Below are 72,089 nucleotides of genomic sequence, written 5' to 3' on the forward strand. Positions count from 1 at the left end.
TATTTCACCCCGACATCACCGGCGAGACAGATGATCTGCATATTCACCGGTATACGAGGTTGCTGCTGCTCTTTCTGTTTGGGGGGGGGGGGGGGTCTTGTTCCCGAACACTTCGGGGAACCTAGTCAGCTTGCGATTTCTTCATCATCTTCAGCTGTTAGATGATTTACCCTAGTACAGCTGGGGTGCTGCTATTCTCGCCTACTTGTACAAACATCTGTGCCGGGAGAGCATGGGTACCCAGCATGACGTATGTGGATTTTTGCCGCTTCTACAGGTGACTACATATTCGAATACTCTATTCATTCCTTCCAATTCTATCTAGTCAAAAATGTATCTTAAACTTTACGTCAACTTTGTATGTTAGGTTTGAGCCCGGAAGCGGTTCCTGCAATTGCAGCCACCTCTACCACCATTACCTCCGGATGTGCCACCTCTGTTTCTCCCTCTAGCTAGGAGGTGGGTTCTCCGGCGTGGATATGTACGAGATTACGAGGCTCAGCATAATCTCCCCCTTTGCAGGGATGTGTTGGATATGCTGGAGGGCGCACAGGTAAATGTGTACCTAAACTTACTTGGTATAGCTTCACATGTGTTGCGCATACTCACGTTTTCTGTTGTTATTTAATAGTTCATCTAAACGCCATACAATGATGACTTGATAGGTGGCCTGCCCGATTATTGCTCGGCCGACCGACTGATTTGGAGCACTTCCGTCCCGCTGATGTGCCTCGATATTGTGGAGCATCATACCACGGAGCGGGTACTTTGCCAGTATGGCCGTCCGCAGTATATACCGAGGGGGCCTACATGGGAGGCCACACATTATCAGCGGGATAATCATTCCAGGGCGGACGACGCATATGAAGCATGGCTAGAGGCGCATGTCCATACTTGGGACCGGCGAGCTGACCTGATTCTGCCTCCCCCTTCACAGATCCAGACGGAGACTATTCAGCTCTATATGCCCTGGTACTGTCGCGTTACTCGACTTTTTGTCGGGAATCCCATTCATCAAGATAGAGGTCGGTACGTTCCATATGCAGGGCGGCACGAGACCCTGGTATGTTTTCTGTTATTATTAATTATATAACTGTAACTTAGTGTTCTGCAGTTTATATTTTATACGTTGTGTAGGCTATTGGCCTACATATAGTCTACCAGATGGGACTGCAGATGCAATAACATGTCGGCGAGGGAGCGGCCGCTTTGCACGATTACGGCCGGCAGGTTGCAGAGGTGGCTGCCCGGACACTGTAGCAAGCTCGAGAGGATTAGCGCTTGGGACACGACCCTGCTTATGTGGCGCCAGAGCAGTACCAGCGAGGTAGGGGGTATCGCACGAGGTAGGGGTACCCCTCAAAGTGGGGGTGTCCCACGAGGCAGGGCTGCCCTATGAGGCAGGGGTGCCCCTCGAAGTGGGGGTGTCCCACGAGGCAGGGCTGCCCCTCAAGGTGGGGGTGCCCCACGAGGCAGGGCTGCCCCTCGAGGTGGGAGTGCCTCATGAGGCAGGGCTGCCGCACGGGGTCGTGGTGGGCGAAGAGGAGGTAGTCCTCAGCAAGGGAGCGTTAAGGCCCCTGTTGATGATGTTGATGTTGATCTGCCGGGTGACCTATATGAGCCGGACGAGTATCCCACCAGCATGCCGTCATACAGCCTTGGGATGCAGCTCACTACAGGGACTTCGCAGGTGACCTCATCAGGTCCATTATTGATCACGAGCACGGACCTTACCAGAGAGGATTGGGAAGCATACTTCCCAGGCTCATCGACCTCTGCTAAGGATCGGCCGACCCGAGATTTGGATAGTGGGCGCCGGCTGAGTTATGGCTCATCATCACAGGCGCATGTATGTTTTTATTAGTATTAAATTTAAGTTTTTTTCTTTTCTCATTTATTTTCCATAACTTTATTAATTTTCTTATTAAGGCTTCATCCCCGCTCGTCACGGAGGCCCATTTGTGCGATGCTGACATGGCTGCGACGGATGATTATATTCAGGAGCCCGACCAGACCATGGTAAGACAATTTAAATTGTTGTGACTTAATATATACTTTAATATACTGAGCTGACTTATTCTTCTATAGGTTTCTACTGGACTGACGACCCCTTCTACCGATCCTGCCAGCACCAGTGATGATCATGCTGCAACGCATCCTGCTATAAAGAGGCGCCGTGATGAGGATGATCCTAATAGCATAGCCGGGCGGGATGGGATGCGGCCCAGGCCAGCGGCTGCATTGAAGCACACAGGCTGTGGGACACATTGATTTTTTTTTCCGGAGTATTTTATGTAAATAATAACAACAATATTTTATGTTTACATAATATGCGCATTATGTTTTTATTTCCCCGTTCCTTCTTTATTTTAATACTACAACACAAACACAGAACATAACAACTTAACATAATTTAAATTCTGTACAACTAATGAAAATACATGACACGGAAAACATAAAGATAAAGTAGTACACTCAACACATACATGTCATTGTTTAGTCACTGCCGCCCATTATTCTCTGCTCTAACCACTTAAATTTCTCTTCCATCTTATTTTTTTCTAATTCTGCCTCTTTCAGTTTCTCCTTCAACTCAGCAATTTCTCGTTTATATTCTTTTTTATATTCACACTGTTCTAAGGTCAAATCATGAAGATACTGCAAATATCGTTTGTAGCATTCCTGCTTATAGGGTTCATCAATCCATACCTCAAAATTGCAAAAAGGTTCGTCGGGAACCTTATAAAACTTTTTCACACACATCCAGTAGCGGCGTCCAACTTCACCATCATCCCAACAGTCATTCATCATACATTGTTTGCCGCACTGGCACCTTGGTACATAAAGGCGTTCAAACATTTGTTAAAGCATAAAAAAAACCTTGGTTTATGGAAATATTTGCTATTGGTTATTATTAAGCGCAGAAAATAACTAGAATGCGCCCGTTATTTATAGGCAAGATTTCACACAAAACGTAGTATTATACCGCGCTATACATATTAAATTTTTCTAAAACGAAACAGCTTTTGTGCAGTCGGTTCAGCATAACGTAGTATTTAACCGCTCTATATATATTCACATAATGTAGTATTTAACTGCGCTATGCTTTGCGTGTTAAAGATTCTTTCGGATACAAAATAGCTTTTTCTTAGACGGGCAGTTTTTCAGTTCGACAAGACAATACACATAACGTAGTATTTAACCACGCTATATATATTCACATAACGTAGTATTTAACCGCGCTATATATATTCATATAACGTAGTATTTATTCGCGCTATGTGTATTCACATATTTATCAAAAATCTACCTTTAACTCAACTATTTTTGAACTATATTTATCAAATATATTCACATATTTTTCTATTTTTTAATCCAATACTATTTTTGATTATATGAACGGGAGGGAGAAATGCATTAATTTACTCAACTAGAAAATGTTAAATATCAATAAGATTTAACAACAATGGAAACATAATTTTATTTGATACATCTTGCAACATAAACAAAACAGCTACTTATTACAACATAAACTCATCGATAGTTGGGCACATTAGAAGAACACCCACCATGAGCTTGATTACCACCGCCACCCAAACCAGCCGAAGGATATTTTCGACAGTCGTGTCCTGTTTGCGAGCATATACCACACTTGCGTGCATAAACGGTATCGCTAATATCCATTTAGTTCCGTATACGCGTTCTCTTTTGCACATGTATTCAACGCAAATAGTCCTTGTTACACACCGTTTTAAATGGTTCCGGCGGCCAATAATGCTCAGCACCCACTGGCTGCAACTGCCCACTATAGGTATTTAAGTAAGCAGCAACACTATATTATTTATCAACTTAGTTGGTTGGCCCTAAACCTGTATGTTGAAAGCACCTGATAGCATGTGAGCACGGCATGTGGTAGATGGACCAATTCCCATAAGAGCATAACCTTCTAGATTCATTTATGGTATGTACATTATTCCCCCGGTTTTGATGGATAGCGGTGCGAACTTCAAAATCATTTCTGTTGTGATCATACTGCAAAAATGAATGCCAATGTGCTCGTCGCCTGTATTTCTCAAATCTTTTCATCGGCAGTGGCATAAATTCAACACCCCTTTCCATCAATGACGTTGCAGCCCTTTCAACAAACCTCTTCGCCATCTGCTTGAATGACATCCGCACCATGGCAGTGACAGGTAATCCTCTTGCCGACTTTAATAACCCGTTGAAAGACTCTGACACATTTGTAGTTAGAATTCCCCATCTTCTTCCACCATCCACATGCAAATTCTACTTGTGAAGCTCATGTCGCGTCAACCAATGATAGACTTTCTCGTCTTCCTGCCTGATAGATTCCATGTGTCTCCGGAATTTATGCTCTTGGTGGTCTGTTGCTGCCATCCATATCAAATCATGCAGATCCTTGTTGGGATGTGCCTTCTGGAAATTGGCCTTAAAGTGCCTCACACAGTAACGGTGGTAGGCATAAGGTTCTTGCCATGCAGGCAAGTTCTCTACAACACTTAAGATACTACCATGCCGATCAGATATTAGACAAATGCCGGAACGCTGTTTAACAACGTGCTCTTTCAAATGGTTCTAAAACAGCGCCCACGTCTCTTGGCTTTCATTGGCACAAATAGCAAAAGCTAGAAGAAATATTTGTCCATTAGCATCTACTGCAACGTCTATCAACAGCTTGATATCATACTTTCCATAGACATGAGTGTCGTCTATGGATATTACCGGCCGGCAATGAGGAAAACCATCAATTGCTGGTTTAAATGCCTAGAACACGTAATTGAATATATATTCTGGTTTTTCCGGACTCCGCTCAAGCTTCCATTCAACAACCGTCCCGGGGTTAAAGTGTTACAGTGCGGCCATATACTTGGGTAGAGCTGCAAATGACTTATCCCAGTTACCATAAACAATTTCAAACGCACGTTTGCGCCCGAGAAATGCCTTTCTTTTGGTAATGGTATGGCCATATTCCTGGTGGATTGATGTAATGCACTCTTTGATTTTATACCTTATGGACGCTTCAAGGTATGGAATAAGGACAAGAGAAATCAAGTCAATATCCAAGTTGTAGTGATTCCCATTGAATGTGTGCATTTCACATCTATGGGTGGGAATGTATTTACCCACTTGCCACAAACCTATTTTTTTCTTGCTCGCACGCAGCATCAAATGACAACCTGTAAACCATCTGTGGCAAACAACCTTGTATACCTCCGGAGTTGACTCCCATATCGTCATCTCACGACACTCTTTTACGTTGTGCATTTTCGCCGCCCTACTTAGGCGCGCTTTATCAGAAAAAGCATGCCCTTTGCCAGCACCGTTGGTCTAGAATCATCCCACATTGCTGTCCGAATTTCATCCAAATCCCTTGTGAGAGCATCCACATCTGGCATACTTGGCAAGTTATCAAGGTAGGGAATCTTCCTTGAATGAAACGACACTCGGGACTCGTACACTCTTGGTCTAACGGGGGCTGGAGTATACTCCCTCATCAAATTAGGTCCTTCATTCTCTTCCTCCTCATCACCATCCTCACGAGGAAAGGGTGTTTCTTCTTCGGAATCATCGGCATTATTGTCATAATCACTATTCTCTTTCTCACTCTATGCATCTGCCAGATCCCGATTTAATATGTCGTCTTCGGGCAATTGAGTGAGGACAGGTGGTTCAACTTGCTCGTTTTCACTGCACAAACAACAAAATAATAAGCTACTGAAATTAATAAATACTTTACATATAGCTGTATCACTTCACTTACAAGTCGTAACGTGTTGACATTCCTTGATGGACATTATCCTGTTGGTGATGACTCCCGGATAGACCACCATGATCCAACACACCAGAACTACGCATATTCCAACTGGGCATGGGTTCATAACTTGTAAAAGTCATATCTGGTCGGTACCCCCTGTGGAATATATGAGTGTTAATACAAATTCAATACAACAAAAATATACATTGTAACACTAAGAAAAATTAAAGTTTACTACTCGTCTTGTGGATTATGTAAAGTAGGAGAGAAATTATTTTCTCGCTCCTCATTCGCCCGTGGTGATAAATTTAAATCAGGGCAAACTCTTTCATCCGGAACCTGTCCGGCAAAAACTGCTCCAGAATAACTACCCGATGACTGAGGGTTATCCCTACTATGCGCAACCTCGTTATTGCGAACGTCTTCGACCTTGACGTACATTTACAATATTTTTATCACAAGCAATTCCCGGTATTCATTCGGAGTACTCAAAAAATCCCTCAATGTTTCATCATCGTCGATGTTAAACTCAGCGTAACGAGCAATCCCTTGCGGAGTGATGGAATACGGATATTTTTCGGTTACTTTAAGGTTCACCAAACGTTTCCTCACACTCATTTTATTACATAACAACGGTACCAATCTATCGTACTCCATTGTAAGTGGCAACTTAACATGACACTGTGGAGATAAACTATAATTCACAGAATTATTCGCTACCACAACCTCACCCCCCATCCCCCCCAATATAATAAAACCCTTACTTTTCGCTCTTCAGATATTATGAAAAAATGCTTGAGAATTTAACAAGAAGAAAAATTTGAACGAGAGTTAGGAATATTTTTGAATGGATTTTTGTAAAATCCTAACGCCTTTAAATAAGGCAATGCCTGACTCGGTGGGCTGAATGTTTTTAGGTATAACGCTCTTTAGTTAAACGCATATACATATATAGCGCGGTTATATACCGCGCTATGCATAGTTATCTTATTAGCCATGTATAACGCGGTTTACAGTGGCATTATATATATAGCGCTATTTTTAAACACACATTTCCGTCACAGTTGTCTAAAAGAACACAAATGGGTTCTGAACTCCAATCTATTTGTAAAACTTTTATGAGAGCGCTATATATAAAAATGTCACTCTTTTTTTAAACACACATTTCCGTCACACTTGTCCAAAAGAACCACAAATGGTTCTAAACTCTTTGCAAGAAAGCCTAGAATGACTTAGTAGACACGTATCCAAAATTTAAAATTTATAAGTTTATATAATAATTTCAAGTTATAATATACAATTATAAATGTGTTTATAGTCCAATATTTATAGATATATACAAGATCTGTATATATATACATACATATATATATATATATATATATATATATATATATATATATATATATATATATATATATATATATATATGTGTGTGTGCCTTAAGCTCATAAGTTGTGCTCGTTGAATTCTACTAAACCTGCGTCATTTAAAAATAATTCAATAGTAGAAATACCTCTCCAAATTTTAAAATTTGCTCCATCCGTTTCACATTGAAACTCATATTGTCAGTAGTATAATAAAAATTTCACTATTACTGCATTTTAACATGTTATAAAAGATTAATTGCATTCTTTTTCATATAATTAATTTCACTTATTATGTATAATTATCTTTTAAATGATTTGATTATATAAGAAATTGTACAATATTGTTAGTAATAAGTAAAAGTATTTCAAATTTAGTGCCTTGTTTTCTCTTCTAGAGAAGTTAATAATTATTGTAACATGTTTCAAAAACTCATGTTTGTTGTCCTTTCTTCCTTTCAAATTGTTTATACGTTTACTTATCGAAGGTCAATTTGATCAGCTTTTAGAACTAACCGAACAACAAGTTCCTTCTATCTTTGAAACAACAGGGATTTAAACAACAAATCGGTATCATAACAATTTTCCTCATTTCAAAGTAAGAAATAATACTAGAAATTCGGCCAAACCGGAATGGGCGAAAAACCGATCGACTTCGGTTGATTTTTCAAAATATTTTTGCTTCCCGCAATTTTTTTTCAATAAACCGGTCAACTTTGGTTGGTTTTTTATTTAAAATAAATTAAAATTAATATTCAAAAAAACCGACCGAAATCGATCGGTTATTTTCGTGCGAAAATGTAATTAAAGAGTAAAACAAAAGTCTTACACCAAAATGCACCAATGGTCTAGTGGTAGAATAGTATCCTGCCACAATACAGACCCCGCTTCGATTCCCAGATGGTGTCTTTTTTAATTACATAATTAAAAATATCGTCCGAAGTCGGTCGAAAAATACCAACTGACTTCGGTCGTTTTTTTGGACAGATTTTTTCTTTGTTGGTAATTTGTGGAATTTAATTAAACCGATCGGAAAATACCTACCGAAGTCGTTGGTTGGCTCTATCGACCATACGATTACCGACCACCATGAATCGATCGATTTTCGGTTGATTTTTGCCAATTACTGATCAACATTGGTTGGTTTTCTTTTTCCCTTTTTAGTAGTTAAAAGAATACATTTAAATATTTTGAGGAAGATCACTTAATGTAAGGTTCAAGAAGTGAAATGTAACAACTTGGGACATGAAAAATATGTGTCACCAAGTTAAGAAAACTAGCCCTAGTAATAGCTTCATATTGGACCCCCCTCTAGTACAAAGGAAGAAATATTATTCTTGGCGTGCCTTAGAGTAAATTTAGCGTGCTCTTTACCATTACTTGCTTCACTCTTTCTCTCTTCCTATACCAATCTCAATCACCATATATAACAAGGATACAAACAAAAATAAGCTCCGAGAAATTTTGGTTTGAAATACAAGGTGATATGTTAGCTTAGATACTGGCACACTCACTGCTTTAGACTTAAATTATATGTGCGTGTGTGTTTATATACAATTGGCTTAAAATCTTACATGGTATCTGGTTAGAGATGTTGGGAAAATTAACCCCACAGAAATAATATTCACGGTATACGACTATAATAAATGCAGATTACTAAAATACTGTAACCAACGGTAATAATAAGAGAAACAAGGGCACCGAAATTTTTTCGTGGAAAACCCTTCTGAATAAGGGAAAAACCATGGCCCGAGAAGATCAACTGATTTCACTATAGCGAGAATTTTATAATTTGTGGTACCGTAAAATACTCCAAGATCACTAAACACTCAAAAGAAATAACCCTCTTTTGATTTTTTCACCTCACTACAGTACACCGCTCAAACTCTCTATATTTTTCCTCACAGAGTATTTTGCTTCTTACTCTGTAAATCACTCTCTTTCTCTTTGTTTTGGTGTGATTACAAATGAAGGTAGAGGCACCTATTTATAGTTGAAGAATGCCCATATTGATGTATGCAATGACATCAATATTCACTTCAAAAGATAGTTGCCCAAATTGAACTTCTAAATTAGTTGGCTTGACAAAATAAAAAATGAAGCTTCATCTTCTTTCACATGGGCCATGAGATGGACCCAATAAATCTCTCCCTCCAGTCCTATGCATCTGAATGAGGTAACACCGGAGTTTCTAGTTTGAGTGCATGCCAACAAGTTCTTTGCATAGCTAGAACTTGTCTCTTGGTACCACCTTGGTTAGCATATCCGGAGGATTCTCACTTGTATGGATCTTCTTGACCTGCATAGAACCATCCTCTATCCTTTCTCGAATTCAGTGATATCTCACGTCGATATGTTTCGTCCTTGCATGATACATGGTGTTTTTGCTCAGATCTATTGCACTTTGACTGTCACAATAGACGACATACTCCTTTTGATGTAATCCAAGTTCTCGAAGTTACCGTTTCAGCCAAACCATCTCCTTGCCAGCTTCAGTAGCAGCAATATACTCTGCTTCAGCTGTAGATAGTGCAACACACTTCTGCAACTTCAACTGCCATGATATAGCTCCACCAGAAAAAGTGAACAGGTATCCTGTAGTAGATTTACGATTATCAAGATCACCTGCTATATCAGCATCTGTGTAGGCCTTCAAGACTGGATCTGATCTCCCAAAACACAAGCATTAATCTGAGGTTCCTTTTAGATACCTAAGTATCTACTTCACAGCTTCCCAATGTTCTTTTCCGGGATTATCAAGAAACCTGCTAACAGTACCGACAACATGAGCAATATCAAGTCTGGTACATACCATTGCATACATCAGGCTCCTAACGGTAGATGAATATGGAACTTTAGCCATAATTTCTTTATCTTCCTTTGTTGTAGGACACATTTTCTTGCTCAACTTCATATGACCAGCAAGAGGCATGCTAACTGGTTTAGCACTCATAATGTTGAAGCGTTTAAGTATACGTTCAATATACTTATATTGTGACAGCAACAACTTACTATTTGTCCTATCTCGGACAATCTCCATTCCTAGAATTTGTCGTGCTGGACCCAAGTTTTTTTATGTCAAATGACTTGGACAAATCTTCCTTCAACTTGGCAATCAATTTCTTGTCTTGTCCTACAATCAACATGCCATCCACATATAACAACAAGATGATAAAGTTATTGTTAGACAACTTCTTATAGTATACACATGGATCTGAAAAAGTCTTTGTGTACGTTTGACTTCTCATGAATGAGTCAAACTTCTTGTACCACTGCCTAGGTGCTTGTTTCAGCCCATAAAGACTCTTTTTTAACTTGCACACTATGTGTTTCTTCGCCTTTACTTCAAAACTTTCTGGCTGCTCCATGTAGATCTCTTCTTCCAAATCTTCATACAGAAATATAGTTTTCATGTCCAACTACTCCACTTCAAGATCTAGACTAGCTGCCAAGCTCAAGATTGTTCGTATAGCAGTCATTTTGACAACAAGTGAGAAAATTTTATCAAAATCAATACCTTTCTTCTGTTCGAAACCTTTTACTATCAATCGAGCTTTGTGTCTGACCAGCTTGCTGTTTCCATCTTTCTAGAGCTTAAAGACCCACATGCACTTGAGCGGTCTTTTGCCTTTTGGAAGTTCAACCAGTTCGTACGTATCATTCTTCTGTAAAGAATTCATCTCTTCTTGCATGGCTTCCATCCACTGGATTTGTTCCGGATGAGATAGCACCTCCTTGAAATTCTCTGGCTCCCCCTCATCAGTGACGAGGATATACTCCGAAGAAGGATACCTTGTGGACTCTACCTTCTCTCTTTCAGATCTTCTCAAAGGTTGTTGTCTTTCTTCTCTCCTTCTTCCTCTTGCGGACTAGGGTACTCCCCCTGCCCATCAACCTCTTCATCTACACCTTTCGTGTGCCATTCTTCACTTGTGGAAGGATTACGTACAAGTACAGTAGGAGTAGTAACAAAGTTAGTAACTGTACCATTATCATTTTTGGGCTTTGTTGATTGATCATTATCAATCCCGACCACATCTTCTCTGAAGATCACATCTCTGCTTCTGATAATCTTTTTCCTTTCTGGGTCCCACAATCTGTAGCTGAACTCTTCATCGCCATAACCGATAAAGATGCAGGGAATAGCTTTGTCATCCAGCTTCGTTCTCTGCTCCTTCGGCACATGTGCAAATGCTTTACATCCTAACACCTTCAGATGAAAGTAGGACACCTTTTTGTTGGTCCAGACTTTATCTGGAATGTCAAACTCCAATGGAACTGATGGACTTCTGTTAATCAAGTAATAGGCTGTGTGAGCTGCTTCACCCCAAAATGACTTAGGTAGTTTTGCCATTTTGAGCATACTTCTCACTTTTTCGACAATGGTGAGATTCATCCTTTCAGCTACACCATTCTGTTGTGGGGTTCCAGGAACTGTCTTCTCATGACTGATTCCATGGCTTGAGCAGTAGTATTCAAACTCCTTTGAAGTATACTCTCCTCCATTGTCTGTCCTGAGATGCTTTAATTTTTAACATGTCTCCCTTTCCACCAGAGCATGGAATTTCTGAAATACTTGAAATACCTGGTCTTTGGTTCTCAAGAAATAAACCCATAATTTTCGTGAAGCATCATCAATAAATGTGAGAAAATATTTGTTACCTCCCATTGATTCTACATCCATTGGACCACAAATATCAGAATATACTAAATCAAGTATATTCAATTTTCTTCCATGAGTTGCTTGAAACGATACCTTGTGTTGTTTTCCAAATAATCAATAATCACAAGAATTTACAGTTGTACCTTTTGCAAATAAGATGAGTGACTTTTTGGATAGGATCTGCAGTCCCTTTTCACTCACATGGCCTAATCTCCGGTGCCATAAATCTACAGGCGTATCATCTACAGCCGCATGTAATCTATCTTCACATATCCCAACGGTTGTCTTGTACAATGTGTAGGGAGCAACTCCTTTAGCAATCACCAATGATCCCTTGGTGAGTCTCCACTTCCTATTGGCAAAGTGATTCTCATACCCATCTCGATCTAGAGCGATCCCTGAAATCAAATTCATTCGCAAATTTGGTACGTGTCGCACATCTTTTAAAACTAATGTGCATCCGACATTTGTCTTGATACAAATGTCGCCAATCCCACAATCTTTGAGTGAGTGGTATTTCCCATCGTGACCATTCCAAAGTCTCCTGCTTTGTACCTACAGAAGAATTCTCTTACCGGTGTGGCATGGTAGGATGCTGCTGTATCAACCACCCATTCGGACTCTTGGCTTGCTAAGTGCATGCCTTCCTCTTCCTCGCGTGAACGAAAAGAACCACCGAATCATCGTTGTGTACTGCAGTAGTTGTGTTGTCATCATTCTTCTGGCCACTGCTCTCGCCTCGACCTTTCTTTGGGCAATCTCTTTTGAAGTGACCGGGTTGACCGCAACTGTAGTAATTTCTACCCTTTGACCGATTCCTGGACTTTAACGAGCTTTGGATTATCACGGCTGCTCGATGCTCTATAACAACTTCTTCCTCTGTTTTCCATAATAAGAGCCTGCCCCTGATTTTCGAGCTTCTTCCTCATTTTATCATTGAGTAGGATGGCTGATGTGACCTCCTTTAAATCGATGGTATCTCTACCATGCAGGATGGTTGTTGCCAAATTATCATAGGAAGATGGCAACGAGTTTAGAAGCATGATAGCCTTATCTACTTCAGTGATTGTTTCTCCAAGGTTTGCCAGCTGCGTGATTAATCCATTAAACATCTTTAAATGGGACAAAAAATTTGTGCCTTCACTCATATGGATGGCATAAAGTTGCTTTCTCAAAAATAACTTGTTTGTTAAGGATTTAGACCTGTATAGACTTTCTAGTCTTTTCCAAATACCACATGCACTATTTTTATCCCCGACATTATTGAGTACTTCATCGGACAAGTGCAGTCTGATTACACTAGCCGCCTTCTTATCCATGTCTGCACATTCCTCGTCTTTCATGATTTTCGACTTTACCTCTTTTTCATCTAGTGCAATGTCCAACCCTTGTTGGATGAGAAGGTCTTTCATCCTTCTTTTCCATATGGAGAAACCGTCATTACCGTTGAATCTTGTTACTTCATACTTTACTCCTGACATTTTTTTTGTCACAGAGTAAAATTGACTATAAATAATATTTCTTTGAATGAATAGAACCTGTGCTCTGATACCAGTTGATGGGAAAATTAACCCCCACAGAAATAATATTCACGATATACGACTATAATAAATGTGGATTACTAAAATACTATAACCAACGGTAATAATAAGAGAAACAAAGACACCGAGATTTTTACGTGGAAAACCCTTCTGAATAAGAGAAAAACCATGGCCCGAGAGGAGTAACTGATTTCATTATAGTGAGAATTTTACAATTTATGGTACCGAGTAAAATATTCCAAGATCACTGAACACTCAAAAGAAATAACACTCTTTTGATTTTTTCACCTCACTACAATACCGCTCAAACTCTCTATATTTTTTCTCACAGAGTATTTTGCTTCTTACTATGTAAATCATTCTCTTTCTCTTTGTTTTGGTGTGATTACAAATGAAGGTAGAGACACCTATTTATAGTTGAAGAATGCCCATATTGATGTATGCAATGACATCAATATTCACTTCAAAAGGTAGTTGCCTAAATTGAACTTCTAAATTAGTTGGCTTGACAAAACAAAAAAGAAAGCTTCATCTTCTTTCACATGGGCTATGGGATGGACCCAATAAAAGATTCTAGTATTCAGTTAGAAAATTGTTAGTGGAGTTTCATGTTTATAATTACTATAAGAGGAAATGGAGTAGCTATTGCAAGGAAAATGAGCTTGCCAACCTTGCTACGGACTATCCTTTGGAATTTAACAAAGATGCAAGGTTGCTTTCGTTGTCTTTTGTTTTGTAGAGGATGTAAAGGTAGCTTGATATTATGTAACTCGGTAGCGAATGTAGAATTTTCATCAAGAAAATTTAAAAATATAAAAAAAATACAAACACGAAAAGAAGTCAAGAAAATTTAACATCTTAATATATATATATTTGACCGTATAAACAATATAAATTTTTAGCGAAGGAATTTCATGAACCCGTTTCCATCCCCTGGTTCCTCCCCAAAGTAACATACAAGATACTCATTATTCCATTTAAGCGCATGCAGTGCTTGTCCTATTCAAGGTGTCTACTCATCATACTCCCACCCATTGTTGATGCCGACCAAACTCATAATTCTTCTGTTTTATTAATTCACATGACACTTTTACTGTTTGTGAATCAAATGTCTCAGATTATAACTTTTCATATATTTTTAAAATGCTTTTACTTATACAAAAGTTATTAATTTAAAGTATGCTTTTTATCGTGAGTAATTTATAATTATCTAATTTTTTATTTTTAAAAGGTTTAATAGATAATGTCTGAATTGAACCAAAGGAATCGAACTACCAACCCCTCCATTCTTTTTGAAATAGAGGAAGTACTTTAGTAATTATATTAAGCCCACAACTAAACACTTGTACTAGATAAATTGCGTGTAAAAGCATAGGGGGGACGACAAATTTCAATTATGAAACGGGGTAAAAGCATAAGCCTTTCGTGTACGACGTCCAATCAGATAAATTGCGTGTGCATATGATTGGTTTTGCACTTTCATCATCACCATTGTTAATGTGGTCCTATGGCCAGTCGAATATCTATGTTCTACATTGGACTGGTGAAAGTGGTTCTACACTGGACTGGTCCTATCATAACTCCTTTTTCTTTTCCTTTTTTCTTTTGATAATCGTGATTTCATGGGGTTAGAAAATTTGGACAGTTAGAAAAAAACCACCAAAATTAAATCCGAGACCTCGTAATTCTCAACCCATTTCATTATCCACAAGGCCACACCCTTGAGAAGAAATCACAAAGTTAGAGCCATGACCAGCACACACGAGGGAGAACCTCTGCTTAAAATTCTTTTTTCCAACTCCCACTAAATCAACAGTTCACAGAAGCTGATGCAAAGGACAATAGTTAAAATTAGTTAGACAAGCAATAACACAATTGGGAATAATAGGTTACGAAAATTAGCAGTTTGTAGCTAATTCTGATATTGATAAAGCTACAAAGATATGTTACAACTGATGTATCAAACAATTTGCAAGGCGTTTTCTTCTATAAAAAACACAACCAAGAAGGACAAAAGGTTGCACTTTCAGTAGTAGAGGCTTAATGTATTGAAAGTGAAAGAAAACTGGACATTGGCGCCAGAAGGTTTTCTCAGTCACTGCGGTTTAAGAGAGAAAGATTTGATTTTGATAGGTTTTGGGAAGCCAGTAATGTGTTTGATTTAACTGATATAAACTGACCACTTTCTGTATTGAACTTTGATCAAACATTATTTAGTAGGCTAAAATTTTATTGAAGCTGTGTGGATGAATCATTGTTTGGCGTTAGAATTGCCTGAAGTTATGAGTAAAAAAAAAATGTCAACCCGATGGAGCAAGTGCATTAGAATTTTTTTGTAGGGACTAGTTTGGATAAATGCTAGGGAGTAGGGTCTAGTGCTTGGATAAATGCTAGGGAGTAGGGTCTAGTGTTTGGATAAATGCTAAGTGCTCACATGTATTTGAACTTTAGGATGATTTAGTTAGTAAGTAAAACGTTTGTGAGAAATGCTACCATGTTTTTTTGTGAACGGATATGCTGTCTGATGCATTCTGTTGTTAGTGTTTGAAAACTAGGATTGTGATGCTGAAAAGCTACTTTTTTTAGGAGTAAAATTTTTTCCCTTTTTCTACCAGCCAAAGCAACTGTCTTTTTATGTTCATTCAAAATTTGGTTTAAAATTTCCATTTTGATACATTTTAACGTACCACTGGTGCGTGTGATTCAGCCGGTGAATGTTTTGGTTGGAAAATTGATCAAAAACTTTTTAGTGCATAATTTTTGAACGAGACTTTGACAAGAGGGGATTATGTTGTTTGGCGCATGTCATTTGTTTGAGGGAGATTCTGAAGGAGGGTATTGTCTTGTTTGACTATGTTATTTGCTTCTGCCTTGTTACTATTTTGCATGTCCTTAATCTTTACCGAGTGTCTTTGTGGGATATAGGGCTTCAGCAAGGAAGGCAGAACTATGCTTCCCAGGAAAGAACTATTTAAGAACACGCTAAGAAAGGCGGCATATGCATGGAAACGGATCATTTAACTTCGTCTTTCTGGTATGACTTTGTTTTACTTTTTAATCCTTATCATATGTTTTCTGCCAACACCTAGTGAGGGTTGCTCAGTTGGTAAAGCACCTCCACCCACGACATTTAGGTCCTGGGTTCGAGTCATCCTGGAGGGGAAGTGTGGAAACATTCGGGGAATTAAAAAATAAAAAAATGTTGCCAACGAAGAGCTGTCTTATTATGTGCATGCTGATTACCTTGAATTTTTGTTTCTGCCGAAGAAGAAGCAGCTAAGTTAAGGCATTTTGTAGATGAGCCTGCCTTTACCGATCTTCATTGGGTAACATCTTGTTTGGCTTTTGCTTTTGCCTATGTTAAATTCTTTCTACGCTACTGCTTATATTGAGTATATACATGCTTAATGCGCTTGACGATTTTGAAAAGAAACACTAATGTTAAAGTCGGTGCTCTTGTTTTTTCCCCTTTCTATTTTCAATTGCTTTAAGCCCTTGGATTGTGGCTCACCTGCCACCATTTTTCTCTGTTAGGGAATGTTTATACCGGCCATAAAAGGACAGGGCACAGATGAACAGCAGAAAAAGTGGTTGCCGTTGGCCTATAAGATGCAAATAATTGGGTGCTACGCTCAAACTGAACTTGGACATGGGTCCAATGTGCAAGGCCTTGAGACCACTGCCACATTTGATCCTCAAACAGATGAATTTGTCATTCATAGTCCTACATTGACGTCAAGCAAGGTGAGAATTATCCACTACTTGCTTTTCCGTGTTTTGTTTTTGCAAAACAACTCTCCATTTTTAACATTTTGAGGAGTGTGATGCTCAAAGTATATGACACTCTTTTATGCAAGATATACCTCCTATACAGCATCTTTTGCTTGTATCAGTTCAATGTGCTATTCTGAAATGGCTGTATTAGCTTTATTTTTTGCTGACCTATTACAATATGCTTATCTATATAGAGGCCCTAAGCCCGGTGAGGTGGCACCTCTTACGGACTAGGAATTGCATTTATCTTATTTTTCCCTTTTTTTGTCATTTTCCCCCCATTTTCTTCTCTCCGAAGTCCGAACTTCTCTTCACATATATATTCGGTTACAAAGTATTTTTTATACGCCTTTTTTTCGAAACGGTTGTTTATATGCCGTTTCCCACACGAACATCGATATCATTATATCGTCAGTCTTCACAAATCTTATCGAGGAGCGCAAGATGACAGCGTTCCCCTCTTGATCCCATCTCGATTTTCATAGATCCTGCGTATGGATTTCATATTTGATGAGAAGATGAAGACAAAGGACAAAGAAAGATTCAAAGTAAGCTTAAGGAAAAGGAGTGATGAATATCAAACTTTTCGGTGGATAAATTTCAATGGTAAAAGAGGTAGTTCTTTTCTTAAAGGTACATTCTTTTTTCTTTCTTTTTTGATGTTCACTTATTTTTGTAAGCAATTTTTATTAGGAATTGTCATGGGTTCTCCTGAAACAGGGTTTGGGATTCTATTAGAACTTGAAGATACAAATTTGGGGCTTTTCCCTAAATATGCTATGTTCATATTAGACTTTTGCCACTCTTTCAAGTCGTTGTCTAGAGTATGTGCCTTGATGCTCCAGTAACTACGACTCGGGGAAATCCAGCCCTGAATTCAAATGTCCTCAATTGTAGGGTTACTATCTCATATCTTCTATTAATTAAAATTTTAAGAATTATGTGGGTCTCTATGAAATGTTCTTGGGATTTTGGAAGCATTAATTTCCTAACAATTTGTTGAATATTAGGTAACTACTCTTATTAATATGAAAAGTTGAAAGAAACAATAGTCTATATCATGTTCTTTATGTGCTTGATAATATGGTCTAAAGAAATAATAAGCAAAATATAATCAATAAGAAGAGAAATTCTCTACAAATCTACCTTTATGTTATAACTTTTATATTGAACTTGAACGTAGGGTTAAATATGAATGAATCAAAATACAGTTTAACATTTTAGTCAACAAATATACAGTTATAAGAAATAGCCAAAGTACATCTTGATCATATTATTTGCATGGTAGATTTTACTGGATGCATTTGGCAAACAAATTTCATAGAGTTATATTACATAACAGAGGTGGATAATCATTATTTTTAAGTTTTTTTGGAATTAAAAATCCATATAACTTTTGGAGTTCATATTTACTGTTCCTAGATATCAGTCATGGTATAAGAACTATTTTTTGAATTCTGACTGAGATGTAGGTAATGGTTTTTTTAGTACTTTAAGTATAGTGACTGGAAGTGCTTTAGAAGATGAATTTTATATTTCCTTCTCAATTTCTGTGTGATAAGATTTGATATCACCATATTAGATGTGTGATAAGCTTTGGCCGTGGATAGCGAATTGAATATTTCATCTACTTTACTCTTGAGTTGTTGAAAGAGAAATGTCTAACCGGCTTACTGTTAAACTGCCGTTGATAGAATTTATTTCAATTGTAGATGCAATAAAAATAAGAGAACTCACCGGCTTACCATTAAACTGTTGTTGATAGAATTTAATTGAATTGTAGATGCAATAAAAATGAGAGAACTCACTGATCTCTCGACTCTCTTTTGTTATGGATTTGGATAGATAATTCCTTTAAAGTATTGTTGGCAACTGACCTCTTACTCTTTGTGCTTCTCTTTCTCAGATTTGCTTTATTCTAATATATGAACATTCTTGAGTTGCATTTGTTAACTAACTCTAGATTTGTTTCTCTTCATTTTAGATTTTACTTTACAAGAAAGAATTTTCCATTAATATCGAATATGAGGATACTAGAGATTCTTTACAAGAAAGAATTTCTATTCATTCTCCACCGTGTGTTTACATTTTACTCAACCATCTTATAGATATTTCATCAACATGGATTAAACTAAATATAATCATGAGATCTGGATAAAATGTGGACACAGAAAATGAGACTTTCCTGTTCAAAACCGTGGAGTTATTCTGTTACTAAGAACAATAACATGAGGTACATAATATATATGATGTTCAGAGATCTTATTTTCCCTTTTTAACTAACCAGCAATTCAAATTGGTAATTTCTTGAAGTGTAAACTTGGTGTTGGGATGTTGTTACTTGTCCTCTCAAGTTTTGACGATGATGCTTCTAAAACAACAACACAAAAAGAGGAAGAAGGCAAGAAAAGAAAGAGGGATAATACAAACGGGTAGAACACCTTGATGTTCTAAGATAAATGTGAGGAAATGCCCACTGAAAAGTATGAAACTGTTGAAAATTGGATTGCTTCCTCGACCCTCAGAAAGCTGGTCAACATTCTGAAGCTAAAATCATCCATTTAGAAGTAGACAAGTGAATTTATGAGAAGATTAATGTACTGCGGGAATGCTATGAAGTCTATTTTATGTATGTTTGATTTAGCTAGGTAGCATTTAGGCCGAAGATAGCACAGGTCTCAGGATCAAGCCGTAGCTATTATGATCTTACTTCTTTGTCCCCTCCACTTGGGTTCGTGATGCTTGCTTTTGAACTTTCTGAAATTGCATGTCTATTAGATTTTAAAAGAGTTTTGAATAAAGGTTCTTTTTTTTTTTTTTAAGTTTATAACACTACTAGGAAATAGGTAAAGGCTTTTACAAGTTCTTTCCAGAAATCAGACATTAGATGACCAATTTTTGAACTAAATCTTGATTGTAGTGTTATCTTAAATATGTATTCCAATTTGCTACAATATGATTGTCTTTCTTCCTGTGATCCACTCTCTGTAAAATCAATGATATGGAGAGTGTTAGATATAAAATCAATTTTCTTATACACAAGAAAATTTTATATGTATACGGATTAAATTTAAAATATGTAAAAGAAAATGTTAATTTATTTATTTATAACCGCGCGAAGCGCGATTAAATTTACTAGATTCATTAATAATTAGTGGATTTCTCTGATCTCTGGCTTTTTACAATTTGGAATAGTGGTGGCCTGGTGGATTGGGTAAAGTCTCTACCCATGCTGTTGTGTACGCTCGTCTTATAACAAATGGTAAAGACTACGGGATTAATGGTAAGTCAATGATTCTCATGTCACAAGATGGTGTAGTGCATTTTAAATTTTTAGGAAAGTTGCACTTACATTTTATTGACTAATTCATATTTTAGGTTTTATTGTCCAACTACGAAGCTTGGAGGACCACAAACCTTTTCCAGGTATTACTGTTGGAGACATTGGAATGAAATTTGGAAACGGGGCATATAATACTATGGATAATGGGGTATTAAGATTTGATCATGTGCGCATTCCAAGAGATCAAATGCTGATGAGGTTTGTTCTTTACCTTTTTCTAGTATTCAAGTTTTAGCTTCTCGTGTTCAAGTAGTCTTACAAGTAGCAAGTCTGGAAAGGTTTACCAGGAGCAAGAACAATAAGCTTTAACTGTTAGGAAACTTTGGAATTTCTGGCCTCTAATTAAGTGAAATGATAGTTACACTGTTCAAAAACATTACTAGGCTGAATCCTGTTAATACATGAGCATAATAACTGATGTTGCCGAACCTAAAAGTAAATCTCTTTTCTGTATCAGTGATTTTGGTATCATAATTTTTGGCTCATTACCATACTATATTACGTGGTAGTTATTATATTTGCTCCTAAAATTTCAGAGTTTCACAAGTTACCAGAGAAGGAAAATATGTCCAATCTGATGTTCACTGCCAACCACTGCCACTGCTCTAAGTAGTGACAACAACTTTGATTGTCCACCTACCTTGCGCTTTACAATCTTGGATTGACGCTGTCATCCTTGTCTGGGGCTTTTGGGTCATATTTCCAAGTCTTTTACATGAATTATGTATAAGGGAGATGTTAGTTTCTGTTGAGAGTGAAATTTTATAATATACATGTGCAGAGAACATATTCAGAAAAAAATATATGGCTTAACACATCTTTAAGTTTGGCCTGTCATACAGTTTTCGTTCTTACTTGTGGGCATTGAAATCTAATATTTGGCTGATTAAGATGCTCTGATGATTGAGTTGTCCGCTATAATGTAGTCTCCTAAACATTCCTCATTTTTATTGGGATAAGAGACTAGCAAGCGTGTCTTCTTCAATTGGATTGGACTGGCTTAATAAACCGTTAACGTTCTCTTGAATGTACCTTGGGATTTTTTTTTGGGACCTGATCTTTTCTTCAGATTCAAGAAACACGGTTGCTTATTTAAGAAAAAAAAGAAAAGAAAAGAACTTTTCTCTAATTGTTTACTTGAAATTTTGAATCCATTGTCATGCCATTCAACATAACACGCTTCTTGCCTCATTGCAATTTTATTCTAGGATGGAATTGAAGAATGCCGAAAGTTATGTGGAGGTCATGGATATCTAAGTAGCAGTGGACTCCCTGAGTTATTTGCCGTTTATGTCCCTGCCTGTACATACGAAGGAGATAACACCGTGCTACTACTACAGGTAAACTAATTGTTTGTTGAAGGTTGACATGCCAGTTCTAAGTTCTTCTTTAAAGGGTTTGTGTGGACTTAGTGATCCTTTCTCAACTTGTCCAGTGGTGGTAATTTAAGCCTCTCAAAAATATTTAATTATTGAGCATAGTAATTCGTTTTTTATATAAATTTTCTATGCTTCAGTTTGTCATTGTCTTTTAAAAAAAATAAAATTTCTAGCAGCTAAACATATTGGTCCTAGATAACACCTTTGAGTTAATCTTTTTTTGTTAAAATAAGAGAACCATCAAATGAGAAGTATTGAGAAATTTCTGGAAAATGTGAATTCTTACTTAAAGAGTTTTCTGGAACCTCCATACCTCCCTCTTTATCAAGGTCTTTTAGAAGTTATAGACATTCTATAATTTAGTTTATCAATGATTGGAACTCAAAAGTGTGCAAACTCTGACCCAAGGTACATTTTGTTACTTCATGAAAAACAGAGATCATTTGGTAACTGAGAGGAGACGAAGATAACTTTTTGGAATAGAGGAAGTAGATAAGAATGAGTTGATGATAGAATGTTAATTTTTCTAAAATTAATGGATGAATTGAAGTGTCTATAGGATTGGTGGTTGAGCAATCTTTTTCCGTGGGCTAAAATTTGTTGTTGTGAGAGGAATTAGAATAGAAAGAGACCGATTTCGAATTAGAGTAAGGAATCAAATCGTTTGTCTAGAGAGTGTACAGCGATGACTAAAGTGGACTCTACCGTCAATAAGGGGATTCTGGTGGGGTGTTATTCCCTATTGCTCTCCCAAAAGCAAGTCTCATGAGATTTCACATGACACTTTTTTATTAAAGTATTTGCTTGCGAGCATTGTGAAAGTACAAGTTTAGTTGCAAAGTGCCAAAAGGTTGGTAGAAATGCCAGAGGTGAAAATTATTGAGTAAAGCTTATTTTGTATACAAAAACTAGCAGGTTCAAAAGATGTTCGAAAAATAGTTTTACTGCACAATATTTTTGGGAAACTCAAGACAATGTTCTCAAACATTATATCGTTGTGATCCACTTGTCATAAACCAACCTTTTTAGTTTTTACTCTTCTAACATGAAGATAAATGTCACGATCCAAAATTCCATCACAGGCGTCGTGATGTCACTTAGCCTCTAAGACTAAGTAAGCTCACACTCCAAGACTGGTAATACTGAGTCACGAACTCTAACTGAATACATGGAATTATCTCAGGGATCGAATATACAGTCTTGATCGAATAAGAAATTAATAGTACAATAAAATGGAAAGACTCCAAGAGACTGCGATGACCAAGCAGTCCTACCTTGAGTCCTTGCGATCATACTCTAATCTCTGTAGGAATTTGATATCTTCAATACCTGGCTCTGCACAAAAGTATGCAGAAATGTAGTATGAGTACACCACGATCGGTATCCAGTAAGTATCAAGACTAAACTCAGTGGAGTAGTGACGAGGTACAGTCAAGACACTCACTAGTCAAATAACATGTGTAATATAGCATACAAAAATAATAGAAAATAAATAACAGTGATAGTAACACCAATCAACTAGTGATTTAAACAACAAGGCAACAGAAACATCATAAATATTGCTCAAACGAATAATAAACACAAGTACAACTAATTAATCAAGTCCTTCAAAATATACATCTTTTATCTATAAGTTTTTCAATAAAAGTCTCTAGAATATAATCCTTTTCAATAAATATATTTCGAATATACTTCCTTCAAATAAATATCTTTCCATTATAATTCTTTCAAATAAATATCTTTCAAATATACTTCTTTCAAGTGAATATCTTTCTAATATAATTCTTTCAAATAAAAGTCACCATGTGACACCTCATTTAACTTTTCTGGCGTGAGAAATATATTCATCATATCACATCAATTGGTACGGCAACACCCTTCGTGTATTTATATCTATCTCACCGTGCATACATATAACAATACCAACTAGGTGGGAGAAATACCAATAACAATAAAAGAAATAAAGTGGAGGCACACAGGAAGCAACAACGACTACAAGTCACATAGAAAATATAGGTGCACAATAACATCTCAAGATAAAGGCATGAAAGTATACACAACAAAACGATATCACAATATAATATATGTCTCTCGTCCTCGCCTGTACGGAAATACCCTTTGTGTCATGAATATAAGATAATATAAAAATAATGGCACGACATCACCCTTCATGCTTTTACTCTCATCCTCACCTTATAATATAAATGAAATGGCACGGCATCACCCTTCGTGCTTTACACTCTCAATAGCATGGCATCACCCTTATTGCTTTACACTCTCAAATGGCACGGCATCACCCTTCGTGCTTTACACTCTTCCGTACCAAGTACATATATATCATTAACAAGCAAGGTAGGAAACATAAGTAACATCAAGGAGAGTGTTTAAACGACAATACAATACAACAATTCATATCACAATTTGCCCAATGACCACGACCAATTCCAAAGATATAGCAAAATCAATTAATTTCTCAACAAATAGTCCAAGGCTCTGCACAACATATATAAAACCTCAAAACAACAACATAGATAGAAAAGTAACTCAACATAGGATAACGCCTTCTGTAATCCAAAATTTTGATAAATATATTAACGCCTCTTTTTAAGCTTATTTAATAATTATTTGCAAATAAGAATTTTCATAATGAATTTAATTTCAAGAAAATTATCAAATCAACAACACATAGAATTCACAAAAAAATACAAGTAACAATAACACCAAATTATCATATAAAGTACAAATTCGATAAACAAGGAATGATGCATGACAATTCAAGGATTTACTAAGTTCCAACAATTTTCCAATTTAATACATAAAGACGTCTACGAATTTCAACCAATAATATTTATACATATAAACCAAGTACGTACTCGTCACCTCGCGTACACGGCTTTCACATTACACAAATGGCACATACAACTCAATGCCTAAGGGGTAATTCCCTCACTCAAGATTAGGCAAGATACTTACCTTTTCGAAGTTATGCTGATATTTCAAAATAGCCGTCTTGCTTGAATTAATCCTCCGAACAACTCCAATCTATTCAAATTAATTGTATAATTTTATTAAAATTCATCGAAAATAATTCCGGATAATAAAACATCGACATAAATTTTATTCTAAAATGTTAACCAAAGTTAAAGCAGGGCCCACCTCTCGAACCCAACATACTTTTCACGAAATGTGAACACACATTCCGATACGAGTTCAACCATACCTATTTTATCAAATTCCGATAACAACTCGACATCCAAATCATAAATTTTCGTTCTTGAAAAGTTTTGCAAAATTCTTGATTTCTTCCATTTAAATCCGAAATAAATGATGAATATAACCATAGAATCATGAAGTATGATCACTTTCGGATATAGAACACGTACCCAATCCATATGGTGAAAAATCGCCTCAAAAATTGCTTCAATCCGAGCACCATAGCTCCAAATATGTTAAACATGGCTGAAACCTCGAAATATAGCTACTGCTCAGGTATTTACTCTTTGCGACCGCGGAAAATACTTCGCGATCGTGAAGCACAACTTTTTTCAGCCCAAAATTTGCCTTTCGCAATCGCGAATAACAAGTTCCTAGCTCTTCCAGAGAGCCTCTAGTATAATGGTCATAACATTTTGTACAAAACTTCAAATTATAAATGGTTTAACTTTCTGAAAACTAGACACCAAGGGCTGCAACTTTTATTTTTGGATCATCTCCAAATTCCTTATAGATTGCGAGATATAAGTATAACAACTAAATTTCATTCCTGAAAAATAATAATCAAGACAAGAAATATAGCGACAAATATTATATTTAATTTCAAGTGATGGGGTTACAATCTCTAGAATATCTCGAATCTAAAGAGATGTGGTCATCTGATTCTTCTCCTCACAAATGATGGTTCAAGAGCTTGAGAGCTTAATCTTGAACTTGACGGATTTCAAATTTGCGGTGCGTCACGAACAACTTGAAGCTCGTCACGAACCAGGATTTGTTGTTGGGTTATCATGAACGGAATATTTGAAGCCGCCCGCTTATGATTTGAGTCCGCCTTTGAAATTTGACCACAGACGACGATTGCAGATATGAATGGAGACCTAGATGCTATTCTTTAGAGTTTCTTTAGCCTTTCCTTCTGCTTACTTGCTTGTCTTAGCTTTCTTCTTTGACCCCTTTATATAGGTGTGGGGTGGAGTAGTCTCCAAGAAAACCCTAGTGGATCATTGGGCTTGAGACTTATGGGCCGACCTATTTGATAGAAGACCAATTGACGGGCTAGCCCAATAATACATTGGACTTTTATTTAAATTAATTCATTTTAGATTTAAATAATCGACCCGATTATACTAGCCCATAGTATCATTTGGACTAATATGTATTTAATACATGATGAAATCCAAATTACTTGTGGATATAAATTTAATAAAATTTTATTTGTCTACAAATGCCCCCTAATTCAAGGCTTATCGGGATGTAGGCTTGCCGAAATGAATGGCGAGACTTGGCTCTTGTAGCTTAATTCCCCTTCTCTAGTGAGAAAATGAATTTGGTGACCTTTATTATATAGTATCAACTTAATTAAAGAATAATTAAATTCATATTGAACTAAGTCGAACATATCCACCCAGGACAAATTAAAATTTAAACCGCTGGATTTACGAGAAACATTTGGTTTATTCACTTGAATTCCGGTTCAAAAGATATGCTTTCCTTTGATGCGCTTGGAATATTTACTCAAAGAAAACTCTCACAACATAGTGCTCTTCCAATTTGGCTGCTACAATAATATATTTTCCTTACTCGTTATTTCCTCCTATGAATTGGGGAGACTCCACATTGGCCAGCATTAGTAACTTAACTATATCAAACATAGAAAATTTTAAAGCATTCCCCACTGTCTGATGGCATCAATCATGGAAAATTTTAAAGCATTCCCCACTTTCCCGTAAAAACACTTGGGCTAACAATAATTTTTCTTTTCTGCTTTGATTTCCTTATTTCAAACCTATTCATGAACAAATCGGACATGATATTTCCTTATTTGCACATGTCAATAGTTTGAACACCAAGAATTTCCTTAATTTCTTCCTTGTTGGTTCCTATAAACTGGCCACTTTCTCCTTGTATCGTTGCCATAGCAGCAGTCCTCCACTCTTGATGAAAGCAACAGTACCACCTTTTGGTTGGTTTTAGTAGGTACTCTTCAATAGTTGGCATTACATAATACCGTTGCTTAATTCTCCAATTATCAGCTTTGCGCGTCTATCGGGAAAAAAATCATATCTCGTCGTAGGAGCTTCCAAAACTCAATCCATTTGATCCTCCAAAAAGTAGACACTTAGAGGCAAGATACGTTCAAAGACTGAGGTTAAATTCGCTTTGTACTGTCCCATGTGAACTTCTTAAACTTGGTTCCAAGTTCTGTCGCGTTCGATATTTCGACTTTGCACGTCTTAACCAAATAAATCATATCTTGGTGTAGGAATGTCTAAATCATGAGCGGTTTAAGGCTACAGAAGCTAGACTTAGAGTACTACAACATATCAAAAATTTGGATTTAAATTCGCATTGTATCATCCCAGGTGAGCTTCCTAAGCTTAGTTCAAGTCCTGTCATGCTCGACATTTTAGTTTTGTGCGACTTAACCAAAAAAATCATATCTTGGTGTAGGTGCATCAAAATCATGAGCGGTTCATGGCTACGGAAACTAGACTTCTGGAGCTACGACATAGGTAAAAATCATAATCTGAATGTGCTGATATCTTTCCAGATATTTTCTCGAATTTAGGCAATATATTATGACATGCTGTCACTTTCAGTCTTGCTGGTTTTCATAGATTCTTCCTTTTTCTTTTTGCAGACTCTCGGAGCAGCACATCTGACTGTGAATTCCATCAGCAAGGATGCATTTTATTGACCACGATACACCATATCCACACCTTGAGATTATTAGCGACAAGCAGAATCCGCGCGCCTAAGTTCTCGCTTTAAAAGTTCATCCTCTGGTGATAGGTGCTTTTGCGCTCGCTAGGAAGCCGCTTGACGCCTCCCTTGATCTTGCAGAATGGTCGACTAGAGAGATGAAGGATGCATTGGATAGATTTTCGGGCAAAGCAACCAACATGAAGGTCCTAGTTTTGAAGTCCTCTACCCATCAGAAGGTCGCGTCTGCTAGTCCTCCTCATCGTGATCACGATGGACGTCTTGCCACTTGGAGTACTCCTCCTTCCGGCTTTGTTGAAGTTCGCTATACGTCCAAATATCGGGAGTAGGTAGAAGATGTTCTTTCCCGTAACAAGTTGACTCTGGATGGCATCAAGGTCTATGACGCCATCTTTGCTTCGTTGTTCACATATGACTACAATGAGAATGTCCTCCGTGCCTTTTGTGAGCTTTGGCATCCATCTACCAACACAATTTCTACCTCTATTGGTGAACTCTCCATCTCTTTGTAGGACTTGCGAGCTCGGAGGCCTTCCAGTGCATGGGTCCATCTACGACAAAGTTATCCCCTTGGCTAAGGAGTTGACACAAGCGGACGATCAAGGAAAACCTTTCCTCCCAAGAAGTTATCTGCACCTATTCTCGGCGTTCTACAAACTCATGAAGGATGATGTCCACGAGGTTTCCATTCGTTATTGGGTGGAGTTTTGGTTTCGAGGTCCGAGTAGGTATGCCAAGCTTCTGCAAAAGTCATCAAGGAATCGGACTAAAAGGCCCAAGTTGAATCATAATCCTTCTGGAAATATTGACGAGAGCTTCCTACCATGAACCGATGAGGAGAATGCCCCTTTATTGAGCTTGGCGTGGAGGAGTCATTTAGAGCTGAGACTTATTTGGCAGCTTTACTTGCATGTTGGCTTTGCAAATTTGTGTTCCCCAATAAGAAGATCGACTACATTCGTGATAGCGTCTTCATAATCGCGAGTTTGATGGCTCATGGAGAGAAGTTTTCCTTGGCGGTTCCAGTCCTTGCAAGTATCTACCATGGCTTGAAGGAGGTCTCCACTTCTAAAGATTTGGGTTCCTGCAAAGCACTCTTTCCTATTCATTATGTATATGGATGGATAGGAGCATATTTCGACACCTACTATCGTGTTAAGCGTCCATAACGAGGTCTGCAAATGTGCAAGGTTTCTGGCGAGAAGATGGCCAAGCATTTTGAACTTAGTAATGCCCATGAGTTATTTCAACAAGTTAGTACGCGACAACTTCACCATTTGACTATGCTACAAGGGAGGGAATTGAATCTTACTGATCGTGACGAACAATCGAATTCTTGGCGTGACTTTTTTATAAGTCTTCGCTCAAGCTTCATCACCCTTAGGCATGATGACATTCATATTATGGAATCTTATAGCTCCCATAGGTTTAGTCGTCAATTTGGTTTTTGTCAAGATGTTCCTGGCAACCTCATAGAGCAACCTTATGACGGCTCACTGAAAATGCTAGTGCAGCTCTGGGACTCATGTGTTCGTCTTGGAGGTTCGTCAAAGGTTATTGTCCCTATGCGTCCTTCAAAGGTTAGTCGTCAGCTCATCGAGTGCACTCCTCCTGACAAAGTACTCACATCATTTTGAAAGTTCCAAGGAAAGATGATATTCTTTTATCCTCCAAAGATGATCAACGTCAAAAGATCGAAGTCCAAGTTAAGATTGAAAGATCCTTCGCCAAGTACCAAGGTCTTATTTGGGTCTACCCCTTCGACGGGCGGGGATGCCATGTGGACAAAAGAGCTAAACATGTGTTGTTGATTCCAAGACAACTACTGCCATTGTGGAGGTGACGAACAATCCTTGCAAAAGGAAAGCGCCTCCTACTTCACCAAACAAAGATGTTGCAAAGACAGCCAACGTCGTGCCAACAAATGAGGAAAGGATTCAAGCTTCTGCTTTGCCCAATAAGGTTGTGAATGTTAGTGCGACTTCCAGTTTGAACGAGAGTGATGTTAGTCACGACATACATTGGAATCGTTCAAAGAAGAAGGTTAAGGACACAAGCCATAGTGAGTTTGCTGACTTGGATGCTCTTAGTATCGATAATGGATTTTTCGTAGAGGGTGACTGTAGCTCAACGATGCCATTGTCTGAACTGGAGAAACGAGTAAATATTATTTTCTTCAAATTTACTCCTTTTTTTTGCTTTTGAACACCAAAGTTATTATTTTTTTAATTGCAGTTGGGCATCGATGAGTTGTATGATGATGTACTTGGTGGCAACATGGTGGAAGACTGTGTTACAAGCCCAAATTCCCTCGATGCGGCCGCAAAAAATCCGCACACTTCATTTGATGGTGTTGAATATCATGCTGCAAATAACGCTTCATTGAGAGATTTAAGTCTACCCAAAGAGTCGCACCTCGTTCTTCCAGAAGATATTATACTTTCAAAGCCAACGGTGATAAGTAAGATGGAGATTGCCGCAAGTCAAGCTAAATGTCAAAAAGCCTTCGAGCCTACTCCATGGCCGTTACATCTTGATGCTCCAAACTTCAAACCACAAGACTGTTTCCTGTATTAAACTTTCTTTTGTTAACGCGATGTAGCATACCTTGTGTGAATGGATCGAAGAGTTCTCTCTTGATTCTCTGGATAGCTTCACAAATTTGAAGGAAAGTATCGCTTTGACTCTTGAGGAAATTAAGAAAGAAAATATTATTGATATTTCTACTTTAGGCTCTTGAGGCTTTTTTTCAAGACGTACGCAGATTACGATGCTTTAAGATCATCCCAGATGACTAAAGAATTTCACCAAGAGTCACTTTCTGATGCACGACGACGCCTCGATGATGCAAAACAAGAATATGAAAAAGTGAACGAGTCTGTAGAGAGACTTCAAGACAATCTTGCGAGTGTTGAACAATAGCTAGCTGCCTTGGCCTCCAGAAAGAAGAAGATCATCGCGCTCTTGGATAAACAACAAGTGAAGTTGGCTAAAAGTCAAGAGAACATTGACATTACCGATGGGGAGATTTATACCATTGAAGCCAATCATCCATTATCTAATGATGAAGCAGAGAAATTATCCCTCCTGAAAAGGGCAGTTGAGACAAGCCGCCAACAAATCCTTAGCTTCAAACCTTTTCCATGATTTTAGAGTTTTTTTATTTTTTTTTGCTTAGGATTCTCGACTTACAAATTTTTTTTTATTTTTTTTATAACTAATATCATGTAATGGAGTACTTATTTCTTGGAGCAATAAAAACAACTTTATTTTTAGTATGTGATACCTCTCTTTGAGACCTGGATTCCCTCTGTTACTCCCAATTATTTCTTTCTTAAATTTCAGCACATGTCTCGTGTATTGGCTTTGTTGCTTCGCGCGCTCTTGTTAAAGAAAGTCATATCTTGAGATAGGAGTGTCGGAATTACAATCCGTTTGCACCTTTAGAAAGAAAACTCAGAGACCTGAAGTACCTATAAATTTCATGGCAGAGATCCGTTTGGGCTATCAATAGAAAATTCGCGACATCGACTTAACTGCAGTGAACTTTTAGATTTGTGTACCTTCGGCGAAAATAATTTTATCTTGAGCTAGGAGTATCAAAATTACAATCCATTTGCAATGTCAGAAAGTATACTCGGAGATCTAAAACTCATATAAATTTCATAATAGAACTCCTTTCGGACTGTCAACAGAAAATTCGCGAAGTCAACTCAACCGCAGTGAACTTTCAGATTTGCGTACTTTTGGCAAAAATAATTGTATCTTGAGCTAGGAATATCGAAATTATAATCCGTTTGCAGTGTCAAAAAGTAGACTCGGAGATATAAAACTCAAATAAATTTCATAATAGAAATCCTTTCAGACTATCAACAGAAAATTTGCGAAGTCGACTCAACCGCTGTGAACTTTCAGATTTGCATACTTTTAGCGAAGAAAATCATATCTTGAGCTTGGAGTGTCGGAATTGCAATCTGTCCATGCCATTAGAAAGTAAACTCAGAGGCTGAAGTACCAATGAATTTCATGGCAGAACATTTTTTGGTCTACCACCAGAAAATTTGCGAAGTCGACACAACTGTATTGAATGTAACGACCCAACCAGTCGTTTTAACTGTTGGAACCCTGCTCCCCTAAATAAGACTCCCCGTATGTGCTTTTATTAATTTATGACTTACGGGGATGTTTGGTTCGGGATTTGGAAGTCTTTGGATTGAAATCGGAATACTTTGTTCGTTAAGTTGGCTTTAAAAGGCCAAGTTTGACTTCGCTCAATATTTTGAGAAAATGACCCCGGAATCGGGATTTGACAGTTCCAATAACTCCGTATGGTGATTTTGGACATAGGAGCGTATTCAGAATTTTATTTGAAAGTTCGTAGTTAAATTAGACTTGAAATAGCTAAAACAAGAATTTAAGTTTGGAAGTTTGACCGGGGTGTTGACTTTTTGATATCGGAGTCAGAATCCAGTTCCGAAAATTTTCATAGCTCTATTATATCATTTATGACTAGTGTGCAAAATTTAAGGTCGGTCGGAATTGATTTGATAGGTTCTGATACAGAATGTAGAAGTTGGAAATCTTAAGTTTTATTAAGCTTGAATTGGAGGATGATTCGTGGTTTTAGCGTTGTTTGGTGTGATTTGAGGGTTCGACTAAGTTTTTATGATATTTTGGGACTTGTTGGTATAATTGGTTGAGGTCCCGAGGGGCTCGGTGAGTTTCGAACTGCTAACGGATCACTTTTGGCCTTTGGGAGACTGATGATAACTGCTGGTATTTTTCTTCTAATTTCCTTATACGCGATCGCGTAAGTTGGTCTGTGATCGTGTAGTGTAAATTGGGCAGAGGTGACTTTGTTCTCCGCGATCACATGAGACGGTCTGCGATCGCGTAGGCTTGTTTGAGGCAGTGATGTTTTTGTTCTTCGCGGTCACGTGAATAGGGATGCGATCGCGTAGGTGTGGGAATTTGGTATTCGCGACCGCGTGGAGTAGGTCGCATTCACGTAGAGTAAGTGGAGCAGCAGGGAAGGCCACGCGTTTGTGCTTCGCGATCGCGTGGGCCTGTAGGTTTGAACTTCGCGATCGCGTAGTGTTATTTTCTGGGTAGTAAATTTTGTACTATGCGATCGCGTGAGGAAGTTCGCGATCACGTAGAAGAAATCACTGGGCAGAGAGTTTAAGTTTCAAAATTTTTAATGAGTTGGAGCTCGGATTTGGACGATTTTTGGGAGATTTTCAGATAAAACAACGGGGTAAGTATTCTTAACTCAATATTGGTTAAATTACCCGAATCCATCACTGTTTTTATCATTTAATTGGTGAATTGATTTGGAAAAGTTTGAAAACCCTCTTGGATAGATTTGAGGATTTGAGGGTCTAATTATTATCGGAATTTAGTGATTTTGGTATTGGTAGACTCGTGGTTGAGTGGGCGTTCATATTTTATAACTTTCGCTGAATTTCGAGATATGGGTCCCACGGACTATTTTTGAATTTAATTTCGAATTTTCATTGAAAAATGTAGTATTTTCTTATAGAATTGATTCCTATAAATTTTAGTGATTGTATCGAATTATTTTGGCTAGATTCGAGCAAGATAGAGTTGGATAATCGTGAAAAAGGATTTCTAGAGGATTAAATTGGAGCAAATTGAGGTAAGTATCTTGTCTAATCTTGTGAGGGGGAAATTACTTCATAGGTGGTTAAATTAATAATTGTCGTTAATTGTGGGGCTACGTACGCACGAGGTGACGAGAGTTAGCATAAAAGCTTCCTATGGAGGAGTATTCGGACGTTGGATGTCGTTTCGTCATCGATTATTTCATGTAATACTATATTGTGCCGTTTGAGGAATGAAACGACTTGATAAATTTCTTATGTGTTAAGGTTCCACGCAGCGATGGTGTTATGTGAGCAGGATTGCTCTCGAGATTCAGATCATATATCGCACCTTAGTTGTGCTTGAGTTTTGTAGCGTATGGCGTTGTCGGTCCTTCCAGGGATGGTATTATGCACTTAGCTTGCTTGTGTCAGATATTCGGATATTTTGTAGTAATGAGCATTCTAGCTCGGTAAGTATTTCCTTATAGATTCTTTTTGTGCGGATCAGGTGGCACGCCGCCACGGGTATGTTGTTTGGATCGGGTTGCATGCCGCAACAATGTGATGTTGAATACAGTCCCCTATATTCTATTTTGTGTGCTTTGTGTCCCATTTTCTGAGGAAGGTTCATGACACCTTTTCAGTTGTCTAATTAGTCACGTGGGTTGAGTAATCCTTTTCAAAGTTCGTCTTTCCTTATGTATTGCAATCGAGTCTGTAGCCTATTAGCTCATTGTGCGTCATATAAGACTTTTTGCCATGTCTGAGGTGGCTTATTGCTTGGGCAGCTTGTACCGAGGTGAGACAAGATTATTGGACCTGGGATCAATACGACCAGATTTTTTTTTATGAAACATATTAAAGACCAAATATCGTTATTTGGTCCATAATGAGGCAATGGTTCTTGTCAGAAGGAGAAACTCAATTATTTGTTGACTCGGCAGTTGGTGATGAATTTTCTACACATTTCTTCCATTGTGGAAGCATTTCAAGAGTTGGAAAATGACTTATATGTATCATGAGGTATGTTGTGAACATCAGATTCGTGGAATTTCGGCTATTGTTATCGGGGATATTATTATAGGAATGTGAATGGTGCGGTGCATGGTCTAAATTCAACCAAGGTATGCAATCCTGTATTGGTGCATCGTGTAATGATTGATACGGTGTTGTAGGTTAGAAACAAGCATGGTGGAGAATTCTGGATGCTAGGATTGGGCTCTAAGGCTTAATTGCCTAAATAAAGGAAAAAATCTTCAGATTGGCTCGACCTAATGTGCTCAACTGGGTGTGGTAGCACGGGTAGGTGCACGAGGTGTTAAATAGTGATTTTGGACAACTTCGGAACAGTCCTTAGCACGTTCGAGGACGAACGTATATTTAAGTGGGAGAGAATGTAATGACCCAACCGGTCGTTTTGACTGTTAGAACCCCGTTCCCCTAAATAAGACTCACAGTATGAGCTTTTATTAATTTATGACTTGCGGGGATGGTTGGTTCGGGATTTGGAAGTGTTTAGGTTGAAATCGAAACACTTGGTTACTTAAGTTGGCTTTAAAAGGCCAAGTTTGAGTTCGGTCAATATTTTGAGAAAACGGCCCCGGAATCGGGATTTGACGGTTTCAATAGCTCTGTATGGTGATTTTGGACTTAGGAGCGTATTCGAAATTTTATTTGGAAGTCCGTAGTTAAATTACGCTTGAAATGGCTAAAACAAGAATTTAAGTTTGGAAGTTTGACCGAGGTGTTGACTTTTTGATATCGAAGTCGGAATCTAGTTCCGAAAATTTTCATAGCTCCGTTATGTCATTTATGACTAGTGTGGAAAATTTAAGGTCAATCGGACTTGATTTGATAGGTTCCGATACCGAATGTAGAAGTTGAAAATCTTAAGTTTCATTAAGCTTAAATTGGAGGATTATTTGTGGTTTTAGCGTTGTTTGGTGTGATTTGAGGGTTCAGCTAAGTTTGTATGATATTTTGGGACTTGTTGGTATAATTGGTTGAGGTCCCGAGGGGTTTGGGTGAGTTTCGGACTGCTAACGGATCACTTTTGGCCTTTGGGAGATTGCTGATAGTTGCTGGTATTTGTCTTCTAATTTCCTTATATGCGATCGCGTAAGTTGGTCTGCGATCGCGTAGTGTAAATTCGGCAGAGGCGACTTTGTTCTACGCGATCACGTGAGACAGTCTGCGATTGCGTAGGCTTGTTTGATGCAGTGATGTTTTTGTTCTTCGCGAACGCGTGAATAGGGTTGCGATCGCGTAGGTATGGGAATTTGGTATTCGTGACCGCGTGAAGTAGGTCGTGTTCACGTAGAGTAAGTGGAGCAGCAGGGAAGGCCACGTGTTTGTGCTTCGCGATCGCGTGAAATGGTTTGCGGATCACATGGGCATGTAGGTTTGAACTTCGCGATCGCGTGGCATTGTTTGCGATCGCGTAGTGTTATTTTCTGGGCAGTAAATTTTGTACTACGCGATCGCGTGAGGAAGTTCGCGATCGCGTAGAAGAAATCACTGGGCAGAGAGTTTAAGTTCTGAATCCTTTTTTAGCGATTTGGAGCTCGAATTTGGATGATTTTTGGGAGATTTTCAGAGAAAACAACGGGGTAAGTGTTCTTAATTCAATATTGGTTAAATTACTCGAATCCATCATTGTTTTTATCATTTAATTGGTGAATTGAGTTGGAAAAGTTTGAAAACCTTCTTGGATAGATTTGAGGATTTGAGGGTCTAATTATTATCGGAATTTAGTGATTTTGGTATTGGTAGACTCGTGGTTGAGTGGGCGTTCATATTTCATAACTTTCGCTGAATTTCGAGATATGGGTCCCATGGACTATTTTTGAATTTAATTTCGAATTTTCATTGAAAAATGTAGTATTTTCTTATAGAATTGATTCCTATAAAGTTTAGTGATTGTATCGAATTATTTTGGCTAGATTCGAGCAAGATAGAGTTGGATAATCGTGAAAAAGGATTTCTAGAGGATTAAATTGGAGCAAATTGAGGTAAGTATCTTGTCTAATCTTGTGAGGAGAAAATTACTTCATAGGTGGTTAAATTAATAATTGTCGTTAATTGTGGGGGCTACGTACGCACGAGGTGACAAGAGTCCGTGCTTAGCTACTATTAATGCTAAAGTTCGGGTAGTTTAGGACTCAAAAGCATGAATTACTTGTGCAAATTGTATTCTTTACTTAATTAAATTATTCTAAATTGTATTATTTACTTAATTGTATATATATATTGTGAATTGTTAGGGAAGATATTAAAAGATGAAAATCTCATATGCTTAATTTTCTGTTTAAATTAATTATTGTTAAAAGAAATGGTTCTTCCTCCCGAATTATCTTATAATAAATATACTCTCCTTCCGGAGGTACATAAGAAAATGTCCTCCTTTATTGTGGAGCGGGCCGAACGCCTCGGCAGGATAGATGCCTCTATGGATCGTGTCGCACGTCCCTCGACAGTGTACACGACACTCTGGATCGGGATATACGACCTCGACAGAAATCGTGCCTAATAATAATAATTACACAATACCTTGCTATTTTATTTGCAACTTGTGGATTTAATTAATAGATTGAGAATTATTGCATTTGAAGGAATTTGATTGTTAAATTGGAAATCTAAAGAATTAATTATATCTGCTTGTTAAGGAAATTAATGTTATTCCTGTAAATGAGGCTAATTGATAAATTGGAAATTTATTGCAATTTAATTACTTTTGATGGTTCAATAGAATTATTGTTAACTCTGTGAATCACGTAGATATAAATATTTCTATCTTCATGATTACTTAATATTATTGACCCATAGTGAGTGTCAAAGTCGGTCATCTCGTCTATACCTCTTCGAGATTAGGTTTGATACTTACTCGGTACACGTTGTTTTTCATATTCATGCTGCACTTGCTGCGCATTTTATTGTGCAGGTACATTTATGCCTAGCGGCCTTATGGGCGCAGAGGTGTGGTTAATAATTGTGGGGACATAGGTGAGTTGCATTCTGTATTATGATCCGCAACCAACAGAGTCTCCTTCAGAGTTATTATATCTTCATGTCTAATTTGTATACTGGATAGATTTTGTATTTTAATCTTAATTCCCTAGTAAAAACTCATGCACTTGTGACACCGAGTTTTGGGAATGGTTGTGAATTGTTTAGAAATTTAGTTGCTAAAAATATTTATTATTTACTCTATGAGTTTTATCTTTATTATTTCATTGAAGAAATTTTGATTTCAAAAACACTAAAATGGGTAATTAAGCTAAGTATGTATTGTTGGCTTGCCTGACAGCGGTGTCCGGCGCCATCACGACCTATAATGGATTTTGGGTCGTGACAGTGAACTTTCATATTCGCATGCATATAGAAGTCTTTGCAGCATAAGTCCTTCTGGATTAATCAAAGTTCCAGATCATGTATTGCTTGACCCTTCGGAACCCAAATTAAAAATTTCACAGTTAGGCCACATGATGGGGGAACAACTCACATTGGATTCAACTACGCAAAGCTTTATGGTAGCATCATGTTTTGAAGAAATGAAGTGAATTTGGAAAGGAATTCAAGACAAGATAGTGACAATCTTTCGCGTCAATTGCTTCCATGACTTAGATTTTTCGTATAGGATGAAGTACAAATAATTTCATCCTTTTAGTCTCTTGACAATGATGTATCAGATCCTTATAGCATTGAAGCAATGAAATGTCCATTTTGGCTCGACACAAATTGCCTTCTTTCTTTCTGCAATATGCGCCTATTTGAGCAATCAACGTGATGCCTCAACTCGAATTTTGATGATCATGTCACGTTGAAACACATTTGTTTTGTAAAGCTTATATGGAACAATGATTAGGGCACTATGTATCTTTTGAACTCATGTGACTGAACTTAGAATGAAACTCTAAGCTGCCTACATACCTTGGTGAAGAGGATCAGGTCATCATCTTACTCAAGTAGTAGAGGGAATTTTCTTTACTTTCACCATTTTCTTGGGCCAAAAGGGCTCCAACTGACCTTTCTTGGGCTGTAATATATAGAATCAATGGCTTTCCTGGTATGGGGCTGCCAGAACAGGAGGTTTCATCAAGTAGGATTTGATGCTTTGGAATGCGTTACTACAAGCTTGGTCCCATTCAAAAGGTACACCCTTCTTCATGAGACGGCTAAAAATCCGGCACTTCCCTGCTAGATTAGAGATGAATCTTCAAAGGTACGCCAATTTTTCTTGTAGACTTTTCAGTTCATGTATATTTCTGGGCTGGGGCATCTTCAAGATTACATCAACTTTGGCTTGATCTATCTCAACCCCTCGATGTTGAACAATGAAGCCAAGGAATTTTCCAGAAGTAACTCCAAAGGCACATTTCAACGGGTTCATTCTAAGTTGATATCTTTGGAGTCGTTCGAACACCATTATTAAGTCTTGCAAGTGGTCTCCTCCTTTCTTGATTTCACCACTAAATCATCCACATAACATTCCACATTTTTGTGGAGGATATAGTCAAAGATATTCTGCATTGCCCTTTGATATGTGAAGCCGACATTCTTCAAGCCAAAAGGCATTACTTTGTAGCAATAAATGCCTTTAGGAGTGTGAAATGCAGTAAGCTCTTCATCTTTTGGTGCCTTACGTATTTGATTGTAGCCAGATGATCCATCCATGAAAGACATCGCCTCATATCCGGTGGTGGCATCAATCATAAGCTCTGGGATGGGGAGCAGAAATTCGTCCTTAGGGCATGCATTATTGAGGTCTCTAAAATCGACACAAACTCGAATTTGGCCATTCTTCTTCTTCACATGAACAATGCTTGAAATCCATATAGGATATTTAACCTTCCGAATGAAACCAGCTTCGATGAGTTTATTGACCATCAATTCTGGCCTGAAGCGTCTTTGGGCTTGCTTAACAGGACGAGCTCCTTTCTTGACCGCGAGATAATGAACTGCTACTTTAGGATCTAAACCAGGTATCTCTTTGTAGCTCCAAGCAAATACACCTCTATATTCTTTGAGTAGCTCCACATAAGTGCTTTCTTCATATGTGGTTAGTAGGACACTTACATAGGTGGGCCTAAAGTCTTCTGCAGTGCCAAGGTTGACTTCCTTCAATGCGTCAACTCTCATTTTAATTCCTTCTTCTAGTTCCAGAGGAGCATCCTCGACATCTTCGTCTTCTTGGGGATCAACGTCATTAAAAGATATATGGCCACACCAAGAGGTATCTCCCAAATTTTTGTCGACCTTCCTTAGAAATGAAGTGTATTGTTCCTTATTTGCAGTAATGTGATATGAAGATCCTACACTTTCTTCATCTTCGTCACGCTCTCTAGTGTGGACCATTGTGCGAGTCTTCACTTTGAGTACCTCTCCGCATGAAAGCAAAAGTTCTGATTGTCGCCTCATTCTGGAAGGGATCAGGCTTTGACACTCTTTAGAGATACTTTGGACTCTAGATGGCAAAGGTCTTCTTATTTTTTCATAATTTCTTTGGGACCTGTTCTTCTTCCTTTTCAATGGCCTCAACCTCTCGAATACAGAAGTTCTTGTAGTTGGTTCTCCAAGTCGATCAAAGACAGAAGGCCTTTTATTAGGATCAGCGGGTTCATCTTCCGGAGGCCTTGTAAAGCATGAATTTAAGCTTCTTGATAATGGAATTTACCAGGATTTGGTTGAGAACATCGAAGAGTATAGAACTTTGTTAATTAATATGTCTCTCATCTCATAAGGTTTATTGAGAAGTTGCAACAAGACATTCCTGGGGAAGGGGTTAAGCAACAGCTGGAGGTGCTTTGAGGTATCTATTACCTCTTCCTTCTTCACAAACATCAAGGAGATTTTCTCGGAACTGCCTATATCACCTCAAAGCAGGCGTCACTTGCTAATGACCAGCTCAGAGCCTTATATTCCCAGGTTCGTCTTGTTAAACTTGTTTTCTGTCATGTTTGTGCTTGGCGGGTTGAAGCTGCTTTAATGTAACGACCCGATTTATCATTTTAAGAATTAACGCCCCGTTCAGTGACTTAAGGTCCCGAAAAGTTTCGTAATATGTATTATGACCCGCGTGTGTGGTCGAGTTTGATTTTCGAAAGATTCAGAATTAAAATGAGAGAACAATTCTCATTTTTTAAGCTTAAATGAAAAGAGTTGACCGGAGTTTGACTTTTGAGCCAACGACTCCGGAATGGAATTCGATGATTCCAATAGTTTCGTATGGTGATTTTGGACTTGGGAGTGTGTCCGAAAAATTATTTGGAAGCACGTAGTTAAATTAGGCTTGAAATTGCGAAAATATGAAGTTTAAATTGGAAGTTTGACCGAAGAGTTGACTTTTTGATATCGGGGTCGGAATCCAGTTCTGAAAATTTTCATAGGTCCGTTATGTCATTTATGACTTGTGTGCAAAATTTGAGGTCGATCATACTTGATTTGATAGGTTTCGGCGTCGAATGTAGAAGTTAGAATTTCTTAGTTTCATTAAGCTTGAATTGGGGCATGATTCGTGGTTTTAACATTGTTTGCTGTGATTTGAGTCTTCGACTAATTCCGTAATATGTTTTAAGACTTGTTGGTATATTTGGTTGAGGTATGTGGGGCTCGGATGAGTTTCGGGGTGATTTCAGACCATTTCTAGGGCATTTTAAATTGCTGATTTTTGTCCACAGAGGTGTGCATCGTGATCGCGAACATTAGGTCGCGTTCGCGAAGAGTAAACAACAGTTTGGGGCCTTGTGAATCGCGATCGCGGAAGCTATTTCGCGATCGCGTAGAACAAACCTTTACTGCACTGACCCAACTTTGAAACTTATATCTCGTAATCTATAAGGAATTTGATAGATGATCCAAAAATGAAAGTTGTAGCCCTTTGTGTCTAGTTTTCAGAAAATAAAACCATTTGGAATTTTGAGTTATGTACAAAAAGTTATGGTTGATATACTACAGGCTATCTGGAAAGAGTTTGGAAATCGCAAAGAAGAAATTTGTGATGCACATGGCTAATTTTGGCAGCTTATATCTCGCAATCTATAAGGTGGGTTGTGTCAAGGATTGAATTGTGATGACTTATGGCTTGGGGACATTCTTGTTGTTGATATTTGTGTAGTGGTATACGTACTTGTGTGAGCTTTATCTTGTGAAAGCTGTGAGATAATATTCTACGTGTTGTCCGTTCTTTTTTCTTATGCTTATTTGTTGATATGGACTATGGTAGGACACTTGCACAAGCATACACGTAGTTAAGCACTCTTATCGGATAAGAGGTATTCTTTATATTGTTGAGCATGGATGTTCACCCTTGTTTACTTGCCTTCTATGTGAGAATGGCTTTATTGGCACGTGAGTCGTCAGTGCGGTTATGAGGTATTATAAGGACACAGGATGCGAAGTATTAGGGTTCAGGTATTGAGACCCGTCAGTTGTGATTTGTCCGAGGTTCGGTACCTCGTGGAGTTGTTGGCTAAAACCTTATGTAAATGCGGTTGTAGTCGCTGAGTTATTACTTGTCCTTGCTGTATTTGTAATTCCGGATTTAGGTTGTGTTCCATTCACTTTGTCTGTGTCTTTTTCGTGATATTCCGTTGATACTAGTTGTTTCCTTCCTTAATGCCATTACTGTATTATTAGCTATATTGCATAGTCCTTATATAGACATCATACTCATGTTGTTCATATACTTGTACCCGTTTAGTTTATTAGACTAGTGGGTGTCTTGACTGTTTCTCGTCACTACTCCACCGAGGTTAGTCTTGATACTTACTGGGCACCGCTGTGGTGTGCTCATGCTACTCTTCTGCATATTTTTTTGTGCAGATCCAGGTATTGTTCGTTAGCTAGCTGTGTGGACTGTTGCTGCGGAGACTCAAGGTAAGCTTGTCGCTACGTTCGCAGGCTTCGGAGTCACCTTCAAGTTTTCGTTTTGCACTGTTTATTCTTATTTCTGGACAATTGTATTTAGAAATTTTTTAGCAAACACTTTGTAGAGCTTATGACTTGTACTACCGGTTTTGGGAAATTGAAATTTTATTTTGGAGGTTTCCATTTCAAAGATTGTTAGATGTTATTTAATTATTGTTGTTATTTAATAAATGTTAGACTTACCTAGTCCCTAAGACTAGGTGCCATCACGATACCCAACGGAGGAAAAAATTGGGTCGTGACAATATGAAAGGGGTTGAGACCCATATTTATGATTATAATATAAGATATTTATGTGCAAGAGTTTTATATTCGAAGGATATTTATTTGAAGAAATTTATTTGGAGGGTATTTATTCGAAAGAATTATATGTGAATGATTTATATTCGAAGGACTTGATTAATTGGATGTAATTATGTTTATTTTTCGTTTGAGCAATATTTATGGTTTTCTTGTTGCCATACTGTTTATGTCACAAGTTGATTATTATTGCCATCACTGCTATTTGTTATTCTATTATTTCCGTATGCTATATTGCACAGGTTATTTGACTAGTGAGTGTCTTGACTGTACTTCGTCACTACTCCACCGAGGTTAGTCTTGATACTTACTGGGTACCGACTGTGGTGTACTCATAATACACTTCTGCACATTTTTATGCAGAGCCAGCTATTAGAGATATCGAATTCGGACAAAGATTAGAGTGTGATCGCAAGGATTCAAGGTAGGGCTGCATGGTCGTCGCAGTTCCCGGAGTCTTTCCATTTTTATTATACTGTCCACTCTTATTCGAACAGTATTGTATATTCGATCCTTAGGGATCACTGCATGTACTCAGTTAGAGCTCGTGAATCAGTATTACGAATCTTGTGAATGTGTTATAATTATTTCCACTGTTAGTTTCGATTATAAAAAAATGCCTTAAATTATAATTGTAATCGGTTTACCTAGTCTTAGAGACTAAGTGTCATCGGCTTACCTAGTATTAGAGACTAAGTCGTGACAATTGGTATCAGAGCTCTAGGTTCATAGGTTCTACGAGTCACAAACGAGTTTAGTAAAGTCTTGTGGATCGGTACGGAGACGTCTGTACTTATCTTCGAGAGGCTACAGAGCTAGTAGGAAAATCTCCACTGTCACACCTCCTTTTTCCGAGGGGTGAGGGAATATTTCTAATTTAAGTAACATTAATCGAAATGAGATTATTTATTTATTTCAGAGTCGCCACTTGGAATAATTATATGGTGTCCCAAGTTACCGGTTTATTTTAGAATCCCAAATCGAGGAAATTTGACTCCGTTTAAAGTCTGTGAAAACCAAAATACCAGGTAAGGAATTCTGTTAATCTGGGAGAAGGTGTTAGGCATTCTCAGGATCCGTGGTTTTAGCACGGTCGTTCAACTGTTAACAATTGGCCTAATTATCTGATTTATACGTATCTGAAACATATTGTGCATTTTTACTTTTAAACTGCTTTTAGTATTTATGGAATTTGTTTGAACAAGTCGCGATGTCGCGCACTCGTTTGTTTTGTACACATTGCGAATTGCGTCACGTGAAACGCACCCGCGATTTACAACATGTTTATTTTTATTATTATTCAAAGTTGTGGTCGAGTCGCATAAAACGCGCACTCGAATTGGGATTTATGTATCGCAACTATGCAACGGGAACCGTACCCATAATCACGATGATTTATTTATTGCGCGCCTAAAGCAAACTACGATGTTCATGAATTAATTATTTTTCTAAGATTTGAGATCCATGTGAGGCCATGAATTGTGGATAGGATTGTGAGACAGTATGGATTGGATCGTTAATTTGTTCATAAGATGGATTGCATTATGTATTGGTTCAAGGCCAATATTCTATCTTTACAATATCTAAGAAGTCGCGAATTAAAACTAATCTGAAATTTGCCTCAAGTTAAAATTAGGCCATTGACTTTTAAACTAAAAAAAATCTTCTGCCGAAGCTAAATGAAATGGATTGTATGGAACAACAAAACTAAATATGGAATCAAATGATGGAAACTAGTAAACCATAACCCATTTAATTATATAACTGAAAAATCAGTGATTTACCTTACTTATGGATTTATATCCTACTACAATAGCATTCAGGATCAAAAGCTACAACAGTAATCAATTCATAGTAAATAGAGCCGACATATGTAATGAAAATATGCTGCTAATTTTCACAACAAACCACCACGAAACTAATTCACTGCTTATTCTAGCTTTTATTCAAAGTTAGTAACTTGAATTCATGTTCATGATGCATTGGCATTTTTATCCTCAAGGAATGAACATTTCAGTAACAAACAATCCAATTCAAAACGCTTGCGAATTCACTAAGTGCCCAATTAACACTACAGATGCCATACATGATGATATTTAGCCACTAACATGCTGAGTTTAGAACAAAACAACAGCAGTGAAAGCCAAAAATTATCAATAGATAGAAACAAGCAGGCAGATCTGGCAGTCAAAGCATCCGGATACCGCAAGAATTATCATGTTCATAGAATTAGCACTCAAATATTCTTTCATAGTCAAATAAGAGGACAATAGGAATAGACAGACCCACCTAACAATTACAGAACAGCAGTAGATGGCCAAATAAAAGTCTAAAATGAGGAATGGAGCTCAGCTACTCAACAATCGCAACAGCAGCAACGAACAACCCCTTAAGAACTCGATTTGACCTTGAAAACCGACTGGATTCGTCCAAACAAATCGGCAGAGAATGGAATTTTTTCATAACCCCTGTTTTTTTTTTCAAATCTTTTTCTTTGTTTGGGAAGCTCATTTGAGGAGGGAGGCGGAAGTGAGTGGCTGCTCGAGAGAGATGAAGAAGAAGAAGATGAGGGAGACGGCTAGGGTTTTTGTTCCATGTGAGGGTCTGTCCCTGTGTGTGTTCAAGATGAGAGAATCAGAGAGAAGGGTGACAACTGCTAGGGTTCTTAGGTTTTTTGGAGGAGGTCCGTTCTTGAGGGAATGGGGAATAAAGGGCGGCTAGGGTTTTCTGGGTGTGGGGGATGTTCTCTTCTTTTTTTTCTTAGGGAATTGGGGGAGATGGGTGTTTTAAGAGAGGGATATGGGCCAGGCTGGCGGATTGGGTTTCTAAAGGGGATGGGCTTGTGGAATAATTGGGCTGATGTGAAGTCATAGCCCCTTCTCTTTTCCTTCTTTATATTTTGCAGTGTTGGCCACTTTAGTTATATTCAATTGTTATGGCCTAATTATTTATCTATTTTACCTAATGATTGACTAATGACCTAATTAATTAACTGAACTAAGAATATATTTTTTTATTTTTAGTTATTTAAATGATGTATTTAACAATGTAATTAAATCCTAAAATGCAATTTAAAATCTAAAAGGCTATGAAATTAAGATTTGAATATTTTTTATAATTTTTATGATTTACGATATTCCTAACATGCATAAGCAATGCAAATAAATAAAAAACCAAACAAAGAAAACTCTTAAAATTCATAAAAATAATTAAAATTAGTTTTTAGGAGTAATTTCCTATGCAGGGCAAATATTAGGTGCTCACATCCACTTCTTTCATTCCTTATCGTGCAGCATTTATTTAGCTTGAAACATATATCTTATGTTCTTTTTCATCCACTCATGTATGAAATTGCACACCCGGTATCAACTATGCGCCAACGGTTCGTGATACTACAGAGGGGTTATAAGGGAGCCAGGGTTGCTCAACCATTGTTACCATGTGTCATCCAGATCGAGGATGCGGAAGTATTGAGAGATCATTCAGTTGTGCACATGGGGGTGCAGCAGGCTCTGATACCTGGTTGATAAGTACGATCTTAAGAAGTTTTAATTAATTGCCTAATCATCACAATCGTGGTAGGGTCATGAGGTGGATGTAGATATGAAGATAGTTGGTGGTATTAGAGACTATGTAGTTCGTATGGGATTTCTATTTAGCGAAGGGTATATACTAGCAGCCAAGGCACTGGAGAAAGCGAGTTTAACTTCCATGAGGATGACATGCGCCAAATAAATGGCTTGAGGTGTCCTTTGATCGGTGTTCTACGAGCGATGAAAGTTAGTATTATGGATCATCAGAATGTGTCCTATGGCTTCGCGCCAAGTGAGAAGAGTCCACTATCAACGATCAGATTGCGGGGCCATGTGTTATATCAGTTTTGGCCTGAGATGTATTTATGTGGTATTGAAAAGTTCTCCGAAACTTGTATATGATTAAGAGGTGAGATTTGTATGGGATGATGCTGGGGCTTGCGGTATTCCCACATTCTTAATAATTCTATATTTTAGTACCAAGAGGGTCACATAAACAATTTCAAAATATTCGGGGTGCTACAGAAAGTTCTTTTAATACACCACCGGCACGGGGTCTTATAGTGGTTACTCCAATTATCCGGCAGAGATTCAGTACGAGCAGTCGCGCCCACAAAGGGGTTGTTATGAGAGTGGTGATACTAGACACATCAAGAATAATTGTCCCAGACTTGGGAGGGGTAGATTTCATCAGAACACTCAGGCTACAATCTTTATTCTAGTTAATACTCCACGTGCATAGCCAGTTAGGGGTGGAGGATAGGCAGGTAGAGGGCGCCTAAGAGGTGGAGGCCCGACCCGTTGATATAATTGCTATGAATTGGCTGAGGCCGATACACCAGATGGTGTAGTTATAGGTATGATTTAATTTATAATAAAAGGAGCACCATTCTTATTTTGATTAGATTCTGATTATCGAGGTGAGAACTCCTTTCATGCTCCTTATATATGGTGGATTAGTGAGTTTGTACTCCACTCCCGTGTTTATTCCTGTTTGGGGGATTTTATGGTGTTAGCCCGTTTGTATCATTTTTGTTTTGTACATTATTGTAGGCTATGAGTCCAAAGGTGGCTTTCTATTACTCTCTACAATAGGTTTCGATGTGATTTTGGAATAATTGAATTCAATTTTATGAATTATATGCCCTACCGGTATGAGAGTTCATTATGTGTTGGAAAAAAATTGTTGTTCACGAAATTTATTGAAAGGAAGAAAGAAAAGAAATTAAAATTTTCAGTTGGCACAATGTGCAAAATACTTGTGATTCGGAGTTGAAGACGAGATCCTCATTTTTTTATATGATGTGAAATATTTAAATTGGGCTACAAGCTGCGGTGGAAGTTATATAAGGACAAGATACTTGTGATGAAAAACCTATGAGTTTAAATTCTCATTTTATGAAATTAAAATTTATACTATAGTATAATAAGGAGTCATGCGTGTTAGGCTTATTTGATAATTCTTTTATGTGTTTCTGTGCATATTTATCCATAATTGTGAAGAAAATATTGAGTTTTAATCTACGAGGTGAGTGCCCATGTGGAGTTAAATGTGATTCATTAAGTCGGATAAATAGTTATGAGGTCTTCTGTAATGACCCGGCCAGTCGTTTTAAAAGTAGTAGCCGCATTCCCCTATTTACTGCACATTATATGCATTATAACTGTTATGTAACTTGTAGGGATAGTTGGTTCAGGTCCGGTGAGGTTTTGGAATGAATTGGAACACTTAGTTTCAAGATTTAAAGCTTAAGTTCAAATAGTGACCGGATATCGACTTATGTGTAAACGACCCCGAAATAGAATTTTGATGATTCCAACAGCTCCGTATGGAAGTCTGTAGTTAAATTAGGCTTGAAATGGCTAAAATAGGAAATTTAAATTTGGAAGTTTGACTGGGGAGTTGACTTTTTGATATCGGGGTCGGAATCTAGTTTCGAATTTTTATAGCTCCGTTATGTTATTTATGACTTGTGTGCAAAATTTGAGGTCAATCGGACTTGATTTGATAGGTTACAGCATCGAATATAGAAGTTGGAAATTTTTAAATTTCATTAAGCTTGAATTGGGGTATGATTCGTGGTTTTAGCGTTGTTTTATGTGATTTGAGGTTTCAAATAAGTTCGTATGATATTTTAGGACTTGTTGGTGTATTTGGTTGAGGTCCCGAGGGCCTCGGGTGAGTTTCAGATAGTTAACGAATCAAAAGTTGGACTTAAACACCTACTGCATTTTTTTTATTTTGCTGGAAATTCGGGGGCAGAAATCGAAGCCATGATCGAGGCCGAGGATCGAGGCCCATGATCGAGGCCGAGGATCGAGGCCCAGGATCGAGGCCAATCTGGGCAGAACTGTAAATTATAAAGCAGGGGACTTCGTCCCATTTTCTATTTTTGACAAATTGGAGTTTGGGGAGAGGCGATTTTTGGGAGATTTTTAGAGAAAATATCGGGGTAAGTGTTCTTAACTCAATTATGGTTAGATTACCCGAATCCATCATTTGTTTTCATCATTTAATTAGTGTTTTGAGATTGAAATTTGGAAAATTTTAGAAATCTCATAGAAACTAATTTTTGAGATTTCGGTGTCGATTCAGAGTCTGATTTGAGTGAAACTGGTATGGTTGGACTCGTAATTGAATGGGTTATCGGATTTTGTAACTTTTGTCGGATTATGAGACGTGGGCCCCGCTGGCGAGTTTTTAGTTAATTTCGGATTTTTATTGAAAAATATAATATTTTCTTATGAAATTAATTCCTATAATTTTTATTGACTGTATCGAATTATTTTGGCTAGATTCGAGCCATTCAGAGTTGGATAATCGAGGAAAAGGCCTACTAGTGAATTAAATTGGAGCAAGTCGAGGTAAGTGACTTGTCTAACTTTATGTGGCAAAAATCCCACCTAGGATTGGTTTTGACGTGATAATTGTAATGTGTTAAAAGTCGTGTATACGAGGTGATGAGTATGTACACGGGCTAAATGTGGAAATCTCTGATTTTTTTAATTGTGCATATCTTTGTCACACAATAATTAAATTATTTTATCTGATTATATTCATCATCGTTGATCTATTTTATATTCCTAAATTTGCCTGACATTTTTTCCTACTAATTGTTTCTACCCGTTTAGTTGAAACTTTGCTTTCTTTTATTCTGTGCATTATTTGAAGGTTGAATTTTCTTAAATTAACTATTATTAAAAATGAAGTATTTTACATTTATTAATTTGATGTTAAGTTAAGATGTTAAATTTGTGGAAATAATGGATATTATTCTGCTGCATATTTTGTGAAGAGTTTTGTATTCACTGTGATTGAGCCGTAAGCTCCTTATTGTGGAAAAATATTTTGGTTGTTAATTTATTTTGGCAAGTTGAAATATTTGGGCACTTGAGGTGCAAATTGTGATATATTGTGATATTGATACGCATGTGGTGGTATAAGGTATGGGTGTTGAAACTCATGCGATGAGATAAGGGTAGCTTGATACGCGTGGCTAGTAGGGGAACTACTAGAAGTCATGCGGTATGATAAGGGTGGCTAAAACGCGGGATGCTATTTCGGGAAAAATATTTTCTCTAAAATTAAATGTGAAGGCTCCCGCGGTGATATAAGGAAATGAGATATTGTGAATTTATTTATGATTTGGGACTACGAGACGGTACCTCGGGAGTGCACTTGTTGATATTTCTTTATGGCTGCATTTTTCTTTGAATAATGTCGTGATTTTCTTAAAGTTGTAAATTTCTGTTTTCCTTCCGCAAGGTATTACTTGCCCTTATTCTGTGAAATTTAATGGTGACATACTACTTACTTGATTCATTTCTATTGTCATTTATTGTTATTATATTGTTAAACATGTCACCATGTCTTTTATTATTCTAGTAAGGACCCGGACCTAACCTCGTCACTACTCTACCGAGGTTAGGCTTGGCACTTACTGGATACCGATTGTGGTGTACTCATGCTACTCTTCTGCACATATTTCGTGTGCAGATCCAGGTACTTCTTACCAGCCCAGATATCAGTGAGTCACCGATGTACGGAGACTTCGAGGTATATCTGCCAGCGTACGCAGACTCTGGAGTCCCCTTCTATCTTATTATGTTGTCTTCCTTATTTTCTTTAGACTCTGATGTATAGAAAAATAGAGAATAAATTCTTAGAAGCTTGTGACTTATTCCTACCGGGTTTTGGGAGTTGAAATTGTTAAATTACAGTTTTTATTTATTCGACTGTTAAGGATTAAATTTCAGTTTTATATTCAGTTATATTCCACATTGATAGGCTTACCTAGTCTTAGAGACTTGGTGCCATCACGACATCCTACGGAGGGAATTTGGGGTCATGACATCTTCATGCCTCACATTTTGCTGTCAGTGTTGTGAAAATTTGAAACGAGGTTTTGCTTAATATGAGGTTAATTGGCGATGTTTTAATCGATTACAACAACAACAACAACAACAACAACAACAACAACAACAACAACAACAACAACAATAACAACAACAACAACAACAACAACAACAACAACCCAGTATAATCCCACTAGTGGGTTGCTCTAGTGGTAAGCACCCTCTACTTCCAACCAAGAGGTTGTGAGTTCGAGTCACCCCAAGAGCAAGGTGGGGAGTTCATAATCGATTGTGAACAACTATTAAGACCAGAGATGTGGTGATGGGCATACAAATGATGTGCTACATGTCCTGATATCGTTATGATAATGCAGTGCTTGTAATGCTGAGATTAGTGTTATTGATATATACATTGTGGTGCTTTGTTGGGTTATGGATGTGTTGTTAGGAGTTGTTTTGGTATTACTCTGGCAGGTGGATAAGCCCCATTTACAGGGGAGACTTTGTCGAAATTTCTGAAAAATTTAGGAGTTATTAAAATTTGGGGGATTGAGATGTGCGAAAGAAGAGATAAGTTATGTTATGTGTATGAAGGCGGACTCTACTTCTCATTCAAGGGCGAATGATCCTAAGTGGGGGAGAATGTAACACCTCAAAAAAATTTCGAAGTACTTCAACACTATCAAGAAAGTTGATGTGCGTAGGCACGAGTTGCTATAGCCAGTTGAGACTAATACCGTGCGTTGATGTGAAAATCAGGCCTTTTAAAAATGTTTGGAATGTAAGAAATTGGTTTTAAAGTTTATAAATGTGGATCAAAGAAGTAATCTCGACTGAGATGGTATTGTTGAACCCCTGTTAAATTTATGGTGACATAGAATCACTCGCGAGTATGTGTGCAGTAAATAAATTTAGTAATTTAAGTCCTCAGAAAGATTCTTGGCACGTTCGAGGACGAACGTATGTTTAAGAGGGGGAGAATGTAACGAACCGATTTATCGTTTTAATAATTAACGCCCCGTTTAGTGACTTAAGGTCTCGAAAAGTTTCGTAATATGTATTATGACCTGCGTGTGTGGTCGAGTTTGATTTTCAAAAGATTCGGAATTAAAATGAGAGTACAATTCTCATTTTTTAAGCTTAAATGAAAAGAGTTGACCGGAGTTTGACTTTTGAGCAAACGACTTCGGAATGGAATTCGATGATTCCAATAGCTTCGTATGGTGATTTTAAACTTGGGAGTGTGTCCGAAAAATTATTTGGAAGCCCGTAGTTAAATTAGGCTTGAAATTGCGAAAATATGAAGTTTAAGTTGGAAGTTTGACTGAAGAGTTGACTTTTTGATATCGGGGTCGGAATCCAGTTCTGAAAATTTTCATAGGTCTGTTATTTCATTTATGACTTGTGTGTAAAATTTGAGGTCAATCGGACTTGATTTGATAGGTTTCGGCGTCGAAAGTAGAAGTTGAAATTTTTTAGTTTCATTAAGCTTGAATTGGGGCATGATTCGTGATTTTAGCGTTGTTTGATGTGATTTGAGGCTTCGACTAAGTTCGTATGATGTTCTAGGACTTGTTGGTATATTTGGTTGAGGTCCCGAGGGGCTCGAGTGAGTTTCAGGGTAGTTTCGGACCATTTCTAGGCCATTTTAAATTGTTGGTTTTTATCCATAGAGGTGTGCATCGCGATCGCGAACATTAGGTCGCGTTCGTGAAGAGTAAACAGCAGTTTGGTGCCTTGTGAATCGCGATCGCGGAAGCTATTTCGCGATCGCGTAGAACAAACCTCTGCTACACTAACTCGACTTTGAAAGCTTATATCTCGCAATCTATAAGGAATTTGGAGATGATCCAAAAATAAAAGTTGTAACCCTTTGTGTCTAGTTTTCAGAAAATGAAACCATTTGGCATTTGGAGTTGTGTACAAAACATTATGGTTCATATACTACAAGCTACCTGGGAAGAGTTTGGAAATCGCTAAGAAGAAGTTTGTGTTGCACAGGGCTAACTTTGGCAGCTTATATCTCACAATCTATAAGGAACTGAGAGATGAGAAGAACATGAAATTTGTAGCCTTGGTGTCTAGTTTTCAGAAAATTAAACCATTTGTAATCTGGAGTTTTATACAAAATGTTATGACTATTATACTAGATGCTGTCTAGAAGAGCTGGGCACTTATTCTTCGCGATCGCGAAGCATTTTCCGCAATGGCGAAACTCAAATTTTGGGCTGAGAAAAGTTGTGCTTCGCGATCGCGAAGCATTTTCCGCGATCTCGAAGAATAAATACCTGGGCAGGAGCTATATTTTGAGGTTTCAGCCATTTTTAACATATTTGGAGCTATGGAGCTCGGATTGAAGCGATATTTGAGGCGATTTTCACCATATGGATTGGGGTAAGTGTTCTATATACGAAAGTGATTATACTTCATGATTCTATGGTTATATTCATCATTTATTTTGGATTTAAATGGAAGAAATCAAGATTTTTGCAAAACTTTTCAAGAACAAAAAATTTAGATTTAGAGGTCGAGTTGTTATCGAAATTTGATAAAATTTATATGGGTGGACTCGTAATTGAATGCGTTGTCGGATTTTGTGAGTTTCATCAGATTCCGAGAAGTGGGCCCCACGGGCGATTTTTGAGTTAAATTTCGAATTTTGTTGGAAAATTAGTATTTTCATATGGAATTAATTTCTATAATTAGTATTGACTGAATTGAATTAATTTGAATAGATTTGAGCTATCCGTAGGAACTATTCAAGCAAGACGGCTATTTTGGAATATCGGCATAACTTCAAAAAAGTAAGTATCTTGCCTAACCTTGAGTGGGGTAAATTACCCCTTAGGCATTGAGTCTTATATGGAAATTGTGTAATTAAAACCATGTACGCGAGCTGACGAGTACGTACTTGGTTTATATGTGCAAATTATATTGGTTAAAATTCGTAGACGCCCTTATGTATTAAATTAGAAAATTGTTGGAACATAGTAAATCCTTTATTTGTCATGCATAAATCCTTGTTTGTTGAATTTGTTTTTATATGATGATTTAGTATGATTGTCACCTTGATTTTTATGTGAATCCCGTATTTTTATTGAGTTGATATTTTCTGGAGATAATTTCATTCTGGATTATTCATTTACAAATAATTTATTAAATAATTTTAAAATAAGACGTTAATCTATTTGCCAAAAATTTGGATTAAAGAAAGCGTTGTTCCTTAATGAATTACTTTCCAATTCATGTTGTTGAAATTGGTATTGAGTTATAAAGGTCGTAAATCATACTGAGGCAAAGTGTTAAATTATGAAATATTATTTTGTTGAGTTGTTCACTCCCGAATATTTTGTTAAGATTTTGTGCACATTATGGTCGAGCCCTGGGCTCCTTATTGTGGAAAATAATGTATTGTTGATTCCCGTGGCAAGTTGTAATATTTGAGCACTTGATGTGTAATTTTTGATATGTTGTAATATTTGAGCACTTGATGTGCAATTTATGATATGTTGTAATATTTGAGCACTTGAGGTGCAATTTGTGATATGTTTTGATATTTGAGCACTTGATGTGCAATTTATAATATGTTGTGATATTTGAGCACTTGAGGTGCAAGTTGTGGTATGCTGTGATAATCGGGCACTTGAGGTGCGAATTGTGATATTGATACGCATGTGCTGGTATAAGGTCTGTATGTTGAAACGCAGAAGCCATGCGGTGTGATAAGGGTGGCTAAAACGCGGGATGCTATTTCAAAAAAAATAATTTTAAAAACTAAATGTGAAGGCTCCCGCGGTGATATAAGGAAAGATTGCGAATTTATTTATGATTTGGGACTACGAGGCGGTACCTCGGGAGTGCCCTTTATTGAAATTTATTTATGATTTGGGACTACGAGGCGGTACCTCGGGAGTGCCCTTTGTTGATATTTCTCTATGGTTGCACTTGCCTTTTGTTATTTTATTTTTCCGTAATTTATAAATTCTTGTGTTCTCCGTGATGTATTATGTGACTTAATATTAAGTGTTTTGTATTTCTTGTTGTATTGTGTTGGCTTTGGCTTTTTCGTACGAGACTCTGAGGATTTGTATTTCTGGGTTGTACTTGTTTTCGATGATTAAGTTATTTTAAATAAAAGAAAATTACTATTATGTTTTAATTTAATAAGTTTTACATCCAAATCAGTAGCTTATATGATATTTTATTTTAATTGAAATGTCATTTTTCTTCACTCAAATGATTTTTAAAATAAACTTATTTTATTGATATTTTGGGCATGTGAGTTGTCCGTGTAGATGTGATATAAACATGGGAACGAGGTGTCATGAGAATATGAAAGGGGCTTGAGACTCGTATTTATGATTATGATATAAGATATTTATGTGAAAGAGTTTTATATTCGAAGGATATTTATTTGACAAAATTTATTTGGAGTGTATTTATTCGAAAGAATTATATGTGAGTGATTTATATTCGAAAGACTTGATTAATTGGATGTACTTGTGTTTATTATCCGTTTAAGCAATATTTATGGTGTTCTTGTTGCCTTGCTGTTTATGTCACAAGTTGATTAATATTTCCATCACTGCTATTTGTTATTCTATTATTTTCGTATGCTATAATGCACAGGTTACTTGACTAGTGAGTGTCTTGACTGTACCTCGTCACTACTCCACCGAGGTTAGTCTTGATACTTACTGAGTACCGACTGTAGTGTACTCATAATACACTTCTGCACATTTTTATGCAGAGCCAGGTATTGGAGATATTGGATTCGGACAGAGATTAGAGTGTGATTGCAAGGATTCAAGGTATGGTTGCTTGGTCGTCGCAGTCCCCAGAATCTTTCCATTTTTATTGTACTGTCCACTCTTATTCGAATAGTATTGTATATTCGATCCTTGGGGATCACTACATGTACTCAGTTAGAGCTCGTGACTCAGTATTACCAGTCTTGGGAAAGTGTTATAATTATTTCCGCTGTTAGTTTCGATTATAAAAAAAATAGCTTGAATTGTAATTGTAATCGGCTTACCTAGTCTTAGAGACTAAGTGCTATCACGATGCCAGTGGTGGGATTTTGGGTCTTGACAATTGGTATCAGAGCTCTAGGTTCATAGGTTCTACGAGTCACGAACGAGTTTAATAGAGTCTTGCGGATCGGTGCGGAGATGTCTGTACGTATCTTCGAGAGGCTGCATGGAAGGTATCCATCCCTGTGATATCTCTTTTGGATGATGGTATCCTTTATGACTTACATAGCGGTGATTGAACAACAATAAATCTTGTTTGAATAAAATTATTGAACTCTTGAACAACAGTAAATTTTGTATGGCAAGAGTGGGTTGATCTAGTGGTGAGCACCCTCCACTTCCAACCAAGAGATTGTGAGTTCGAGTCACCCCAAGAGCAAGGTGGGGAGTTCTTGGAGGAAGGGAGCCGAGGGTCTATCGGAAATAGCCTCTCTACCCTAGGGTAGGGGTAAGGTCTGCTGATGTTTTAACTTCAATACCAAAAAAGAGAGGGGGTGATTTGTGTGATGTCCAAGTTTTCGCGTGCACAGATTATAGAAGGACCTGGTTCTTCTATGTGTTCCTTATACTACTGTAGGTGAAAAGACCACGACCTACTTACCAGTAGGATTTTTCCAAACTCTCCACTAAATTACTAAACCAAAAACTACATTTACAAAATACTTTTGTAAACCTAGGATTAACTCTAATCCCATTGTGGCAACCAGCCTCTAACTGCTGCGACAACTTCAAGTTAACTCTAACTTGAATACTTTGAGTACCTATTACAATTGCCTCTAGATAAAGCTGAAATGTACAATATGAAAACACATACTACAATTAAACTAGAATAAAAGAAGGTCACTTGGAACTGGTTCTTCTATCTGGTTCATGTAGCTTCAGGTTCGCACACTTGAATCACACACGAACTGCTTGCAAAATGCCATGTTATTTTGCTTTCAATTCACATTTAACTTCTGTATTTATGTGTCACCTGTAGAGTGAGAACATCCTGCAATATATAGAGTTAGTAGATGAAGAAATAACTAGAGTTCTAATGCTACTCTTCCTTGGTGGAAGAGTTCTAGTTAATCTCAACTCCTAACTCCTTCCTTATCTTGGATAGTGTTCTCGTTGATTATGGGGTCCTTCTCCTTATCAATTATGCAATCTATTCGATCCGGAGATATCTATTATTATGCCAAATTTCGTTTTATCTCCTGCATGTGCATCTCACGTGCTTTGAATCTGCACGTGTCTATGCCTACCAGTGATGGATCTGGTTCATCCCTGAGTTCCTTTGTCAATCTTCAAAACTATTCTTTACTTGGGCCAATAAATTTCCACTTTTTGATGATGACAAACTCAGTGCTTCCATAAACTTAGGCCCTGTTTCAACTTAGCTCAACATCAACACAATGTTACAAATATTTTTCCTTTTTATCACTTATCATCAAGGACCACGTTCATTAGGTTATAAACATCATTGTTCAAAGTGTAAAGCACAAACTTTTCCCCCCTTTGGCATCATCGAAAAGTTGCATAAAAAATGTGAGATAACCAGATTTTAAAAATTACTCATGGCCACTAGGCTACTTCAAATGCAATCATGGATTAATCATCATAGATCAAGCTAAGAATTTTAACCATCAAAGAAATATAAACAAACAGTTAGAGAAAAAACAGTGAATTTCATTGATGATTGATACGATTCTTCCACAAAGCATAAAAAGAAATAAAAATACTGAAAACATGAGCAAATAAAAAACATCCCAAACTTGGTCACTGAAAGTCTATACTGGCTAGAAGTTTAAGGCTTAGAAGAACTGGGGGCTTGGTTTTTGGCTTGGAGAAGTTTCAGCATGTCTTGAAGAATTTCATTATTCTTCTCCTTTTCCCTTGCTAGTTCAGTTCTGAGAGCATATCTCTCACACTCTACCTCAGCCAACCTTTTCTTTAGCCTCTCAATATCAACATCCTTAGCCCTACTTTCTTGCAACAAGGCTCGCACCTTGCTATTCACTAGTACCTTCTTGGATGAACCAGGTTCTTTAGGAGTGACATTGACCTTATAGTCACAAGCAGGCAGCGTATTTGCTCCAAAATGATCCTTGCTTGTACCAACCTCCCTTTCTTCTTTGGATTATAACTTTCAGTCACTCTCTTCAGTAAGTCTGCGAGGGTTTCCTGTTCAGATGAAACAGGTTCATCTATATTTTTCCCAAGTTGAACCAGCCCTTCAGCAGCTTCGCTAGACCCACTTCCCCTTGTTTTCCTTACATTCTCCTCTACTCCAGCAGATGTTTCTCCCCAAACAACCATTGCACCTGTGTCTTTGGTTAAACTCACAGGAATAGGTGAAGAATCAACCACTCTTTTACCCTTTCCCCTCACAGCACTTCGAACACCCTTGCTCTCATTTTCTTTTTCTTTTTCATTTTTACCACCAATTCCTCTAGACTCTGTAGTTTCAATACCTGTTTTAGACCCAACTAGTACAAACCTATTCTCCAAATTTGTTCTGTCCCAACAACATCCTTGCGAGCAAGCATCTTTACTCTTTTCTTTGAGGTTGGGATGGTGGAAGGGATGATAGTGGGTGTGAAAGTCTAATCAAACTGAATTTTAATTTTGAAAAGACTTTGGAGTGTATCCCTAGAATCTAGGTACTTCAATTCGCTTGGAACTCTTTTGAACAGAACTGCTTCACTTGTAACGGATAAGTCCAAAAGGAGTTTGGAATTATGTAGGACTCTGCTCATGATCCAAATATTATTATTTCAAATTATGCAGAGTGTAGAAAACATACCCTGTTATCTTGAATCACTGATAATTCTCTTGTGTAAGTCTAAATTTGCCAAAATAGAGAAAATATCATTATAGATTAATGAGTCATTTTAACACATAGCACAAGAGTATACTATTGAAAGTATGAGTCTGAGCAAAAATTAATCTAATTATATACACATTTTCAGATTTTCTAACTAAAACCAACAATTTATTTTTTTAAATTTTTTCGTTGTGAATTCTGAACTGATCCTTTTAGGTGATCTTAATCATCCCTAATTCTAACATGTTCCTTTCAAAGTGATCTCTACTTAGGGATTTTGTGAAGATGTCAGCTATTTGTTTGTCAGTAGCACAAAATTCCACAGTGATCAACCCTTTTTCATAGTTATCCCTCAAAAAGTGATGCCTAACATCTATGTGCTTAGTTCTCTTGTGATGAACCGGGTTCTTGGTCATACTAATTGCACTAGTGTTATCACAAAAAATAGGGATACAACCAACATCAATTCCAAAGTTCATTAATTATTGTTTGATCCATAACAATTGAGCACAACATGAGGCAGCAACAACATACTTAGCTTCAGCAGTAGATAAGGCCACTGAACTTTGCTTTTTGGTGGCCCAAGACACAAGACATGAGCCAAGAAAGTATGTCATGCCTGAGGTGCTTTTTCTATCCACAAGAAAACCTGCATAATCAGCATCAGCATATCCCAGAAGATTGAAATTACTACCTTTTGGATACCAAAGACAAAGATCAGTGGTGCCTTTTAGATATCTCAAAATTCTCTTGACAGCAGTCAAGTGAGACTCCTTCGGGTTTTCCTGAAATCTTGCACAAAGGCCTACACTGAAAATAGTGTCAGGTCTACTAGCAGTGAGATACAACAATGAGCCAATCATTCCCCTATACAACTTCTGATCAACAGATGAATCAGGTTCATCTATATCCAACTTTGTAGCTGTTGCAATAGGAGTGTCAATTTCATTGGAATCTTCCATTTTAAACCTTTTAAGCAACTCTTTTACATACTTCTGTTGATGGATCATAGTTCCATTTGAATTTTGTTTAATTTGTAAGCCTAAAAAGAAATTAAGCACACCCATCATGCTCATTTAAAATTCACTCCCCATTAGTTTAGCAAATTCTTTACTTAACTTATCAGTAGTTACTCCAAAGATTATAGCATCAACAAATATCTGAACTACCAAGAGATCTTTACCTTTTTCTTTCAAGAACAAAGTATTGTCAATTTTACCTCTCTTGTAGTCATGCTCAAGCAAAAACTTTGATAATCTTTCATACCATGCTCTTGGTGCCTGCTTGAGCCCATAAAGTGCTTTGTCAAGTTTGTACACATGATTAGGGCTCTCCTTGCTTTTAAACCCCAGAGGTTGCTTGACAAACACTTCTTCCTTTAGATAGCCATTGAGGATGGCACTCTTGACATCTATCTGGTGGAGGGCGAATTCCATGTAAGCAGCAAAGGCTATAACGAGTCTTATTGCTTCCAACCTTGCAATTGGAGCAAAGGTTTCATCATAGCCTATGCCCTCCTCCTGGCTATATCCTTGAACCACCAATCTTGCCTTGTTCCTTGTAACAGTTCCATCTTCATCAAGTTTGTTTCTGAAGATCCATTTTGTGCCAATTACTGATCTGTCCAAGGGTCTTGGTACCAGAAGCCAAACTTGAGTCCTTTCAAATTGGTTGAGTTCATCCTGCATTGCATTTACCCAGTCTGCATCCTGCAAAGCCTCAACAATATTTTTAGGTTCATTAAGAGATAAGAAAGCAGAAAAAGCACAAAGATTCTTTAATGAAGATCTGGTTTTGATTCCAGAGGTTGGATCAGTAATTATGTTCTCAATAGGATGAGAACTTTGATACTTGTAAGGTTTCACAACCAACTGGTTTCCCCCTGATGTTTCTTCAGTGTTCAGTTGATGTGGAACAAGTTTATGGACTAGTTCCATTGAGGTTTGAGGATCATTTCCTCTTTGTTCTGTTCCCCCTATCATGTTGCTCTGGGTGGAAGAACATGTTCCATCACATGTTCCTTCTTCCAGTGCAGCTTCAATCTGGTTGTGGTTTTATTTAAGTTTCTTACCAGCCCAATTGCTTCATCATCATGTTCTTTTTCCTCAGAAAGAATGTTAGTTTCATCAAAAAGCACATGAACACTTTTTTCAACACACATAGTTCTTTTGTTATAGGCTTTTCTATGTGAAGAATATCCCAAGAATACTCCCTCATCACTTCTAGGATCAAACTTGCCTAGGGAGTCTTTACCATTATTGTACACAAAGCACTTGCATCTGAATTTCCTAAGATGGAATATATTTGGTTTTCTCCCTTTAAGTAACTCATAGGGAGTTTTCTCAACAAGAGGTCTAGTCATGCATCTATTTATAATGTAGAATGCAGTATTTATAGCTTTTGCCCAGAAGCTATGAGGTAGTTTACTAGAAAGAAGCATTGTCCTAGCCATATCTTCAAGTGTCCTATTCTTTCTTTCAACTACTCCATTTTGTTGTGGAGTCCTAGGAGCAGAAAAATTATGATCTATGCCATGCTCATCACAAAATTCAGCAAATTTAGCATTTTCAAATTCAGTGCCATGATCAAACCTTATTGATGCAAGTTGATTACCTAGTTGTTTCTGAGTTTTTCTAACAAAAGAAGTGAACATGTCAAATGCTTCATCTTTAGATGTTAAAAACAATATCCAAGTAAACGTAGAGTAATCATCAACAAGCACCATCACATTTTTTTACCACCTCTGCTTAATGTTCTCATTGGACCACAAAGATCCATATGGAACAATTCCATCGTTCTGGTGGTACTTACCACTTTCTTGCATTTAAAGGGGGATCTTACCTGCTTCCCCCTTGTATAAGCCTCACAAACTTTGTCTTCCTTGAACTTGATGTTAGGCAGTCCGATCACCAAGTCCTTGGAGACTAATTTGTTGAGTTGACATAGACTTGCATGTCCAAGTCTCTTGTGCCAAAGGAAGGGATCACTGTCCAACACCCTTAAGCAAGTGAGTTCATTTTCTGACAGTGTGGACAGATCTACAATATATATATATTGTTCACTCTTTTTTCCTGCAAAACAATCTTGTCAGTAGCAAGATTAATGACAAAGCATTTAGTAGAGATGAATCCTACTAAGTTACCTCTATCACACAGTTGTGATACACTAATTAGACTGTATTTTAGGCCGTCTATCAAACAGACATTCTCAATCGAGTGAGAGTTAGTCTTACCTACCTTACCAACCCCAATGATCTCACCTTTCTTCACATTTCCAAAGGAGACATTACCTCCTTTGAGGTCCTCAAGTGAAAGGAACTGGTTCTTGCTTCCTGTCATGTGCTTTGAGCAGCCACTATCCATGTACCATATTTGGCTGCTCCTCTTCACTTGAACCTGCAAAAGGAATTCATGGGTTAGTCTTAGGAACTCAAACTAGTTTGGGTCCCTTTCTATAGGCAAAAGGATGAATTAAATTTCTTTAGCCCAACCTGGTAGCCTATCTTTCCCTTGAACAAACTTTTTATTCTTTTGACTAGTCTTTTCTTTTGCAGTGCATTCACTTTTATAGTGACAAGTCTTACTACAGTGTATGCAAAGTTTGTTCTCAGGAAGTGTGAGATACTTGCTTTTGGGATCCCATTTAGGTGGCAGATTACCAAAGTCAATTCCTCTTCTATTGCTACTGTGATGTTTCTGTAGCCATGACAGTGCCATCGGAGGACTTGTTCCATTTACAAGTTCTGTCTAGTTCATGCTTGACGGCCTAGATCCTCTGTCAAAATTCTTACCTGCTCATCCTTCTTATACAACTCATCTTTTAGTTTACCTACATTTTCTTCTAGAGTGAGTTATGTGCAATCAGTTGTCTTCTTACTTGTTCCTAATTTCTGTTTTAGGTTTTCAGATCTAAGTTTTAGGACATTTGATTAAAATGCATTAACCTCTTTCTTTAGTGTAGTATTTTCACTTACAGTCTCACTAACTCTAAGTTCCAGGTTCTTACACTTTGCTTTGAAAATCACACATTCCTTAGACAGTTGTTTCTTTTCATTGTTTATATCCTCATATTCATCAATGAAATCTAGAAGTAACTCAGATAGCCTTTCTTTAGACAAAAACTTAATCTTGTCTTTTAGATGGATTATACTTACTTCAGATTACTCATCGGATTCTCCAATTTCCATAAGTGCTTATTCATCTTCATCTTCATCATCTGAGTCCTCATCTGAGCTTTCTCCCCAAGTAGCAAACATAGCCTTTGTTGATTATTTGTTCTTCTTGGGATGAACTTTTTCCTTCTTTCTGTTTCTTCATTCAGCTCTTTCCTTCTTCCATTTAATTTCTCATTGAGGGTAGTTTTTGATGTGGTGATCAGTCTTCCCATACTTGTAGCAGCCCTCATTAGTCTGTTTTTCAGGAACCCTTGGTTCTTTGTAACCTCCACTTCTTGAAGAACCCTTTCCTCTCATTAGGTACTTATTGAAGTCATTTGTGATCATAGCCATTTCACCATCTTCTAGATCAAAACCTTCAGTGATTCTGAGTACCAGGCTCCTTTCCTTCTTGGGTACATCCATCTTCATGGTTTGCCTTCTAAGTTCATAAGCAATGAGATTTCCAATTAGCGCATCCAACCTAAGAGTGGCAATGTTCTTTGATTCCTGAATGGCAGTGATTTTGCTCTCCCAAGTAACTGGCAGAACCCTTGTCAGAATCTTCTCAACTCTGTCTTCTTCAGAAATAATCCTTCCAAGAGACTTAAGTTCATTTGTCAGTATGGTGAACCTTGTATACATCTCCTGGATGGTTTCCCCTTCCTTCATGGTGAAATTCTCGTATTGAGAATATAGCAGTGTTCCTCTAGACCTCTTCACTTGAGGTGTTCCATCATGGGCCACTTGCAAAGTGTCCCAGATTTCCTTAGCAGTGGTACAACTTTGGATTCTACTGTACTCATCTGGACCGAGTCCATAAACAAGCCATTTTTTGGCTTTAGCATTCTTCTCTCATTTCCTCAAGTCGTCAGCAGTGCAGTCAACTCTTGTCTTTGTCACCTCTTCTCCTTCGACATTTATCTTCATGGTAGCCAGTGGACCATCTGTGACAATGTCCCATAGCTCATAGTCTTCTCCTATGATGTGATCTCTCATCTTGTTTTTCTACCAAGAGTAATACTGGCCGTTGAAGAGTGGTGACCTAGCAGTGGATTGCCCTTCCCAGTTTCCAGGTGGTGCACTCATCTTGATATTCTCCCAAGGAGTTAGCCTCTATAAGGATAACCTGCTTTGATACCAATTGATGTTTTAACTTCAATACCACACAAGGGGGGGTAATTTGTGTGGTGTCCAAATTTTTACGTGCACAGATTATAGAATGACCTAATTTTTCTATATGTTCTTTATACTACTCTTGTGGAATAATAAATGCAGAATTTAAAAAATACGGGTATTTTACGTGAAAAACACCATGCTCAAAAGGTAAAAAAAACCACGACCTACTTTCCAGTAGGATTTTCCCAAACTCTCCACTAAATCACTGAGCCAAAAACTGCATTTACAAAATACTTTTGTAAACCAAGGATTAACTCTAATCCCGTTGTGGCAACCAGCCTCTAACTGCTGCGACAACTTTAGGTTAACTCTAACTTGAATACTTTAAGTACCTATTACAATTGCCTCTAGATAAAGCTGAAAGGTACAATATGAAAACACCTACTACAATTGAACTAGAATAAATGACGGACACTTAGAACTAGTTCTTTTATCTGGTTCATGTAGCTTCAGGTTCGCACACTTGAATCACACACGAACTGCTTGCAAAATGCCTTGTTATTTTGCTCTCACGTTTAACTTTTGTTTTTGTACGTCACCTGTAGAGTGAGAACATCCTGCAATATATAGAGTTAGTAGATGAAGAAATAACTAGAGCTCTAATGCTACTCTTCCTTGGTGGAAGAGTTCTAGTTAATCTCAACTCCTAACTCCTTCCTTATCTTGGATAATGTTCTCGTTGAGTAAGGAGTCCTTCTCCTTATCAATTATGCAATCTTTTCGATCAGGAGATATCTATTATTATGCCAGATTTCGTTTATCTCCTGCATGTGCATCTCACATGCTTTGAATCTGCCCGTGTCTATGCCTACCAGTGATGGACCTGGTTCATCCCTTAGTTCCTTTGTCAATCTTCAAAACTATTCTTTACTTGGGCCAACAAATTCTCCCTTTTTGATGATGACAAACTTTGTGCTTCCATAAGCTTAGGCCCTGTTTCAACTTAGCTCAACATCAACACAATGTTATAAACATTTTTCCTTTTTATCACTTATCATCAAGGACCAGGTTCATTAGGTTATAAACATCACTATTCAAAGTGTAAAGGACGACCTTTTTCCCCCTTTTGGCATCATCAAAAAGTTGCATAAAGAATATGAGATAACCAGATTTTAAAACTTACTCATGGCCACTGGGGCTACTTCAAATGCAATCATGGATTAATCATCATAGATCAAGCTAAGAATTTTAACCATCAAAGAAATATAAACAAACAGTTAGAGAAAAAATAGTGAATTTCATTGATGATTGATACGATTCTTCCACAAAGCATAAAAAGAAACAAAAATACTGAAAACATGAGCAAACAAAAAACATCCCAAACTGGGTCACTGAAAGGTCTACACTGGGCTAGAAGTTTAAGGCTTGGAAGAACTAGGGGCTTGGTTTTTGACTTGGAGAAGTTTCAGCATGTCTTGAAGAATTCCATTATTCTTCTCATTTTCCCTTGCTAGTTCAGTTCTGAGAGCATCTCTCTCACACTCTACCTCAGCCAACCTTTTCTTCAGCCTCTCAATCTCAACATCCTTAGCCCCACTTTCTTGTACCAAGGCTCGCACCTTGCTATTCACTGGTACCTTCTTGGATGAACCAGGTTCTTTAGGAGTGACATGGACTTCATAGTCACAAGCAGGCAGCGTATTTGCCCCAAAATGATCCTTGCTTGTACCAACCTCCCTTTCTTCTTTGGATTATAACTTTCAGTCACTCTCTTCAGTAGGTCTGCGAGGGTTTCCTGTTCAGATAAAACAGGTTCATCTATATTTTTCCCAAGTTGAACCAGCCTTTCAGCGGTTTCGCCAGACCCACTTCCCCCTGTTTTCTTTACACCCTCCTCTACTCCAACAGATTTTTCTCCCCAAACAACCATTGCACCTGTGTCTTTGGTTAAACTCACGTGAGTAGGTGAAGAATCAACCACTCTTTTACCCTTTCCCCTCACAGCACTTCGAACACCCTTTCTCTATTTTTCTTTTTCGTTTTTATTTTTACCACCAATTCCTTCAGACTCTGTAGTTCCAACACCTGCTTTAGACCCTACTAGTACAAACCTATTCTCCAAATTTGTTCTTTCCCCGCAACAACCTTGCGAGCAAGCATCTTTACTCTTTTCTTAGAGGTTGGGGTGGTGGAAGGGATGATAGTGGGTGTGAAATTCTAATCAAACTGAATTTCAGTTTTGAAAAGATTTTGGAGTGTATCCCTAGAATCTAGGTACTTCAATTCGGTTGGGACTCTTTTGAACAAAACTAGTTCACTTGTAACGGATAAGTCCAAAAGGAGTTTGGAATTGAGTAGGACTCTGTTCATGCTCCAAATATTATTATTTCAAATTATGCAAAGTGTAGAAAGCATACCGTGTTATCTTGATGAACCAGGTTCTTCACTAATAATTCTCTTGTGTAAGTCTAAATTTGCCAAAATAGAGAAAATATCATTAGAGATTAATGAGTCATTTTAACACATGCACAAGAGTATACTATTGAAAGTATGAGTCTGAGCAAAAATTAATCTAATTATATACACATTTTCAGATTTTCTAACCAAAACCAACAATTGTTTTTTTCAATTTTGTTTTTCGTAGTGAATTCTGAACTGATCCTTTTAGGTGATCTTAATCATCCCTAATTCTAACATGTTCCTTTCAAAGTGATCTCTACTTAGGGCTTTTGTGAATATGTCAGCTATTTACTTGTCGGTAGCACAAAATTCCATAGTGATCAACCCTTTTTCATAGTTATCCCTCAAAAAGTGATGCCCAACATCTATGTGCTTAGTTCTCTTGTGATGAACCGGGTTCTTGATCATACTAATTGCACTAGTGTTATCACAAAAAATAGGGATAAAACCAACATCAATTCCAAAGTCCATTAATTATTATTTTATCCATAACAATTGAGCACATCATGAGGCATCAGCAACATACTCAGCTTCAGCAGTAGATAAAGCCACTGAATTTTGCTTTTTGGTCGCCCAAGACACAAGACATGAGCCAAGAAAGTGTGTCATACCTGAGATGTTTTTTCTATCCACAAGAAAACCTGTATAATTAGCATCAGCATATCCCACAAGATTGAAATTACTACACTGTGGATACCAAAGACAAAGATCAGTGGTGCCTTTTAGATATCTCAAAATTCTCTTGACAACAGTCAAGTGAGACTCCTTCGGGTTTTCCTGAAATCTTGCACAAAGGCCTACACTGAAAACAATGTCAGGTCTACTAGCAGTGAGATACAACAATGAGCCAATCATTCAACTATACAACTTCTAATCAACAGATGAACCAGGTTCATCTATATCCAACTTTGTAGTTGTTGCAATAGGAGTGTCAATTTCTTTGGAATCTTCCATTTTAAACCTTTTAAGCAACTCTTTTACATACTTCTGCTGATGGATCATAGTTCCATTTGAATTTTGTTTAATTTGTAAGCCTTAAAAGATATTAACCTCACCCATCATGCTCATTTCAAATTCACTCCCCATTAGTTTAGCAAATTCTTTACTTAACTTATCAGTAGTTGCTCCAAAGATTATAGCATCAACATATATCTGAACTACCAAGAGATCTTTACCTTTTTCTTTCAAGAACAAAGTATTGTCAATTTTACCTCTCTTGTAGTCATGCTCAAGCAAAAACTTTGATAATCTTTCATACCATGCTCTTGGCGCCTGCTTGAGCCCATAAAGTGCTTTGTCAAGTTTGTACACATGATTAGGGCTCTCCTTGCTTTTAAACCCCGGAGGTTGTTTGACAAACACTTCTTTCTTTAGATAGCCATTGGGGAAAGCACTCTTGACATCCGTCTGGTGGAGGGTGAATTCCATGTAAGCAGCAAAGGCTATAAGGAGTCTTATTGCTTCCAACCTTGCAACTGGAGCAAAGGTTTCATCATAGTCTATGCCCTCCTCCTGGCTATATCCTTGAACCACCAATCTTGCCTTGTTCCTTGTAACAATTCCATCTTCATCAAGTTTGTTTCTGAAGAGCCATTTTGTGCCAATTACTGATCTGTCCAAGGGTCTTGGTACTAGAAGCCAAACTTGACTCCTTTCAAATTGGTTGAGTTCATCCTGCATTGCATTTACCCAGTCTGCATCCTGCAAAGCCTCAACAATATTTTTAGGTTCATGAAGAGATAAGAAAGCAGCAAAAGCACAAAGATTCTTTAATAAAGATCTGGTTTTGATTCCAGAGGTTGGATCAGTAATTATGTTCTCAATGGGATGAGAACTTTGATACTTGTAAGGTTTCACAACCAACTGGTTTCCCCCTGATGTTTCTTCAGTGTTCAGTTGTTGTGGAACAAGTTTATGGACTAGTTCCATTGAGGTTTGAGGATCATTTCCTCTTTGTTCTGTTCCCCCTATCATGTTGCTCTGGGTGGAAGAACCTGTTCCATCACATGTTCCTTCTTCCAGTGCAGCTTCAGTCTGGTTGTTGGTTTATTTAAGTTTCTTACCAGCCCAATTGCTTCATCATCATGTTCTTTTTTCTCAGAAAGAATGTTAGTTTCATCAAAAAGTACATGAACACTTTCTTCAACACACATAGTTCTTTTGTTATAGGCTTTGCTATGTGAAGAATATCCCAAGAATACTCCCTCATCACTTCTGGGATCAAACTTGCCTAGGGAGTCTTTACCATTATTGTGCACAAAGCACTTGCATCCGAATTTCCTAAGATGGAATATATTTGGTTTTCTCCCTTTAAGTAACTCATAGGGAGTTTTCTCAACAAGAGGTCTAGTCATGCATCTATTTATAATGTAGAATGCAGTATTTACAGCTTTTGCCCAGAAGCTATGAGGTAGTTTACTAGAAAGAAGCATTGTCCTAGCCATATCTTCAAGTGTCCTATTCTTTCTTTCAACTACTCCATTTTGTTGTGGAGTCCTAGGAGCAGAAAAATTATGATCTATGCCATGCTCATCACAAAATTCAGCAAATTTAGCATTTTCAAATTCAGTGCCATGATCAAACCTTATTGATGTAAGTAGATTACCTAGTTGTTTCTGAGTTTTTCTAACAAAAGAAGTGAACATGTCAAATGCTTCATCTTTAGATGTTAAAAATAATGTCCAAGTAAACCTAGAGTAATCATCAACAAGTACCATCACATATCTTTTACCACCTTTGTTTAATGTTCTCATTGGACCACAAAGATCCATATGGACCAGTTCCATCGTTCTGGTGGTACTTACCACTTTCTTGCATTTAAAGGGGGATCTTACCTGCTTCCCCCTTGCACAAGCCTCACAAACTTTGTCTTCCTTGAACTTGATGTTAGGCAGTCCGATCACCAAGTCCTTGGAGACTAATTTGTTGAGTTGACTTAGACTTGCATGTCCAAGTCTCGTGTGCCAAAGGAAGGGATCACTGTCCAACACACTTAAGCAAGTGAGTTCATTTTCTGACAGTGTGGACAGATCTACAATATATATATATTGTTCACTCTTTTTTCCTGCAAAATAATTTTGTCAGTAGCAAGATTAATCACAAAGTATTTAGTAGAGATAAATGCTACCAAGTTACCTCTATCACACAGTTGTGATATACTAATTAGACTGTATTTTAGGCCGTCTATCAAACAGACATTCTCAATCGAGTGAAAGTCAGTCTTACCTACCTTACCAACCCCAATGATCTCACCTTTCTTCCCATTTCCAAAGGAGACATTACCTCCTTTGAGGTCCTCAAGTGAAAGGAACTGGTTCTTGCTTCCTGTCATGTGCTTTGAGCAGCCACTATCCATGTACCATATTTGGCTGCTCCTCTTCACTTGAACCTACAAAAGGAAATCAGGGGTTAGTCTTAGGAACCCAAACTAGTTTGGGTCCCTTTCTATAGGCAAAAGGATGAATCAAATTCTTTTTAGCCCAACCTGGCAGCCTATTTTTCCCTTGAACAAACTTTTTATTCTTTTGACTAGCCTTTTCTTTTGTAGTGCATTCACTTTTATAGTGACCAGTCTTATCACAGTGTGTGCAAATTTTATTCTCAGGAAGTGTGAGATACTTGCTTTTGGGATCCCATTTAGGTGGCAGATTTCCAAAGTCAATTCCTCTTTTATTGCTACTGTGATGTTCCTGTAGCCATGACAGTGCATCGGAGGACTTGTTCCATTTACAAGTTTTGTCTAGTTCATGCTTGACTTTGCCTAGATCCTCTGTAAAAATTCTTACCTGCTCATATATTTTTTGCCTCAAAATGAGTCCCTAGTATTGGCTCCTTGCCCTTGTAACGAGCATCCTATGAGATTCTGTATGATTTACTTTCACATGCGCGCGCGCAGTATATCATGCTATTTTATGACCTACAATTTTAGCTTGTTTCTTATGAGTTTTAATATAAAACTGATCACATTTTATAGTTCCGGGAGAAAGAATAGTATTCCTAATTCTCCTGTCTTATAACTGTGGAAAATTGAATTATTTTAGTATGCCAAGAAGCCTCTGGAGAGAGCTAATAGGTACTTTGGAAAAGCACTTGGAATTTGTTCACTACTAGGTATCCAATTGGAGGGTTAGAATTTGGAGTAGTACTTTTTACAAAGTTATCGTTTTAAGATTTTAGAAAATGGCATCTTCTTATTATCAATGAAATTCAGGCCATATTGGCACGTGAACTAGATTGATTTAGATGCATGTTTGAAAATAAAGAAAGAAAAACAAAAGATTGTACTATATTAATGTAGAATGTATAGGACATCGACTAGAGTTTTAAACATTTTAATTGGGACAAAAAAAAAACTTTTCCCCAAATCTTTTAAGAGATACTTGTCTCTAATTTTTACGACTATTAGTGCAAGTTTGTTTCATGAAGCTAAGGTAGGAAATGAATGGTTTACATAAATACATGGTACAAGCTGACTAGTTCCAAAGTTCGATTGGTGATTGATCTAATAATAAGACCAATAATAAGACAACACCATCATAGTAAAATTCATCTTCGTGTTTTGCTCCTGTTTCAAGCTGCAGATTCCACCACCAAAAAACAAAAAAGGAAGAGAATAAAGTATTAAAAAATAAAAGTTGAGTAATGCAATGTAAAGCCAAAGGCACAAACACAACACACATGATTAGGATTTTGGACAAATATTTATATGAAGAATTAGGTCAACATGTCATAATGGTGGAACAAAAAGCTGCCTCAGTGATTTTGATATTCCTACTATATATTGAAGTGTTATCACCACTAAAAAAACAGGAATTAGCGATTGGAGAAATTTTACAGGTAAACAGAAAAATCTGTCATTAATCCTATTTAGCGACAGATTAGTAACATATTAACAAAAAATTATATTAGATACAAACGATTTAACGATAAATTAGTGACGAAGTACGTACTAATTTTAGTTTTTTGGTATTGTATTTCACTATATACAATTAATGACATTCTCCAAACTCGTGTATAATGTGGAAAGATTTGTCGTTTTTTTCAGGATATTTACTGCAAAAAGGTTTGATGCAAATTCAAAGAATTAAAATCACTGTGATCATTATTACCTTATCAAAATGGAAGAGAAAGTAAGAAGAAGAATATAATATAGTTTTTCCTTGACCATGGAGCATATGGTCATTATTATGATCTGAACTTAAGTAAGGATCTCTGAAGTACGAATTCGAATAGTTCTGTCTACATTAAGAAAACATTTGCTTTATTTTTCAAGCATGATTAAAATGTAGGGTCATAAGATATATTCACTAGAAAGGCGTTTAATTAATATCCAACCTAATTGTGTTTATTCAATATTGTAGTGAGAGTGACCCCACTCCTTAAATAAAGTCTGTCGGATTTAGGATGCATATTTTACATAGTTTTGAGTCACTTTTTAATTTCGATTTTTGCCCTTTTGTGGAATTATTAAGCCAAAGAGACCAAAACAAAAGGGCAAGAAGAGTAGAACAATAATAATAATAATAATACACTAGCCAAACAAAACATATAAAATATAAAAATTTGACCATCCAAATATTTTGCTAGAACAAGCATAACAGAATAGCAAAACAATTCACCTACTTTTTCCCTTTTTTAATAGATCTTCTTTGATAAGAAATGATATTTTTCTGTCTTTTAGTGGGGGAAGGGTTTATAGTCTGCATGCTACATTTTTTATGGAGATTTTGAGATGATTATCACAATCTGGTGTCTATTTTGTTCAAAAGATATGTTATGAGCGCGAATTGCGAATTCAGCTAGTAGCCTAGTACTAGGAAAATGTTTTGGAATACAAAATGCAGAGAATGATATCATAGATTTGAGTTTGGCCTAGCTAGTATTCTGCTACTTGTTTGAAAATAGCCATGTGAACAATGAGAACTAACAATTTCTGTATGGGATGTACCATATTGCTATCATGTAATATGTACTGCTAATGCTACAAAATCTGTTTGGCCATAGTGTTTAGAT

General features: G+C 37.4%; 1 protein-coding gene across 1 annotated transcript; it reads left to right on the top strand.

Annotated features, from left to right (window-relative positions):
• Positions 1-16,275: 16,275 nt before the first annotated feature.
• On the top strand, positions 16,276-21,634 carry LOC107829163 (putative peroxisomal acyl-coenzyme A oxidase 1.2). Its single transcript, XM_075246871.1, has 5 exons — positions 16,276-16,673; positions 16,882-17,754; positions 20,317-20,404; positions 20,500-20,662; positions 21,001-21,634. The coding sequence occupies exons 2-5, from the start codon at positions 17,725-17,727 to the stop codon at positions 21,071-21,073; spliced, it is 354 nt and encodes a 117-aa protein (XP_075102972.1). The 5' UTR covers positions 16,276-16,673; positions 16,882-17,724; the 3' UTR covers positions 21,074-21,634.
• The last annotated feature ends 50,455 nt before the right edge of the window (positions 21,635-72,089 follow it).

Source organism: Nicotiana tabacum, chromosome 23 (assembly GCF_000715075.1).
Source record: "Nicotiana tabacum cultivar K326 chromosome 23, ASM71507v2, whole genome shotgun sequence".
NCBI lineage: Eukaryota > Viridiplantae > Streptophyta > Magnoliopsida > Solanales > Solanaceae > Nicotiana > Nicotiana tabacum.

Bases quoted from the DNA above. Each gene is read 5' to 3' on its own strand.
- LOC107829163 (XM_075246871.1), top strand. From the start codon at position 17,725: ATGGTAAAAGAGGTAGTTCTTTTCTTAAAG. The intron at 17,755-20,316 runs GTACATTCTTTT...AATTTGGAATAG, and splicing joins AGGTAGTTCTTTTCTTAAAG to TGGTGGCCTGGTGGATTGGG. The intron at 20,405-20,499 runs GTAAGTCAATGA...TTCATATTTTAG, and splicing joins TAAAGACTACGGGATTAATG to GTTTTATTGTCCAACTACGA.